This window comes from Hippocampus guttulatus, chromosome 3, assembly GCF_054856545.1.
Source record: "Hippocampus guttulatus isolate MCC_2025c chromosome 3, RoL_Hgut_1.0, whole genome shotgun sequence".
Lineage (NCBI taxonomy): Eukaryota > Metazoa > Chordata > Actinopteri > Syngnathiformes > Syngnathidae > Hippocampus > Hippocampus guttulatus.
This window is the reverse complement of record NC_141263.1, coordinates 25,109,104-25,175,441: the sequence shown is the minus strand read 5'-3', so window position 1 is coordinate 25,175,441 and position 66,338 is coordinate 25,109,104. Positions and strand designations below refer to the sequence as shown.

The window sequence follows — 66,338 nt, the reverse complement described above, 5'->3', positions numbered from 1 at the left end:
GCCATGTGTGTGTGTTTGTGAGGTCAGGGTGAGTGTTTTCAGCTACGTGCGCACGCATTGATTTGTTGCGAACATTCAGAGATTTTAAAGGTTTACTCAAATTTGTCGACTGGCTATTCAGAGGGCACCAAAATAAGAGAAACTAATGACAGCGGAACACACACAACTCTCCAAACACACCCACTCAGAGTGCACAGACGTCAGAGTGAATTTCCAAACGTGCCTCGGGTTAGAGTTAGTTAGCTTGCAGACCATCTCAGCAATGGATCACTTTCTCGAAAAATAAATAATAAATAAAATTAAAATAAAAATCACCCCAAAAATCCCCCAGTTTCCCTGGGGATAAAGAAGAAGAGGTCGATTCCCAGTCAGCAAAATTGGTCTGGCCCACCTCTGGGGCAGACACGGCACGTACACTCGGCCCACATACCTCAATGAATGACGGTCCTGCAGTGGCCCACGTCTGGCATCCATGATGTGGGCCGCATTGTAAAACCATAACTGGCCCCACTCCGGCCCGACGCTGGGCCAGAACAGGTTCCTGATATCAGCCTGAATTCAACCTCAACGAAGCCACATCTTTCATTAGCCATATTTGACCCACATTTTAAAAAAAAGTCTCAAAAACGACTCTTATAAAAATATGTTTATTGTCATAATTTGTGAACCTCACATATAACTCCACATACACTGGAAAATGCACTATTCTTTATTTAACAGTGAACACAAAGTCCAAATTGGGATGCAGCTTACTCTTGAACGGTATTTTTCTGTCCATCAAATTGTTGCGCTCCCCATGTCCTCTTTTCTTCTCATGCTCTCCTTCCTGTCACCATCCCGATCAGGAGCCAAATGTAGCCATATTTTGATTGTGACATCAATTTCCTGGTCTGAGGCCCAAGATGTTAGGCTGTTAGGTCTCACAGCGGCTGTAAGAACTGTAAGAAAACAAGAATGGGCAGTGTGCTAGGAAAACAAACATTTGTACATGTCATGAACAATGAATGGTCAGTAAAAATAACCCCTGAAATTTCTAATAATAATAATAATACATTTCATTTATAAGCGTCTTTCAAGACACTCTAGGACACTTTACAACCAAAACTAAACTAGGTGTGACGCTGTGGGGCGGAATATTTGCCACCAAAAACTAAACGTGAATAACTTAAATAGTTTATACTGAATTTGAATTATGTGAATTGAAGGTCAGTGGCTCGGATAATGGATGGATTTGTATATTTTACTGTGAATCATATTGAATAACTGAATCTGAATTGTACAATCTGAATTTGAAACGATAGACTTTTTTTTCTTCTGAACTGTATTTGATCCTCACTGAAAATTAAATTCTGTTTATTTTCATATTCAGTCTTACAAATACAAAACAACGTTTTTTTCAACATCAGATTTTGTTTTTGAATTGAGGTACTAAGTTTTAAATTAACTTTATGGTCAAGTATGAAGTATCCGGTTTGTATTGCAGCGAACGGAATCAAAAGTAATTTCATTGTATTTCAGTGCAGAAAGGGTTCTTTTTGGCAGCACCTCTGACTGTTCAATCACCTACATTTTCACAAGTGATGTGTCGGTCGCGAACGAGCCGGAACGAAGAGCCCTTTGAAGTGAACGAAGAGCCGTTTTTAGCCGAAAAAAACGACCATGTATCGTAAGGTGTTTTTAGCCGAAAAAAACGACCATGAATAGGAAGGCGTTTTTAGCCGAAAAAAAACGACCATGTATAGTAAGGCATTTTTAGCCAAAAAAAACCACCATGCATAGAAAGGCGTTTTTAGCCGAAAAAAATGACCATGTATAGTAAGGCGTTTTTAGTAAAAAAAAACGACCATGTATAGTAAGGCGTTTTTAGCCGAAAAAACTGACCATGAATAGGAAGGCGTCTTTAGCCGAAAAAAACGACCATGTATAGTAAGGCGTTTTTCGCCGAAAAAAATGACCATGTATAGTAAGGCGTTTTGGACCGAAAAAAACGACCATGTATAGTAAGGCGTTTTTGGACGAAATTTTTAGCCCAAAAAAAACGACCGTGTATAGTAAGGCGTTTTTAGCCGAAAAAAAACCTACCATGTATCGTAAGGCGTTTCTGGACGAAATTTTTAGCCGAAAAAAACGACCATGTATAGTAAGGCGGTTTAAGTCGAAAAAACAACAACCATGTATAGTAAGGCATTTTTAGCCGAAAAAAACGACCATGAATAGGAAGGCGTTTTTAAAAAAAAACGCCTTCCTATACATGGCCGTTTTTTTTCCGGCTAAAAACGCCTTACGATACATGGTGGGTTTTTTCCGGCTAAAAACGCCTTACTATACATGGTCGTTTTTTTCGGCTAAAAACGCCTTACTCTTCATGGTCGTTTTTTTCGGCTCAAAACGCCTTCCTATACATGGTCGTTTTTTTTCGGCTAAAAACGCCTTAAAAACACCTTACTATACATGGCCGTTTTTTTTCCGGCTAAAAACGCCTTACGATACATGGTCGTTTTTTTTGGGCAAAAAACGCCTTACTCTACATGGTCGTTTTTTTTCGGCTAAAAACGCCTTACTATATATACATGGTCGTTTTTTTCGGCTAAAAACGCCTTACTCTTCATGGTCGTTTTTTTCGGCTCAAAACGCCTTCCTATACATGGTCGTTTTTTCGGCTAAAAACGCCTTACTGTACATGGTCATTTTTTCGGCTAAAAACACCTTACTCTACATGGTCGGTTTTTTTCGGCTAAAAACGCCTTACTATACATCACTGGTGTCAAACTCATTTCACATGGCGGGCCACATACGGCCTGGGTAGATGTCAAGTGGGCCGGACCATTAAAATGATACCATACTTTGCTATAAACAACCAAGACAATATGTCTTTCCTTTGTTTTGGTATAAAAAAGCACAAGAACATTTGGAAAATGTTGAAATTTAATGAACGTATCTTTTACAAAACATTTCATGAAGCACCTTACATATCCTTCAACAAATGTGCAATTTACTTTTATCATTCACATATATGCATTGCCACTGATCCCATTGATTGTACAAACTTTAACAAGTAATTGGTATTGAAAAATATAGTAATGAACTTTATGATTAAACAAGATTTATAAAGAAAGGAAGTTTTAAACCATTTACACGTGCATATAAAATCTAAATGTAATCCCTGCCTACACCTCACAAACTAAGGAGAGTGCTATTAAAAGTGTAAATGTGAGAGTGCTATTGATAGCGTCTGCTGTCATGGGTCTGTCTCAGTGACGGACTGAGGCTGCTGTTGTCTTCTTCTCTGGTCAAAACAGTGTCCCCTAGCGGATACTCAATGAATTGCACCTTATTAAAAATATTAATTCTGTGTCTTTTATGCATTTATTTCATTTTTAAATGATCCTGCGGGCCTGATTGAACCTCGCCAGTGCCGACTCAAGGCCAGCTGTGCCAGCTTCATGCCGAATCCGGGCCAGATGCCTTTGCTGACTGGGTTGGAAAAATGAGCCCAGTCCAACTCCTGAAGGAGCATAGCCGCAGCTCTTAAGGGCGGAGGGCGGCTTCAAAATAATGTGCAAAAACCATTTCCCCTTAAGAACATCGTTGTGATGTCATTATGCAACATTGTGACATACGTCCCACTTTACACGCATTGTACAACTATTACTGTAGCATAATTAGACTATCTGCAATTACAATTTGTTTTCTTTTTAAAAATAGGTTTCAATGATACCCCACCACCTTACATCCCAGAATTTCTCTTTTAGATTCTCACGAGGAGCGTCATCTTGAGATAGAATTCCAAGTGTTGTTCCAAAGCAACAGCGTCATGGGGGTGGGGGCTGTAAAAGCGGTATCGGGGGGGTTCTGTGCTGTCTGCTAGCCATCAACGGTGACCTCGGGGTCCAGCCTCCCTCAGGAGAAGGCTGAGCGAGTGACGTCTCATCCCGAGGGATGGCAAGAGGGACGTCTTTGTCTGGCATCTTCGTCTTCTTCTGGGAATTGGATGAGCCTCCGCGTCGGAAAAGAAAAGAAAGGCCCTTTTTCCCGGAGTCCCCGTCCCGCGCTGACCTCCGCCACCAAAGAAAAGCCACGCTGAAAAGGAACCGGCCGTCTCAAGATGGCCGCCGGGATGACAGCAGGGAAGAAAGCCAATCAGGAGGAGATCAAAGGCCTTTCACGCCGCTCCAGAAAAGGGGATCAAGAAAACGGGAACGGGAACCGAGCACCCAACTCACACGTACTCTGCTGCAATTAGACAACCGTGAATGGGAGAAAGGTCAAGGCCTGCCCGCAGGATGGCCTTCTTCATCCTTTATTCCCAGCGCCTTTCACATCTCACACAGACACACATGCACACGTACATGAACGCACACTAGAACAGATGCACAAAAACACATTGCACGTATATACACAAACATACACTTGTACACATGGACAACCAAACACCAACCTATATACATGGATCGACACAAGCACATTCTCAAACTTACACTAACATACCTAAATGCACAAAAGACACACACTAACATCCACACACATTCACAGACAGTTACAAACACACACACACGATACACAAAAAGGTACATAAATGCACAAAAATTCACAAACATTTATGCACATGCACACCCCTCTGTCTCACACACATACAAACACAGTAGACGGTGTGTGTCAATCACAGCTGTCATACGCCTCGGGCCCTCCTGAAGAGGAACATTTGATGAGACCGTCATGGCCGCAGTGATGTGACGTCCCTCCAGTGAGAGCCCTCGAAGGGATGCCAGCACCCCAAGACCTCCAATCCGGCTCATTAAAAGCAGCACGTGTGTGACCAACGTGCGGTAATGACGGCTTACATAAATCGCGTATATGTGTGTGACATCACACAATGCCACAAAGGGGTGTATTTTGTCAGAAGTGCAATCACAGTACACAACAATGCAGCGTAAGTAATTACAACGTTACCCACGTGACAGCACAAACAGCAACTTGGAACATCTGCATTTTTTTTTCTTTTTGGTGGAACTGCCAACGTGATGTCAAATTGGCAAATACGCACTTCCAAAGACGTTTGAATGTATTTGCAGGCTAAATGCTACAAAAAAAATTTCCATACTGCTGAGGGAATTGGGGGGGGGGGGGGATGCTAAACTGAAATCATGCGCTGTGGACATAAAACCATAAAATTACAAAAAATGTTTACTTAACATTTGAACACACTGGTATAATGGAGGCCAAATGCTTCAACAACAACAACAAAAAATACATTTAAAAAAATCTTTACTTGCACATGTGCAATAGCCATGGTACGTTCGAACATACTTCCAAGTACTTTCGCAAATATTTAAATGCGTTTGAATGTACTTGCAAATACGTTAGATTGTATTTGCCGGTCCAAAAAAATGTTACTCCACACTGGCAGTTCCCGGCTTGCGTACCTGAAGCCCTTTCTGTGTAGTAATTGATGTCGCTGATGACAATACACCAAAGGCTGACGTCGAACAAGTCCTCCGAGACTCGACCGCAGCGGCCATGTTTGTGGCGCATAAAGGTGCGATTTGACTTGCTAATGTGCATCTGGTCCATATTTTCATCTTCATTACGGTCGAGCCTACACTACATGCGTCAAAATGACGCGACCTTGCCGCGTCCTTGACGGCGGCTCATTAATATTCAGCAGCAGCGTCGACACTAACGAGACGCCGAGGTGTGAGGGTCGATTACGCCTTTGCGCCTTCTGTCGCGACTTTGGGAAGGTGACGCGTGGCGAGCACAAATTCACGAATTAGCGGATAGCACAACTTGGTTCTCATAAAAATGAAATAATTTTTACTCTCGTATCGCAACCCAGCCCCACATTACGCTTTCTCAAAATTACAACCGTATCATTATAACTTTGTATTCATGGCATTAATTTTGATAAAATTGCCACTTTTCTTTCTCTTATGACCAGAACTATGAAATTATTTGTGAAATACGGACCCTGTCTTACAAGACAACTTTTGACATCATATTCCAGCCCAGATTTTAATACTTCAAAGTCCTTGCATCATCGTGTGTATATTCGCAACTTTTTACTCACACTCATAAGTATTTTCAAGACAGACTACCTCGAGATTTTGTTTGGATCGATTTTGCTAATGGCGCCGCCCAAAGGCCACGCTGGGACGAGGGACGGACGGCTGGAATGGACGGGTACCATCACCAAGTGGAAAGACTGCATTTATTGCTCTTAGGTCGCAAGGCAATAATAAATAATTTGTGTGTGTGTGTGTGTGTGTGTGTGCAAAAACAGGAAATAAAACATCAAATAGTTGAAGTAACACATCCAAAAGTAAACAAGTGTGTACTTTGCTGTCGTGCGGTTACAGTACTCAAAAGTATTCAAAAATAGAAAGTACATAAAAAAAAATTATTCCAAAGTCATCAACAAAGAAAGGAGGTGGGCGGGTCCTCAGTCTTTGTTGGTTTACGTTGTCTTCTTTTTCTTGACACCTTTTGGCTCACTGTACTGGACCTAAAAAAACAAGCAGAACGTCATCAGCATCGTCATAAACCGCAACAATAAGGCAAAGTGAGGAATGCGATGGAATTCTGCTTGCTGGTCCTGCGTACCTTCTGCACATCCGAAGGTACCCTGCTCAGAAAGTCGATCAGCTCGTTGTTGTCTGTGGCGAAAGGGTTGCGCAATCGCTTGGTGAATTTGTTGATGCCTGGAAGAAAAATAAAAAAGAAATTGGGAAAAGAAAAGAAACGGTGTCATTAAGACTCAGCGCTTTGTTGGTACACAAACAACGACAAAAAATCCCGGCTTAACATTAATTACTGCTTGATGTTTTTCTTTTCCCACACTGTCATTTCTTAGACTTTTTAAAATTTAATCCGACCTACTTTATAAATTTCTAAAATAGTATCTATAGTTGCGTGTGTGTTTTTTTAAATTTTTATTTATTTTTACAATTTTGTGTGTTGTTAAGATGCAAAATGTGAACCGTTTTAAATACCAACATGTCAGCACCACATAAAAAAAAAAAAAATCAACGCTTAAATGAAAAGAAATCCTGCTGGATTTGTAGCACCTTCAAGTCATTTGTACAAAGTAATTCATAGTGAAATAAAAAGTGAAGGAAAAAAAAAAGTCAATTCTGAACGCCTCTCACCCCATATCAAGACAATGTAGCGCAGCGGGATGTAATACGTGAGCACGGTGGCCATGACAAAGAAGAGCAAAGCCAGACTGGACAGGAAGGGCTCGGACCAGTTGAATGTGCTAAACAACAACAAAAGCACACCAAAACGTTTTGACAACATCATCAAAAGACAAAATGTGGAAAGAGTGACAAAATTACTTTTTAATCCTCTCCCCGAAGTTGGCCACCGCATCCAGGAAGTTCTGAAGGCTGATGACGATGTCCTGCACCATGTGGATCTTCTCCATGAGACCCCGGCGCTCATTTTCCTGACATTAGCGACACGAGTAAACACGCTTGCATTGTCCATATCCCGTTGAGTATTTCTTTGTTTGGTGATTATTCTTCATTACCTTCTCGTCATCCTCCTCTTCGTCACCAACGTCCATACAGCTCTGAGAAAAACGGTCACATTAGTGAAGGATTACATTTGTCCAATTTGTTCACATTCAGTGAGAACCAAGTGTCACAAAATGGACACCCTGAATATATAAACCGAATAATTGCTTCAATCAAAGGCCTCCTTTAAAAACACACCTGCTGCTTGTCCACTTGAACAAATACACACCACATGTCGATTAAGCATCTTCTCCAGAAAAAAAAAACCCACGTGAAAAGCTAAACACCTCACTTCCTTCCAATGAAAAAAATCGGACAAACCACGGCTTGATGACACTCACCAGGTCTTGATTGGCATGTCCGGAGCAGATCTGTAAGTAGTTCCATGAGATGAGCAGAACCAGGACGAGGGGAAACATGTAGAACTCCCAGTGCCACACCATCAACAGGAACACCTGCACGCAACGTCACATGATTATTCGGCCAATGATAGAGCAGCAACTAGTGTACTTCCTGTTTGGAACATGACCACTTCCTGCTTTTCTTAGTTTGATTCCTTGTCCTTTCTGAGCTTCCCCCTAAAATATGACCGTGTGTGTGTGTTTTTTTTTTAATTGATCGATGGAGTTCTGCCTAGCAACATGTAATCTGAAATATGAATGACCTATTTATTTTTTTAACTTGCAGGTGCTTTGTTTACTTGAAAAAAATTAACGCCTGACCTCAATTAAATGACTGATGATAAAAATAAAAAAAAGGCAAGGAATCTGGTCACTTAAATAAAGGCCACACCTCAGTGAAACAAATTCTTCGTGGATGAGGAGCTTTCTCCAACAAAACGAATGCCTCGAGTCAGCACTTTTAAAAACACCAGCAGGTGTTTCATCCGCTTGAATCAATAAGCCTCTTAGCACCATTAAATGTGTCCTTTATGATGCATTCATTTGGGGAAAAAGAAACTGATCTTGTCATTTAAAAAAGAAAAAAGTGTCATTTTAGACACCATTAAGGAGGATGAAAATGTAAACTAAATGTCAATTTTTTTGGGGGGGGGGGCATCATTATCGGTTTATAGTATGGAAGTTGCAAAGTAAAAGGGGTGAAAGTCCTTCTGAGGCGACTGTGAAGGCGCTGCCTTTACTTGTGTGAAGGCCAAATCACGTTTTGCTGTAAAAGTATCCCGGGCCATAAAGATTGTGATCATTGACTTGTGTTTCGTATGCAGAACAGGAAACACACACACACACACACAAAAAAAAAAAGAAAAGGCAGACTACCAAATGTCGCTACCGATGGGATTCTCCCAACTTAATGGTGGAGCAAAGCGCGGCATGCCAGAGCGGTAATCCCGGGGACCCGAGCCAAAGCGGGGATTTAAGAAGGAGGAAGGAAGGAAATAAACGGTGAGGCGTTTAGTGCGAGTCGATGAGAGCAGATGGCTGTGCAGTGTCTGTGTGTCTTTATCTCCCTTGACGAGATGTCTGCCAAGGACCGCCCACGTCCAGTCCGCTTTCAAAAACAGAGGAAAAAGCCACGGTACAGAGTCATCATTCTGTGTGGACTTTGCGGGATCTCGGAATATCCACTTGAATGACTAAATGCCTCACCTCGTTTAAAAACGCCTCGACAAACTGCAAATACTTTGCCCACTAGAATAAACACTGCACCCATTGCAATTAAATGCTTGTTCTTCGGGTTCGTCACCTTGATGAATAAAAGCCTAGTCTGAATAAAACGCCTTGGACCAAGTGGACCGAGCACCTGGCCTCAGTTCAAAATCAATTAATTCACTGGAAAAAAACAACAACAGCAAAAAAACATAGCAACTCGAATGATAACCTTAAAAAAAATTGTGTTTCATCCACTTGATGAAACCCCACCAAATCCTTCCTCCGATGTCCCACTTTGCATGCAAGTCAAATATTACAAACGAAAATGCTAAAAAACCCACATTGCTACAAACCTCAGCACAATTCCACAACTGATGATGATGTTGGTATAAACACAGCACACCAATGACGACCTTTTTCGAAAACAGGTGCTTTTTCCCGCATCACTAAACACTAAACGCCAGGCAACTCATCCACTTCAACACCTTGCCTCTCTTAAATGTCACGACTAATAAACAACTGCCAGCACCTTCGTCCACTTGAAAAAATAAAAATAAAATGCTCACCTCAAATAAACAAACACATCTCAATGAGTTGCAACTTTGGTTTAAAAAAAAAATCAAAATAAAAAATTCAGGAGCTTCGTTCACTCGATTAACGTTTCCATTCTGGAAGCAGCCGTTCTCTGTTCACCAATCAACTCGCTGCACTGTGACTAGCTCCGCCCACTCCCAGTATCCCTTCACTGTTGTTTCTCCTACAGTGGTTGCAAAACAAGCAGTGCACCAAACGGAAGTTCTTTTCAATGTAACGCGAGAGGTTCCGAATAAAGTGAACGTCCAGGTCACTCACCGCGAAGGCCAGCAGGCTCCTTTGGACGCTCTCCCACTGGAAGCAGCTTTTCACGTACTGCAGCGTGGACGTGATGGCCCGGTAGAGCGCCTGCACTCGCTGCACGTTCCTGGCCAGAGCCTGAGGAAAAACAAATTCAAAACAAGATTAATTAATTGATTAATTAATCTTGTTTTCAGATTCAGATCTGAATCTGAAAACAAGATTAAAAAGGCGGCGCCGTGACCAAGTGGCGAATGTTCCAATCGCAATTCTTGGGAGTTTATTTCGGCGTGGACTTGGAAAGCATCCAAATCGTGTTTGGCGCTCACGAGCAAACATGCTAGTTTAGCTGTGATGATTCTAAAAAAAAACTAACAAAACGTTTAGGTTATGGTCATGTAAGACTTAAAATTCATTTGCTTGTTTCCAAAAACTGGTCGAGGGCTCCGGTAGATTGAGATTCACCAAAAGGAAATGATGATTGATGTCGAGTAAATTAGCATCGCGCCAGAGAGTGCGGGGGCTGCGTTTTTTGGCATCCGGGCTCCACTGCGGTCGGGCAGGGAGGGTTCCGCGTCAGAAATATGACCTGATTTTGTCCAACATGAAAACAAGCAGTCGGAGCAACGGTGCACGTCACAGCCACTGTAAGCCAATTTGGGCGTTTGCGGGCGACGCATTGTGTGGCAACAAAGACTCTTTTGTGGGGAGTACAGACAGTCAGGCACCCGGTCTGGCACCCTGTCTCACACACTGTATATCAAACTAATGTGGCAGAACACGGCGCGGTTGGCGGCCATTAACGCTCAATTCGAAGCAGCGGGCTGCTTTTGCTTTTATCACTTCACACGAGGGAGGAACACTTGGACCGGGGTCCGCTCTCGCGCGGCGATCCGGCGGCGGGCGCGGAGATTTTGGGCTGGGGGGGCCTTCGGACCGAACCCAAACTTTGCCCCGCACTGATACGTCACGATAAAATGTCACGTCAAGTTAACATGTAGCGCAACTATGCGCAGGATTAAAGAGGCATTTCGCGTAGTTGATGCTAATACGAATAATAATGGTTAATAAGACTAAGAAATTAAGAAGTGCGCGGGGGGAGCCGAAAACTGCGTTAAAATATATAAAAAGTTAAAAAAAAAAGAACGACCGCTACTTTGTCGATTGCACGTCTTGCGTGGGTGGTCCACGCCATCCACGAGGGATTACTGGAATTCATTTTTTGGTTCTAAATTCGACACCTAGCACCCGATACTTTTTGAAAAATAGTAGCCGGAGATGTTTATTGACGCCACTGCAGGATTGTAAATGATCGTTCATCATTTATTGGAGGAAGGCCTTTATTCATACAAAGAGAGAAAACTCGGGGCAGCAAATTGATCACGAGTGTGGCACCTGTTTATTGACTTTTGTTTTAGGGGCCAGTCGTTATTGGAGGTGTGGTGTTTCGTGAGAAATTCGGCAACGATGTCTCAAACCTTTTTGGAAAATTTGGGATTATCTTCCATGAATTTGATCTCCCGGGGTTGGAATGTTCTTATGCTGGCTCGAATCTGAATTTAAAAAACAAAAAAACAAACAACTGTCAGGAGGAGGCTTTTGACGAGTCCCGGCATTCCGGATGTGGACTCACGGGATTGTAAATGATCTCCAGCTCCAGCGTGATGTTGCCTTTGATGAGGCCGCCCAGGTCGTCCTTCTTCAGGGGCATGATGATCTGCTGCCTACTTCGGATCTGCGTCCGACACAAACACGAAAAGGGTCAGCGAGGGCGCGGGATCGACCGGGCCGTGAACCGGACCGCCAGTCGAATCGGATCACGTCTCGGCGTGACGCGCGATGCCGACGCGTCGCCGCGGGGAAGGCGTGACGCGGAGGAGGGAGAGAAGGAGGCGGCTTTTGTACCGAGAGTAGAGGAATGGCCACTTTCCCCAGGAAGTCTGGAGCTTTGTCTCCGTCCTCGTCGAAGACGGTCACCAGCAGGACCTCGTGGATGTCCCGGACAGGACTTTGGACGCACAACAGCAATTTCTCAATGTTTGCGTTATGTTATGGGCAATATTTTGTATCTGAATGACCTTTTATTGTCTGTTGTTTCGTGTTTCAATTCCTCATTGTGGACATTATTCCGGGTCTAAATTCCACGGCGCGCATATTATTCTTTTGTTTTGTACAATTTGTAGAAATGATGGATTCTCTGAATTCGTTGCCGTGCGCATTATTTAGCATCTAAATTCGTTTCTGGGACGGAATATCTCACATCTCATTTCCTCGTTATGACGGTTATTTAATGTTTAAATTCATGATTGTGGACATTTAACTGACCAAAAAAAAAAAAAAAAAAACTTTTAAATGTTTGAAAGTTTAAAAACATTTTTAAGTGAAATAAATTAATTAAAAATATGAGATATTATCAAATATTTAAATTCTTAATAATATGTGGAAAATTAGTAAACTACTTTCTACTTTAAATTAAAGAAATGAGCTTTTACTTAAGCGCACGGGAGTATCGGGCGTCTAACATAACTTTTTGTTTTGCCTCATTTGCCAAAGTCAACCGGAATAAACATTCTACTCATACCTGTGAGAAAGTATGTCTTCCGAACTCCTCTGCCCAACTACAACATCCACAGACATTATCCTTCTCACCTACGGGTTTCGTTACATTCATTTTGATTAAAAAAAAAAAAAAAAAAAAAGGTCTATTGAAGTTTTTTTTCTCCAAAATAATATGAAATATTTGCACGACTTTGTCAGATCAGTGTCGTTTCTAAACATGTTAAAATATTATGGTGTTGAAGGTGAATGGCATTTCTATTGTAAAATAGCAAGAGAAGTAAAAAAAAAACGTTTAAATGAAAACATTCAAATGAAATGGCTTTGGGACAATACTGACAAGGTGAAGACTTTGTTCCACTCAGGCTGGAGACTCTTGTAGACGGTATGCGTCTGCAGCCTGTCGTTGCAGAGTTCCAAGACGCAGAAGGGGTCGCTCTTGCCTACGCCATGCAAAGCAAAGCAAACGCTCAGCGCGCCGAGTTCCCGCCGAGCGACGTGTTTTCGGCTGACGACGGGAAAACAAAAAGCTTGCGGTTACCGTTGAGATCAGCAGACAGCAGGTCGCACGCCTTGATGACTTTGACTTGGAGGAAGCCCACGTCGCTGAGGTTCTTCAAGGACCTTTGAAGACTCTGAAAGGATCACAAGTGCAGTGTGATGTTAATGCAATACTATGAACATAATAACATACTGAATTATGTTAGGCTTTTATTGACTATCTTGCCTTTTTAAAAATTAATTCCTAATACAAAAACATTTCGATTAGATTTTTTTTAATGTTTTCATTTTTTGCCACAAGATTTGGGATACTTTTAGCTATTTCTAATACCGTACCAGAGAAAATGTGCCATTATAAATGAAAGGCTTCCTATTTTTTTGTTCACAGAATGAATTTCATGCCAAAGAACTTTTAGGAATAGTGCTATATTTATGACACAAAAAAACAAAACAAAACATGAAAATGTTGCACATTGTTCAAATCAAAATGGTTTAAATCATTGCCAATATAAATATATTTTGGTGAAAATAAGGAGGTTTTTAAATAACATTAACGTACTGTATGTTATACAACACAGACCTCGTAACGAAATTGTGATCACTTGTATGATACTGAATTCTTATTGGGCGTGAAACTACATCTGGCCACCTCGCATTATGCTCATTTTCAGACAAATGCTGCCCTCTAGTGCCCTTCAAAAGAAGGACAAGTCAGAGACATTCTTCCCATGACAAGTATTGCTTATTTTTAAATGACATTTCATTACATTTTTTTTTTTACCAAGACAAAGACATCTTGGGCTACTTTTGTGATGTCATCATTCCTTGGGATCTGCCCAGAGAAGGAAAAAACCTCTCAAATGGAGGTAAGACAAACAGAGTGTTTGAAGCGGTACTGACGTAGTTGTCCAGCTGATTCTGGTGCTCCGCCGGCTCGTCGAGGGGTGCCGCGGAGAGGTCCGCGATGGAGACCCCGCTACAGGAGCTGATCGTGACCAGAAAGACCAGACGTCCTCGGCCCGAGTCCAACGATAGCGTGAACAGCTGCCTCTCATCTGGGGGGACGCCCGAAAGATCCACCTCACACCTGCGTGAGAAATCCCATTAAGACCGAAGCAGAACCAACGTACGCAATAGAAGTCGGCGTGCAGAGATTCACATTCCCAAACACTCCTCAGCTCGTCGTCCCTCTTTGGACCAAAGTTCCGCTTCCAGGATGCTGGTGCCGTCCAGGAAGTGATTCAAGGTGAACCTCTCCCTCCACTGAGGCCTGGACACCTTGCCGACATTCTGCACAGGTGTGTGTGTGTGTGGGGGGGTGAAATAAACATCCAGCCTGATCTGTCCTTTCATCTGACCCTCAGGGCAGTAACTGTAATATTTGTTGCCATGTATTCCGAAAATTGGTTCATTAAAATGTATTTGTTGTGGTTTTTATTCAATGACCATAGTGCAATTAAATATTTAAGAGACAATTTTACATCTACACTACCCTTGGCATTTTTATTAGACACATTTTACAATCCATTGCAAGTAAGTAAATGATGATAAATGATTAGTAAAACAATTATACATATACGTCTAACATTTGAATTCAGTTGAAGAAATAACTGCTTGAGTGATCGATTCTAAATGATATTTATAAAATAAACAATTTAAATATATATTGATCATATTTGATTACATTTTTGGTTACTCCCTTGCAAATGTAAATCAAAGAGTTGCACTAATTTAACAAAAAAATCATTACTGTAAATAATAACAATCATAATAATAAGTCAATCAAAAAAAAAAGAGCAAAAATGTTTGTCAGGCCCTATTTGAAAGTTTGACATCCCACTTTTTTATTTTGATTTTTTTCCCCGTCTTTTCTCGTTACCTTGCTCTTGTATCGCTGCTCGCCCAGCCGAAAGCGGACAAAGAGCTGGCCGGTCGGCGAGTCGATGGGAACATCCTGACCCTCCACCAGCGTCACCTTGGCCACTGAACTCCACAGTTGACTCTTCCTCTGGGCCTCAGACAGCCGCGAGCTCTGTTGGAAAGAAGCCAACTATGGAAGACGGACTGCTTGTTCAATATAGCCAGCCAGCTGTCCTGAAGGTGCTCCTGGCAGATGTGGGAGGAAGTTACGGATGCGCAAGTCGGGAGCAGGTGTCAAGTCTTGACATTAAGTTTCTCGCAAGTCCCCAGATAATCTATAACTAAATCTATACTAATTTCAATCAAGGCAAATCGTTTTTTCTCAAAAGCAAATCGCAAAGTCAAAGTCAAGTTGGCGCTTTCGTCAGTTTAACCCAAGCGAGTCCCAAATTCTAAAATGGCCGACTTAAGTCTGACTCCGGTCAAGTCGTGAGAGTCCCGTCGCCCACTTGTGCCTCCGGGATCTTACTGCACCGTGCAGGTGTATCTCGTGTGTTTTGGCACATGCTCGGTGAAGCCGGCGGCGTTGCATTCTGGTAGCATGCAAAGTGCAGACAAGCGTGTGGGGTTTAACAGCCTCTTAAAAGCATGCAGGCAATCAGACACCAGTACACTGTGCTGGTGTACCTAAAAAAAGAGCCACTGTGTTTCTGGGTCTCACTTCACTGGAAAAAAAAAGTAGCAATTAAATTTTTTTTTATATCACAGACGATACCGATTTCTTTTCACAAATTAATTTGACACTCCTCTGCATTTTATTTCAGAAAAACCTCGCGCCAACTACTTCACACACGTTCAGAATATCCGGAGAGAGAATCTCCAAAACTGCTCATTAAAAAAACAAAAACAAAACAATACATTCTGAACCCAACTAAACAATTTAGAGTTTTGTAAACATCAACATAGCCATAACTCATCAATGAACCTAACATATTCTCATCCTATACCCTTTTTGATGAACGTCAAAGAGAGTTTTAACCCAATTTGTTTTTTGTGAGTATCAAACACAATTTGGTCCGGACAACATAAGTCTCGACAAAGCCAAATTTACTTTGAGAAAAGCAGTTGATGACAATTTCAACTTGATCCGATAAAAACTAGGATGCGTACGGACGGACAAGAAAACAACGTTCATCCATGAAAATGGGAATCGTCTTCTGCCGCGGACCTTTGAGCAGAAATGACGATGACGTGAAAACAAAACTGTTAGTGTGGGCGTGCCTTACCCGACTACTGCGTTTTCGGATTTGTGGCCAGCGCTGCGGGTCAGAGCATGCGTGTTAGGTGCAGAAGACAAAAGCAGTCGGGTTAGTTGACAGTGGATGCACAATGCACAACACTTATAACATACAGTACTTGATCAAAAAAAAACCACAAAAAAGGCAAAGTCAGACTTTCAGGCTAATTTGTATAAAATCATCGAGCGTTTGACCAAAATGAAAACACCTCTTATCATATAACCTTTACAAAAGTTACCCTAAAAGTAAAAAAAATGTTACCCTAAAAAATTGAAATGGCAAATGATTTAAAAAAATCGAAGGCTAAAAACAATGCCAACTGCAAATTAGAATGGCTGATAGTGCCTTTAAAAAGACATGAGACAATGCACAACAAAAAGCTGATGAGGGAAGCCATGCATCACATGCGCGTATGCGAAAGCGCCCCCTACTGGTCCGCGTCGACTGTCTCCATCTCTGCGCTTGAGGCTCATGTCCAGCACAATCTCGCCCATGTCGTTCTCAAGGCTGTTGGGGTCATCCAGACGCAGACACAGCTCGTTCACCCTCCACAAACGAGACGGAAAAATATAAAGATCTGGACTTTGTACGAGAAAAAAAAAAAAAAAAAAGACAGTGCAACAGACAGTAAATGTGTTAAATCTGACGCTACACGACTGGTCATACAAAAAACACAGATGCAAAGGATTCGTGTCCTTATAAGTTCATCAAATGCATTGTGCCATGCAATGCATGCTCGGAACCCAAAAGTTATTTTTCAACCATATAGTTACAGTTGGGCGGCCCGGTAGTCCAGTGGTTAGCACGTCGGCTTCACAGTGCAGAGGTACCGGGTTCGATTCCAGCTCCGGCCTCCCTGCGTGGGTTTTCTCCGGGTGCTCCGGTTTCCTCCCACATTCCAAAAACATGTATGGCAGGCTAATTGGGCGCTCGGTGTGAGTGTGGGCGTGGATGGTTGTTCGTCTCTGTGTGCCCTGCGATTGGCTGGCAACTGATTCAGGGTGTCCCCCGCCTACTGCCCGGAGATGGCTGGGATAGGCTCCAGCACCCCCCGCGACCCTAGTGAGGATCAAGCGGTTCGGAAAATGGATGGATAGTTACAGTTGCACTCCACTATTTGAAGGGGATGGGAATCAGGGTGGCCTGCGAAAAGCAAAAATCTCCATACAATTGACACCAATTCAAATGTATTGAGGGGCTATAAATAAATAAAAAGGTATTTTATATTTTTTTAAATTCATCAGCAATTAGGATTGTTTTTTTGGTGTTTTTTTTTGGAAAAAATCAGTATCGGCCTAAAAATAAATCCATGTCGGTCAAGCCCTATTTTTTTTTTTTGGCAATAATTTAGTCTCGACTTAATGTTGTTTTTCTAGATGTCAATTTACAGTGAGCCTCACATTGATGGGGTTTTTTTTAAACATCAAAGCTAATTATCAATGAACCTTATGCTGATTTGAAGTCTCATTTTGAGCCTAAAAATACATTTGTAAAAACAAAACCAAATTAGTTTTCTAAATGGTTACCAAGATTTTCTCATGAACAAAGACAATTCATGATCCGAACATGCACTCTCCTAAACATCAAAGAGTCTTGTAAATCAACCTGTGTTCTTATTAACATTGAAAAACCCAACAAAAGAAATTAGCGCCAGAGCTCACTTGTCCAGGTCCAAGTCACTGAGGAGGACGCTGGCCGAGCCCATGAAGTCGTCGGTGGTCAGGTCCCGGTCGTACACCTGTGTTGCCACGGCTACGGTTACCATGGTGACAGAAGAACCACTTTTTTTTCCGGAACATCATGCTAACCCACCTTGACGTAGAGCCACTGACTGAGGTTCCGGACGGGGATGGAAAAGTTCTCGCTCCACACGGGGTTCAGGTTCTTGAGGATCACTTTGCTCTTGTAGATAGTCTTCCCCTCCAGTTTGAACTTCACGTACGGGTCGCTGGTGCCTGAAAATGGAAAGATTATGTCAAGGAGGTGTGAAATGAATACAACAGCAAAATCCAGAAAAAAAACTGCGACTGTGAATGAGGGAACAACCAATTCGCATTCAACAACCAATCCATTTTAAGATTTAAGATATCCTTTATTTGTCCCACACTGGGGAAATTTACAGTCCACAACAGCAAATTTTGTTCATGATCTGGATAAGGCTGCATTTTCTTTATATTTTTTAAACAACGTGATTGTGAGTCAACCTGGTGTCATCGGAACGGTCCAAACCCCCACAAACAAAATGTCACCTCCCATGTTTTCTCTCCTCCATGTAGCCGGGATGTAGCATGGGAATTTAATGAACAGAAATGCAAAGTGCTCTAAATTGGTTCCATTTCACACTGTAACATTTCTCCGTTGTTGTCTCAATGAAGTCTTCTTCTTTACGTTTAGTTCAGCCTTAGTGGAGGTATGCCCTCTACTTACTAGCATTCTAGTTATATAAGGTCATGATGGAATTGCAAAAACAACAAATCTGACGGTGGTCCAAGGAACTGTACATGAGCCGTTTGAAAGATTAAATTACATTCATGACTTTTTTTTGGACTGTTTACAAAACAAAAGACAGAAGCACAAAAGCCGAAAATAAACATGAAAAAAGGAGTGAAAAAAAATCTGCTTTTTGAGCAGAGCTGTGAATTAAAAAAAAAAAAAAGTCAGATGTTGTTTCTCAACACTGGACGTTACCACATGTGGCTTCCAGTAAAGAAAAACGACACCCCCTTCCAAGTCAATGTTTTGGTTTGATGGGCCACAACTTCCTGTTCTGCTCCCACAATAAAATGATTGCTAACTCAATCCACCTGTTCCGACTCTCATGAGCAGAGCAAGATTGGCTTTGCTTCGATGGCAGCTGTATCTTTTACCAGTTAATTCAACCGCTGTCACACGCGACAGCAGGGGGTTACAGAACACATCATCTGCGAGTCTTTCAATTTCAATTAAAACCCTATAATGCCATTTGTATCATATTTGATACATGCATTTTCATTATATAACTCATTCTTTAGATTACATTAAATCATCTGTATCAAATTTCATACTGCAGGTTTAAAATAGAATTTTCCCCAAATTATAATTTTCAGATGTAATCTACATAATGCTTATCAATGTGATACGACAAATATCTAAAACAACATGATATGACAAAAATATGTTTGTGGATTTTGTTATAAGTGTTGAATGCACATCCCAGTTTCCAAAAATCAGATTTTTCTGGGTAATGCCTTGATGGGTCAGGCATTACAGGGTTAACATCATACAATTTTTTTTTTGGGGGGGGGGGGGTGTAAAACATCCAAAGGCGATTAAAAAACATCCCAATTAACCTAACGTGCATTATGTATATCGATACCGGCCTTATTTGAGTGACAATATAGAATTTTGATGTGTCATTAGTACTAGTAGTATCGGTATCAATGAGGAGTCAAGAGTGAATACTCATACTGGTATCGGTCGGGAAAAAAAGTGAAGACAATTTGAAAATATGATTTTTTTTTGGGTTTTTTTTAGAGGCATCAAAGACAATTTGTCTGAAATAAACTCAATGTCCGTGTTTCCATTAAAAATGAACATTACAAAGATTATTTGCTTTTTGGGCGAGGAGAAAGCCAAATGCAGTGCATCCTCCAACAATGTTGCCTGTTAATGGTTTTGCTGCAGTAACCCGAGTGTCATGTCAACAACTAAATGGCTAACTAAACAAACGCTCAGCTACTGCGTCTACAAGCTAGCCGTCCGCAACAAAGAAAAATCGGACTTTGACCTCATGTTGGGCGTGATCTGCCCCGGCGGAGGGTAAACATACAGTGGCGGGGGTAAAGCTCAGACAGGTTCCAAACACGCCAGCTGAAATCTTACCTGCAGCTAACCCATCGCTAACACGCAATGACATCATCTCACATTCCTGACAGTCAATCATTTGACAGCCGTGATCACGGCAAAAATCAATTTAGGGAGAAGAGGTAGCTGGGCTTGCCTGTGGGTGTCAGCATGATTTATGATTATTTTTAGTGTAGCTAACTTTGCTATTTGGTCTCTGTATTTCTTCTTACTTTTACTTTTTTTCTTCTCCATTCAGGCCACCAAAGCCTTCAAATCCAGTCAATTGTCTTAAAACAAGGGTGTCAAACTCATTTTTGTCACGGGCCACATTGTAGTTAGGGTTTCCTTTGGAGGGCCGTTATGAATTTTGACAAAATCATCTAAATGTTTAATCACCTCCACATGTTACATACACAGCGCACAACAAATTGATGGATAACTGGTTTTAAAATCAGAGGTCAAGAATAATGACTGTTATTGTGGTTTACATATGACAATTTGAAATTTTGCTTCAGACTTTAGCAAGCATCATGAAACATGACATGCTTGATTTGCTTTCGCGGGCCTATAAAATGATGTGGCAGGCCAGATATGGCCCGCGGGCCTTGACTTTGACACCTGTGTCTTAAAACTTCAAACGATTGTTTTGCAGATTTTTCTCGTGGGACTCGTCTACTTTTGGGATAACCAACATCCGCGTTCCACATTTTGGCTTTCCAGGACGACTATTTACCCAAGCGGAGGGCTTCACTTTCAGGAGATTTGCCTGACAGCAACTCCCTTCATTAAAGCCATTGTTGAGACACCGACTTTTTTTGGGCGGACAGTTTCAATCCACATCAAACAAGCGCTTTAAGTACAGCAAACTTAGCACGTTTATTATGAGATGACTCGATCGGCAAGTGTCTATTGTGAGTCAAATAAGTGGAAGTCAAACGCGATAACAGATAAGAGAGCAGAGTTGTGGTGAAAGAAAGCAAAAGAATTTGTGATAAGGAGCAGCCAGAAAGCAGATAACGCAAGCTTGGATAAATCAATGCTCTTTTTTTCTTTTGCTTTTTTTTTTTTACAATTTTTTTCAAATAGTTCCATTCTCCACCCATTTGTCTTCTATGAGCTTCTTTAATGCAATGAACATGGTGGAGAGCTTCACGTCGAGTCACATTTACTGCATCAACATTGCAAATCCGAAGTGAATGTACTCATATTGCGTAACATCACTTCAATCCGCCGATGACATGTAGTGAAAAACTATATACGCTTGGACCTGCATTTAATACTCCCAAAAAAATGAAACATTCCGACATAAAATGGCAATAATAACATCCAACTTTTATTTCACCCTGTACGTACGTCACTTGAGAACCGTTTCTCATTGACGATGATGACCTGGCCCACAAGCAGATGCATGCTGCAACTTGACCACTTTTAAAACATAAAATGTCACATGCTGAAATGATGTTTATAGATGCAGACCCACCGCTGGACTTGGAAGCTAATTTTATTTGTTTTAATTTTATTTTTTAATCACATAAAGGAATTGAAAACAGATTCTATTTTACAATGGCAACCTGCAGACAGCGGAATAAATATTTAAAGCAAAACATTAAATATAATTATAATAATTAAGTAAAAGAAAAGGAGATCTGGAACCCAATTGACGGGTGACACCGACCCCCGGCCGGTCGATTGGTCCCGCCTTCACCACTGCGCGAATGTTTGCTTGACAGCTCATTGACAAATCATCACTGAATATTGATCAGGAGCAGGAGATCTGTGATTTTGTTCAGATTCAGCCTACGGGGGCAGACATGGCTACCCGTAAAGGGATGCACCAAAAAAAAGTCCCAATGACCCATGCGCAAAATTGAAGAAGCAATTTTTTTATTTATTTTTTGGTCTTCTTACCGCAGCGGTCCCTGATGACCAGGTTGTGTCCCTCCTTCAGGTTGATGGTGAGCAGGAAGGAGTTCAGAGACTCTCTGCCGCCCTCAAAGACACTGGAAGACTCCATGTCACCCTGGTGACACACACACACACACACACACACAAAGTGTTTGAACGGGACCTCAATTCCAAGTGAGCGCAGAAACGCTGAGCACCAAGCCGCTCTTCAATGTCCACGGCTGCAACTGCGCAGCGGTGGTGACACCAGATACTTCGTGGACGACGCCTTGGCTTTTGTTCCCCCCGCCAAATCTATTTGCTCACCGACGAGCTTCCGTATCACTCGGACGCCGTGCAGTGGCGGCAAGTGTGAAAGGACCTCAGTCTGATTTGTAAACACTGCAGGGGTGACATCACGAGTCTGGATTTCAGGACGTAAGACCTCGCCGGACTCCACGTGACATGATGCACACCTGCGAAGTCCACTGAGTGAAAAAAAACAACGGACCACTAAAATGCGAGCCCTCGGTTTGCACTCCAGCCCGCCAAGACAGGAAATCGTTTGCTCTGACGGGTGTTTTCGGCCTACCCATCCCACAATCGCGCTCTCAAACTGTCGGTACCTGACACAAAAAAATCGAATCCAACAAAACCCTCTTTGGACACATTTGTTGACTGCGACCGACAACATGCTTGCGAGTGTTTCCAAAAGCCGACTTAAAAGGGACGCAGAGTTCACGAGTGAACCCGCAGCCTCGTGACACACACAAAAACACACACCTGCGAAGGAATGTTCACAATGAAAGTTGCTGGATGGGATATTTCACAGCCGCCGTGGGACGGTTGTTACGGTGGAATTCAAACGTGCTTTGGAAGCGGCAGAATCAAATTTCAGACTCGGTTGTGGTGTTGAAAGAAAGTCTTGTGTTCCAAGGATGCATCCGGAGCAAACACCACCTGTCATGTGACTCTTTTTACCTCAGGTGTGGGCCGTGTGAGAAACGGGAACAGTTGTCGAGGGCCCGCGATAAAAAAAAAAAAAAAAAAGCCGGTTGTGAAAGCCCTATTTAAATAAAGCTGTGTTGCATTGTATTATCTTTAGCATAGCTAGTGGATGCATAGCGCAACCGCAGCCACTACTGTGGCTTCTGTTTGACTTGCCTTATAATGCGGTGCACCCTATATATGAAAACAGGTTTAAAATAGGCCATTCATCGAAGGTGCACCTTATACTCCGACACGCCTTCTGTGCAGAAAATATGGTAGATCTTTCAGGTGTCTGCACTTTAGTCATGTACTATATGTTTATATATTGTATATATGTTTATATAACAGCTGAGTTTTTTTTCTGGGTAGCTGGGGAACGGGTCCACAGGAAAAAAAAAAACATAGGCGAAGCTGTGTACAGTTAACCGGGAACATGCATGGGATTACTGTTTTATTTCCGTTTAGACTTCATTTAGACTTTGCAAGATTCAGTCTTACTGCAGAAATTTACCTGCGAGGTGTTGTCCGCACCGTCTGGGCTGTACACGGTCATCATTTCAGGCAAGGCCAGCTCCTCGGCCTCCATTCCACCGCCGCCGCTGCTGCCTTGGGGCGACACCCGTCGCCAGACTGAGGATCCGTCGTCCATGTGCATGCTGTTGAACGACTCCTGAGAGGACGCCCAGTCCGTGCAATCTGCAGGCACGCTCAGTGTGTTCTCACTCCCTGTGGAGACACCTTCTCCTCCTCCCCCTCCCATCCTTAAGCCACCTCGTCGGGCAGGATGGGCCAGTGGCGTGGTAGGGCTGCTGTGGTAGGGCGCGGGACTCTTGCGCAGGTAAGGCGAGGAAGAAACGGTGCGGTACACATCCTGCTTCAAGTCCCGGATGTCGGGCACCGAGGAGCTGAGGCGGTGGTCGATGACGTCCAGACGGGAGGCGGGGGACCCTTTTTTCCCCACATCCGTCTTGTCCCGCCGCAGCTTCCGTCGCAAGTTCTGCAGCATGCTGGGATTCTTCGCCATCCGGATTTATTTACTTTTTTTTTTTTAGTGCATGCTCAGCGACATCTACAATACAAAGAAAAACAAACAAAAAAAGACATGAGCAATGTTTCCACTTGCATTCCATGTAATTTTAGTCTCACTGATTTTCAGTTTACTTAAAACAAGTACACTTTTTAACATTTTTAATTGTCATACGTGAAGAACTACTGTTAATAATTGTTTGTTGTCATTGTTTTGTCCACATGTACGACAGCATGTTAAAGTTGCAATGAGCCAAGAGTTGCTTGTTGACAATTGTGATCTTCTGTAGTTTTACGAATGCTTCGACTCACCTTTCCGGCCCTTGAATGCGACGCTAAATTGTGATGGATGGATGCCAAAAAAGAAGGAGAAGAAGAAAAACCATAACAAAGGAGAGTGTTTACAAAACACAAGATACTACCAGGGTAACATGACTCAGGACGCGAGTCTGGAGCACACAGGTGGGAAAAGTGAAATGCATAATATGCATTTGTTATTATTCACTGGTAATCAAACAACTATGCAATACAACAGATTTTTTAAAAATGCCAGGTCCTGTTGATGTCTAATAATTATTCAATTATTTATAATGTATCAATCTACCAATTATTTAATGAGATTCATTGATATTTTTGGGGAAAAATAATTGTCCCAAAAAATTTAAGTGCCTGTAAATTGCTCGAAAAAGACAAAAATTGGAATTTATTCCAAATTTTAAATTAAATTAAATTAAATTAATTCCCCATTATTCAACACAATTAACCAGGTAAATCGCATGATTTTACTACTACTTTATAGTCTTTTATTTACGAGAATTCATGAAGCATCTCAACCAATTATTTAATCATACTTATAAATACTAAAAATGTACATTTTCATACACATTTTACAGATATTTTTACCTCATTCAACTAACCAAAATAAATCAGACAATATTTGTTCTATATGATCAATATAATTTAGGATTATTGAAAGATGAATATCTACCTTTTAATTATGCCATCTTTAAATTTTGACAATGTCAATGCTGGGTTGGCCGTACGTCTGCCAAGCGTACTTTGCCTCCTACAGCGAGTCCCGACAAAACCTGTGCACCGTATGCCGTCTGGAGAGCAAAGCAAAGCGTTTGCATCACAGATCCGCAGCCCGACCCAAATATGGGGATTAGGAGCACAGCAAAACCGCACGGTTTTAGTGAAAAAAAAAAATTAATTCACTCGGCAGGCCAATCCTGAGAGAGAGAGAGAGAGAGAGAGAGAGAGAGAGCATTGGGACACACAGAGGAATTGAGCAACAGTTCAAAACGGAATGCTTCCTGTGCCTTTACACACATTGCGTCTTGAGACTTTTTTTTTTTTTTTGGGGGGGTCTTCTCATGATAGAATGTGAGACCTGAGATTGGCTGCCAACTGGTTCGGGGTTGCACCTCGCCTCCCGCACGAAGACTGCTGGGATGAACTCCAGTAGGCCCGTGGCCCTCATAAATTTCAAGCGGTTCAGATTATGGATGAATGTACAGTATTCCCTCTCATGGTGCAATGAAAGTGATGACTGGGAGGGCGGGGGGGGGGGGGGGGGGGGAACACGGTAACTTGTGGGTGTTTCATGGTCACAACATCAATTACTGTCCAAGTACCAAATGTTCATGGACAGCCAAATGTTGTTGCAACTCCCCATCAATGACCTTGACAGTGATGGGAAAGAAAGAACAAAAAACCCACACAGCTGGAGGACGAATGTGATGTTAATTTGCAAGGGTGATTTTTTTTTTTTTTTAAATATCTTGCGCCGCTTGCATTACCAACATGGCTGCAAACAGAAGTGCTAGAATACACAAACAGTCAGTGTTGCAATTTGGTCACGATATGTAGCCACTTCTATGACCCCTATGATGACTATTAAAAATAAAATTTAAAAAACAGCAATTAATATTAATGAAGTCAATGTTAGCTACACATTGCCATTGTTAGTCTCTTTGAAAATAGTCATTTCATTATGTTAAACATGTAAAAACGTTTATTTATCAAGGATCACTTTTACGTAATATGTGTTTCTATTATTTCTGTGGAATTGGTTGCATTCATGCTGGGGGGGTGCTAAGGGCAAGAAAAAAACAAAACAAAAAAAATTGTTTGAGACCATATTTCCCTGCCCTACTTGATCAAATCCTACTTAAAAGTTGGCTTGTACAGTTAACAATATATTATATAATAGTAACTCACAATGTTAGTTCCTTTGAGGGAAAACAGTCTTGTTTTGAAATGAGAGTAACTTGGAAGTCAACCAAGAATTACTTTGATACGATTGCATCACTCGCGCTCGTGCGCACGCAAACACACAAATACACACACACACACACACACACACACACACACTCACTCACGCTCACTCACTCACTCTCTCTTTCTCTTGACGATGACCATGTGACTTCCTCTTCCTTACATAAATCAGTCATTAGCACACAAAATGGAGGTGTCATCACACAAACGGTGTATAGGGAGAAGTAGTGATTTTCACCAGATCATATCGCCTCTGCTTCTTTTTCATTGCTTGTCAGTCAGTGAGTGTGCGAGCTAAACAACTAGCGAGTCGTGTCAGAACACGACAGGGAATTCTTTCCTCGTCGCTGCTCAGACCAAAGTATGCATCAAGAAATAGGCCGTCGTAGTGTCGAAGTGACTGCGACCGGAACATGATTTTAGTGTGATCAACTTCCATCCGAACAAAAAAATCGGAATTTCTTTCTCAGTAATGTCGGAAGATCCTACTTGTAGTTGATTGCGGGCTGAACCACTATGGCGAAAAAAAAGAATGAGTATTTTGATTGATATCGAAAGCACGAATTAAAAAAATATATATTGGTAAGATTTGTGCCGTTGAATATTATTTTACCTGTTTATATGAATTTTCACTGCGTTTTGTATGTTTTCAATATCAAACCGTATGTTTGATATTGAAAATAACACTACTAATGTCAATGCTAATTCCCCGTTAGCATGTCAATGGGATTTTACATTAACTTTTGCATTAGCACCAGCGATGAAAAAAATGAAGCATGTATTTAAATATGCAACGTGTCATTCTTTGTGTTGTGTGTTTAGTTTGACAGCAAACTTCATGTGTAGTGTGAATAAGCATCTTAAAGCATGCTAAGAGATGGGAGACTCACATACACGCTACACGTTACATGGTAGGTGGGAAACTTGTAAACACACCAAGCCGTTCTCATTGATGATATTTTTTTCTCAATTATATTGTTTCAAAGATTGAGAGAAGCCATGGGAAGGATTAAGGATTAGATTCAAGATAAATATGTTGGATAGAGTTTGAGTTCGGGTTATGGTCAGTACAAGGCTTGTGTGAAGGTTCAGAGTTCTGGACAGGAATTTGGGGTTAGTGAGAGGGGATATGAGTAAAGGCCGCCACCACATCAAGCGACAGCCTAACTGTCAACCAATTTTCATGAGTGACTAACCAGTGGCTATTAGTTTTTGTGGTACACTAATTCAATATTTGAATCTCCAGTGAAAGGCGCTCCCCAAACCGCATGTGCAACAACCAATCAAACGGATGTGGGCTTTCACAAAAGCAAATGTTTCAATCCGGAATATACATTGTGTTTTAAAATCCCACTTGACTATTTTTTGAGGTTATATTTAACAGTGTCTAAGAATGCAAAGCGTACAGATTCTGTCGCTGAAATCCAAAAGTGTAGTCACTGAATGGGGTGACGGATCTTGGATTTCTTTCCCCCGCAGTGTTTCACTGGAGTAATGTGAGCGTGAGTTGTTGAATTGTTTAAGTGTGCTCTGTAATTGACTGGTGAGCATTCAAGGGTGTACCCGGCTCTTCTCTGCAAAAGTCAGCTTCAGTTGGTTAAACAATCTAAATTGTCTCAGTTTCAGTAGGTACCTGGCGAATCGATGAATTCATTGTCTGTTCTGTGCTCTGACAATCGCATCCAAATAAATGGCTAGTTGGAAATGTGAAAAGTAAGTATTTGTTGGCTTTGACGCGATTTCGCTGTGAAAATCGGACCCGGAAGCGTGATCTCGCTTTCTCAAAAACTTTTCCTCGCGTCGGACATCAGTTTGAAGCTCAGGTGAAGAAGCTCACCTGCCCTTCTGCCTACACTCGCAGACACCAAAGTACAAAAGAGACAAATATTGACGTTTATTTACCTTCGAGGCGAGGGGAGAGGAACGTCTCCCCCACGAAGTGTGTATTCTTATGCTCCCCGTGCGACTGCGACACATCGCGGTGACTTCGAGCCTCAAACCTGCTTCCCCTCCCGTTTTCCGACTCTACCATTAGACAGCCAACAACAGCGGGCAACAAAGTGCTTCCGTGAAATATCAAAATAAAAGCTTCAAAAGAAGACGTTTTCTTCAATGGATCAGATAACGACGGTGTCTCGGTGATCATTTAAACATGTTTAATTACTATCATGTGTCCACCAAGAGCGTGTACTTCAACGCATCGGAACTTTGAGTTAATTTAAAAATTCACAAAACGTTGTAGTTCCGCTTTTGCTCACTTGTGTTTTGAGTGACTTTTGATTGAATCGAAGCACACATAAAAATACCGGGACAATAAGATTCAATAAAGCAAAAAAAAAAAAAAAAAACACCATTGGAAAGTTGAGTTGTTTGCACGCTATGCAAAGGTTGTGCAGGATGTGCTTCGTTTCCGATTGTCACCACGGGAAAACCACAATGTTGGCGAGAGGTGTGCTTCACGTACCATGAATATCAGTCATACCTACACCTTTTTACTTTTAAATTAACCTTGAAGACGGTTTATTTGTTGTTATTTTGGACAGTAACGGCGATAATAACACCCCTCCCGCCAATATTTGTTGTGTGTTGATGGAGGCAAAGAAAAAAAATGTTTTTTTTGTTGCAAACTGTAGTAACTCAGTTTCCCCACTAGATGCTATGGTACACTAAAACTGTGCACAACCCAGTAAGAAATGCCCCAAACTGTAGGTCTAAAACCGCAAAACATATCGTTGAACCCAAAGGGGACACTCTTACACACACACACACACACACACACACACACACACACACACACACACACACACACACACACACACACACTTCTGAGCTGACATTCAAACCCTGATATTCAGAACTGTGAGGCAGACGTGATAATCATTGTCCACCATGCTGAAAAAAAGGACACACCAGTAGTAAAAAAACAAAAAACTAAGTATCTGCTAAGACCTAAGAATAATGCAAGATCCATACTTGGTTACAGCCAAAGATATATATTAAAGGTAAAGTACTATATACACAACAATAGAGACACATTTTTATCATTCAAACAGAACAATATCCTCATCAACCTCTTGAGGGACGGTTAAAGAAAATAATTTTAATTTTTTTTGGGCAAGACATGGTGGTTATTGCTTTTAGCGACCCTGAGAGCAGGAAGTGCGTCAGTTGAAGTTACATAACGGCTACGATTCATTTATGTGACCCAGGTGTCGACGCGAAGACGCTTCGTCGCCGCACTGTCATCAGCCTCTGAGCGAGTGATAGCCAGGGGGAGGAAGTCGGGGCGACGGTGCGGCGGATGCTCGTCCCGCTGGACTGCGCCTTCGCAAGGAGCGGAATAGCCCCGAGGCGGAGGAGGAGAGGGGGGCTCGTCCTTGATGTTGATGTTACTGTGGTTGGTGGTGATGCCTGGTCTGCAAACATGGTGGAGGGTGAGGGGAGGTTCAACTCATGATTCAATTAATTTTTAAAAAAATATTAAAAAGCAGAAGACATTTTTTTCTTTTTTAAACACACACACACACACACACACACACTACTAAAATTAATAGTTGCAGCTGAAAAAACAGCCCATCTACAGTACGTCACTATATTATTTATATTACCATGTGAATATTGGCCGTTTATTAAATTAATTTCTATTCCTAAATAAGTTTCATTTGCCTACCGTAAGTTTTAATAGAGTAGGACAAACTACAATTCCCATCATGCATCGGAAACGAGAACAGTCCAATCAAAAGAGGCAGTGTGGGACGCCACAAGTCTATATAACTGGAACCCTGTGCCTCTCCCTCCCTTTCTCCCTCTCCCAAATCACCGTACGAGGCGTACAAAGATTCGAGGACGAAACATGTAAGTTAAGGTATTTGTGTCATTGGCGATGTCGTGGAAACAACTGAAGGTTTATATGTCGCTGACAAACACCGCATGGAATCGTATTTTAAGCAAGAGTGTCGAAAAGTGAGCTAAGACTGAAGGCTAAGCTAAAGCTGCATGCTGTTGAGTGGGCCACACACCACGTGCTGGGCGACTTGCTTCTGTGAACTATTTGTCCAGTTTTCAGTGTGCCATAAAAGCATGTTTTTGTAAAGCAAAACAAAACCGAAAGCTAATCTATATAACTTTTGGGCATATGGTTTTTTTCCCTTTAGTATCTTCAACAGAAATGATGGCTCAACATGTTTATTTCTGTTATATGGTATATTTTGTGAAAACATGCAACGTGTATAAACATACACCAGGCTCCTATCGAAGCCGTTGTTGCTTTTTTTAGTAGCATTCAACGGTCAAAAGGAAGCCGAAAGAAAAACTTTCACCGACGGTCGCTGTTCGGTTTAAACAAATAACTGATACAGCAACAATTTTGGGAAAGGATATTCTGACGATTATAACTCTAAGTCCACAGAAACTGATGTAGATTGTACTTTCCCGCAGATGTTAGGCTTATGCGTCTGAGGACCACAAATCAAAGGTATGTCTAAATTATTACAACGCTGTACAGTGGGACTGCCAACGGCAAACGCAATCTGAAGATGACTTTGATTTAATAATGGCCATGGTCAACCTTGGAAACCAAACTGAACTACAAGCCAACTGCTTGTGTACACAACCACTACTTTTTGTTACAGAAAGATGAAATCAAATGCCGGAAATTGCATTTTCAATGCTGATGTCATAAATCACTGCTTAAACCAAAATCCAAAGACAAGACAAGGCAAAGGCAGTTCCACAGTGCATCTCTGGCTGTGATGACACACTTGCCCTCACTGAGATCTGTGATTGATTCTCAAATTACTGAGCCATGTTACTATCAATTACCTGAAGTGATCGCTGTAATCTCGTCTAATGGCCAATTTCTTCAATTTAGGGCGAAGAGTCTTCAGTGGCATTCAGGTAAATGACCAATTGGTGTACTACTCACTTCTGGGTGGAATAATGTCATGAATGAATGTGTATGCATGCAATCCTAAGGAACAAGCTTGTATGGAGCTTGTGCCCTTCAAGTGCGTGCTAGAACATGCGGGGCAGTCTTTGACTGTTCTGACGTTACCATGGCAGCAGCGGCCACTCAGCTGTCCCACAGATCGATAGTATTGATAATGTATTGCATTTGCCCAAACCTTGGTTTTGTTTTAATTTGTGTTTATTTTTGTCTAGGTTGTCAGGCCTTTGATGCCGACACTTCTAAGGTGTGTAAACTACTGGTTCATGCGAGCTCTTTGTGATCTGTGATGACCTTTTTAACAAGAGACTGTTGGATGAGTCTTGCGGATATGGGACTGAGCTCAATCCTACGCTTCTGAATATTAAATCTCATTGAAATGTACACTCAAGGTTACTTTTTGTTGTGTTCTCAGGTCTTTTGGACTTCACCTGGAGTTGTTGGCAGTCAAGCCTCAAAATGCGCTGATGGAAGTTGGGGTCCATCCGTACGACCTGTAATTTGGATTTGCTAATAAACTACATTTTCATATCATTTGTGGTTTGGCTTGTATGTGAACCACTACCGCAGCATAAATGGGATTGGTAACTAATGTTGATGTGACTATAAAAAGTACGACATGAATCAGAATTGGGTGCATTTCACAAATGCTGTGAAATGTTTTGTGAATGATGTATGACCAATGTTTGCTTTGGTCCTATCGGCGGGGGAGCTTGAATATTCTTGGGCAAATTTAAAGAATGGCCAAATGACTTGACACCCTATTGCTTCTCACTAGCATTGGTGAAGGTTGAACAGGCAAATAGTTTCAAAGGGTATTAACCCTGCAGGAAATTATATTTTTGATCAAAAGTTCGAAAATGCATTTTTACACTTGAGTATTGCAGAACAGTTCAATGAAATGCAATCTTTCAACTTGAACTGGTCTTGCTCATGTCTTACCCCAGCGAGGAGGCCATTTGTTGTTGCCAGGTGGTCATGGAGAAACCTGACAGTTCAGCGCTGCTCAGTTCGTAATCTGACAAGAAAAAATAATAATTTAGGCATTTTTGGTCTTAGGTTTTTATTGGAACATTTAACCTCGATTCAAAAATGGGTGCATATGAAAGTATGGAAAATCATAAAAATCGGGGATATTTTCCTAATTTATATATTCAAATTAAAATATATACACACTAACTCTTGGGCCTATAGGAATTATTTTTGCCAAGGACATTCACACCCCTTTCCTATTCGGATGAGATGAACTAAAGTACAGTATTTGGAGGATAGATCGTTCGAATTCTACAAATGCTGAAAGGTGCCTGGATGCAACCTTTAAGCCCCCTTTAGCATCGGTTACTCCTGAGTCCTGACCAACCTTTGCCCAAAGATTTTACCCGCAATTCTTTACGGCAGCAAGATTTAAAGCAACGGGACACCCAAGTAGTTGACTGACTACGTTAAGATGCTCACATTTCACGCTAAAGAAAAAAAAACACTTCCTGTGTGGGAAGGGAAGCACAATTGTATCTTTCCTTACCACGCTACAGTCGAACCTCGTAACCGTTACCAATAAAATGGCAAACTATGTAACAGACCGCTAGAACTCTAGATGAGTAAATGCGATAGCATTCCTCTTTGCCAGGAGTGAAAGTAGATTTGTGATCCTGCTATCATATTGCACAAGCGTGTTACCGTTGTCGTACGCAGAGTTGATGTTGCTGTACAGCTGGTTGTGCTGAGTCAAGTTGGGGGTGTGAATAGAGACCACTGGCGTGCTCAAAGCTGGACTCGAATGACACTGTTCAGCCTGAAAACACAATCATCAGAATATTAATACATATTTACCAGGAAAATAGTGGCGAGAGGGGACATCCTTACAAACATTTGCCCTCAAAATCCGTTTCAGTAGATGACATGAAAAGTTCAGAATCTGGGCCAAAAATCTGAACAGTGTCCAAACTGGCCGTCTTTCTATTCAATTTAAGTGTTTAATTTTTGCCCCCAAGCGTCCTGTGTGTCCACCCAATTTCCCTTTAATCGCTGAATCGAAAGAGTGAACACATTGTTTTCTCTTTAGTTTGTTTTGATTATGCTGTGGTGCCATTTCTGTCCACACGGTGTCAGTATTAACACTGCTAAATTATAGATACTTTCAGGCCTCAGTTCTCATTGAAGAGAATATTCCAAAGTGTTTCTTTAAAAATAGAAGACGATCATGATTTTGTGTTTAACCACTAAGAGTACAGACTAAAATGACGAGTATAAATCATTTTTCATTCCAAGCATAAAATAAGCAGAAAAGCGTAATCTATTATGAGCTTCTTTTTTTTTTAACTACAGGAAGTACAACTCTGCGTTTATTTGGTGTTGTTGTGATGGCCGCACCCTGGATGAGGTCATTTGATGTTAGAGCATACTACCCTATGTCCTGGTGACAAATCAGTGATGTATCACACACACACACACGCACGCACACGCGCACACACACACACACACGCACGCACGCACGCACACACACACACACACACACACACACACACACACACACACACACACACACACACACACACACACACACCAGCGTGGTCATCCCAGCTTTGGACACAGGAATGAGTACTCGCAGATCAGACTTGCGTGCCGGCATCTGAGATTTTGGTGGGAGGATTTTTCGAGATGATTCCACAAAGCCATTCACTAAAAACACACACACACAAAAAAAAAACAAACGCCATAACATTTGTGTCATGTCATCACTTGAAAGAGCTTTGCAGCAGCAGTACGAGAAGGATGAGGAGCATGAAAGTGCAGCTTTTATTTATTATAGAGGAGATCACACTGAATTATTGAGCTTGTTTGTTACATAATGCTTGCGCTCGTATGAGGCTTGGCCTTTAGGGAGGGTGAGCACGAAGGTCAGCGAGATGATGATACCGTATGAAGATGTCACATTTTGTCATTCAAATGGTTGACATACTATGAGGCTGACTAAATCACCAACTCCCGCTTCTGTCTCTCCACCAACCAACTCATTTACTGACAAGATACTAACAACTAACGAATCAACAAGCCAAAGCGATTTTAATGCTCAGCTGACATGAACCAACCAATTTAGTAATTAGCAACGGCAGGTGGGTAACATGACTAACTAACTCAAATTGTTGAGTGCTTGTGTGTGTGACTGTGGAGGAGGAACTTACCATCTGGTCCAGATCCATTTTGCAGCATCAAATCTGAACTGTTCTGCATATGACCTAAACACAAACTAAAAATTAGCAAGTTCTTGGTGTCAATGAATACACACACCAGATTCATACTAAAACAACAACGGCATCTACAATTTTTCTGTTGCACGGAAGCCAAAACAAATTGTATCCACATAGTTCTAACGCGCGGACTGACAAACGTGATTGACAAACCAACAAATCAAGGAACTGCTTCGCACACCCGTGTTGGTGGCACTGGTCGACCTTTGTGTTGCGTGGACGTTCCTGTGCAGGTGAGCGGGCTGAGACGCCATCGCGATCATTCGTCCATCACCGCTTCCTCCTCCTTCCACCTGCACCAAGTCGTGCTGCGGCAGACTTGATGACTACGGACAGGTGACACCGGCATGTCAGAGACTCGCACAGCGACTCAACACATGATTTGACTTGATTAACTGACTGGCTGTGGCACCTTCTGGAAGGAAAAAAGTTCGACATTGGTTTCATCAGACATCAGCAACACCTCCCAAACAAAGTGGGAAAATAAGCTCCGGTCAAAAGGAACCAATGCAGAACTCTTCAGAACTCCCAAGTTCTGTATTTAATTGCTACAGAGGAGATGACTGTGTACTGGGGGAGGGGGGGCATGGCTTCACCCACCAACTTGTGGCTCCTGATCATGTGGTCAAAGTCGTCGTTGATCTTCTTGTATTTCGCTTCAGTGTTTGGTGTCAAGGCATAGGTGGTACTGTCGGCCGTGTCCGGGCTCTCGCACCCTCGTTGCTCTTTCTTGTTCAGTGCCTTGTGGGGGGGAAATGGCTGAAATTGAAATTTATGGTTGCGACACGCGATGATGCAGTTAGGTGCTATCGTAGCTGCACTTTGTTCATACAAGGAAGGATGCCACAGTGTGACTGACGTCATCATTCCTGGCCTGACAAACCAAACTTGTGCAGGATGGTCAACGAACATTTTTCCGATGACAAAGAAGGCCGGACTCAAATGTCAGTGCTGTGCAAATGTTTCCATCTGCCATGTAAACCACGTCCGGGCGTCACGCTAACAAGCGATACATGCAAGCAAATGAAGCCGAGAGCGGTTGACACAGGTGCCTTCTTGTGGTAAACGCCAGCATAACGGCTGAATCTCAAATTTGAACGAGGAGGAGCAAAATATGGCCCCATATACGGCTCTTGTTTGTTTGTTTTTTTACCAACGAGCATTGACATGGTCAAGAGTCCTAGAATATTTGTTGAATGAATTTAGCATTTTTTTCATTTTATTCACTCATTAAATAATTGGTTAGTTGATCTATGATGAATAATAAAAAGAATATGAATAAATGAATAAAATGGACAATGTGACATTTTGCTTTTCTGTATTTATTCTACTAAGCCATTGGTCATGAATTCTTATGACATGAATGACAAACAATATTACATATTTTTTAATTATCAAAATAAGATGTTTTTCATCGATTTTTATGATTCACTTATTCAATTGATTTATGAGAAATAATCAACAGAAATGTGACTATAATAAATATTATTTTTAAGATAAGAAAACCTTTATTCGTCTCGCAATACAGAAATTCCCAATTCACAGCAGCAAAGTTATGAAAGGAAGAAGTATTTAACACATGCAAGAAGTTTGTAATTATTTTATAAAATATTTGGAATAATTAGTCACGAATTACATTATTCGGGACAATATTTTAAAAAATGATTTATTTTATTATAAAATATTAAAATAAAACTTTTCACATAAACATTTTTATTTCTTGATTACTAAAATAACTGGGAAATTAATGTAAATAATAAAATATAAAAACAAAATCAACTTTACACTTAACAATGATTTAATTCTGTAGTCGACTAATCAATTAATCAAATTCAGGGACAATGAATCATTTTATGATCGAAAAGTACATTATTTTACATGTATTTATTCATGTTTAATTTTCATATACAGTGATAACATTAATTACTCGGTTTGTAACGAATCAAAAGAAATGCAATAATGTTGGAAAATACATATACATTTAAAAATGGTATATTTCATTTTTTAAAATAATGAATACTGTATTCATAACTAAATTATTTTACGGTATAAATAACATTTCAAAAGTCATTATGTTAAACTTCAATTGAACTATTTTACACAGACAAATTTACAGATGTTTATTTTTTTGTGAACCCTACGTGCCAATGACGTGGCCCATCTGTTCGTTTTCAAAATCAAACGCGGCCCTTGAGCACAAAAGTTGATCCACCCGTTTACTGGAGACACGACACCTGAAAAGTGGCCCAAACGAAAAAGGATGATGTCCCACCTCCACGATGTCTGCATTGGTCCTGCTCTCATGCGGCTCGTTGTACTCGGTGTACTTGAGCAGCACCTTGTCCATGTCGGTGCTGGCGTACTGGAACAGCTTGTTGGAGCCGTTGAAGACGATCAGGGCGATCTCGCAGTCGCACAGCACGCTCAGCTCGTAGGCCTTCTTCATCAGGCCGAACTTTCTCTTCATGAACGTGACCTGCGCGGACAACAATTCCGTTCAATTCTTGTTATTCTCACATGACAAAACAGTTTGGAGCAAGCAGACGGAATTGTTAGGATTGCATTATGTGTGATTTTTAAGACAGGGCAACGTGAATCGTTGTTTTTGTAGGACTCACTATAATCAGTATTATCATTATCGTACGAAACACTTTTCAGACCCATGATTGACAGATTCACTTCTTCCTAATAAATTATGTGTCATTATCTTTAAGACCTATAAACGGCAGTTTTATTTCTTATTCTTAAATTTGGTCTAATTTTAAGACCTGTAAAAAGCAGACTTAATTTGAACTATTGAGTCATTTAAAGACCTGCAATTTGTATACAGCGGTGGTTGTTTTCACGAGCTCTCCAAACACGGCTGAGTTGAGTTGAGATGTTATGAGTCATTTTGAAGATGCATGGATGGCAGCTTTAATTATATTACATGACATTTTTCGGGCTAAATCATTATTGAGTTCTGTGTCGATTTCAAACCCAATAACTGATTTGATTTAACTATTTATTTTTATTTCCTGTTTAGCATTATAATGTGGACCATTAAAAAAAAAAGCCATATTGTGGTGGATTAGAATTATTATATGACACTAGCCATTTTTAGGACCTACGATTGTCTGACTTCGTTGTTATTATTCATGTCGTGTTGTTACTATTCATGCCAATTTTACGGACAATGAAATTTGGACATTTTTAAAGATCCACAGACATCCTAATCGGGAACACAAGTGTCGTCTACAAACGGCACAGGGATGAGTAATAAAGAAAATAAAAGAGAAGTTACTAAAAGCGGAAGGCAAAGTGTGTAATTTTAGGCAAGGAGAACATAAATACACATCAGCCAACATCCAGCTCAGCCAAGACAAACTTTGACTGGACGTAAACACCACCTCGTCCCTGACCCGGCGCCCATAACTTCCTCCGCACAACAAGGCAAAAGAGAAGGGATTAGCACAAGTATCAATATTATCATTCATAGTGTCTGTTTCATGAGGCATCGAATAACATTCAAAACAAGAGCTGCAGCAAGCATTGTACTTCTCCAAACGAGATATCTGCATTGTGCCCCCTGCGATTGGCTGGCATCCAGTTCAAGGTGTCCCCCAACTACTGCCTGGAGATGGGTGGGATAGGCTCCAGCACGCCCGCGACCCTCGTGAGGATAAGCGGATTAGAAAATGGATGGATAAAATGAACTTTTGGTGACTGAATAATCAGTCAATATTCCATTCACCAGTAAATGGGCTGCTTTAAAAAAATGGCGATTTAGCAAAATCAAGAAACTTGATTTGATACTAGACACCCTAACCTAGACTAGAAAGCCTAACCCTGGCTATTTCGCAAACCCCATTCCTGTCTTGAAGTTGAAACCATATTTGGAAACCCTCAACCTTCCAAAAACCCCATGGAACAGAATCTTTATGTGTGTGGTTTAGGTGATTTGTTTTGACATCATTGGCGCACACCACGCATAATATGACCAAAAGCAATAAATGCCTGATTTGTACGAGTTTGGTCACTGAGAAACAATCTTTGAAGATATGAAAATTCTTTATGTGCGTACTGGGTCTAAAATACACCAAAAAAACCTAAACAATTTCATTTTTTTTGTTAGGTTAGCAAGATGATGCTAATTCTGCATGTTAAAATGCAAGAAATGTAAGTGGCTCAAAGTAACTTATTGTATTCTGTGAACCTCCTCTTTTATTAGATAATTTTTCAGATACACTCTAGTTAAATTCTGTCAAAAATAAAACTAAAATTTAAAAAACGCAGCATTACAAGACAGATGAAGTGACATTCCTGAAATAAGGAAGTAGGAGCTCAACCCACAGCCCCTCTCCAGTCATGGAGACGCTACGGTTCAGACGTGCAAACATTAAACACAAACACATATTTATTTCCCCGGCCACGTGGCTATTTACAGCACCGCCACCTCTCTCGCAGACAGGCCGCCGTTTGTTGCCCGATATATTTAGCCAGCGTCGCACCGCGTGGGATTCCGGCGGGCGGTGTGAAGCCCGCCAGCAGACGTCCGGGAGAGAAGAAGGAAGAGTTGTGCGTCCCGCCCTGAAAATGACAGGGTGCCGTCCGGACCCGGCTAACCCCAAATTACCGTCCTTACCGCTGAAAATGTTGAGAGTACACAGAAGGATCCTTGAGGGATTCCTTTGCAAAACATAGAGTATTTGCTGTACTACTTTTAACAGCAACATCAACAAGTTAATTAGCGCCAAAACCACAAGCAATAATGTTTACATTATGTGTGTACATGACAATTGTTGACATTATGGGATCGAGCTTAGAAACAGGCATACCCTGATTTTCTTCCTGATGCAAGACTTAATGCACATGTTTGGGAATTTGGTATACCTCCCGGCGCCATGCTGGGTTTTAGAGCGAACCGAGGCTGTTTCGTTTTCTTTAATATGCGTATCCGGCGCACCTGACAATTGACAATTTGGAGGCTGAAGGTCGTCTGAACTTTATCTCTCTCTCTATCGATTTTCCGATCTGCTTTATCCTCACAAGGGTCACTATCCCAGCTGTCTTCGGGCGGGGGACACCCTGAACTGGTTGCCGGCTAATCGCAGGGCACACATCGACGAACAACCATCCGCACTCACACTCACACCTAGGGACAATTTGGAGTGTTCCATTAGCCTGCCATGCACATTTTTGGAATGTGGGAGGGAACCGGAGTACCTGGAGAAAACCCACGCAGGCACGGGGAGAACATGCAAAAACTCAACACAGGAAGGCCAAAGCCGCAATTGAAAAAAAAAATCATAATAATAATTTAAAAAATATATATACTGTATATATATATATATACTTTCTCTCTCTCTCTCTCTCTCTATATATATATATACACCGTATATATATACTGTACATATATAGTATAGAGAGTGAGAGAGGTGTGTGTGTGTGTGTGGATAGAAAGAATAAATGGCATGTCAACCTCAAGCCCCAACGGAAAGCAAAAGCACTAACCTGCCGGTTCCTCTCATCCACGATACGGGTGATTTGGATCTTCTTCCGCCCCATCTCCCCCCCAAAAATGAATAATCAATAAAAATCACCCCAATACGTCGAGGTGGTCCTCAAAGCATGGTCCCAAGGGCGCTGTAACCTGTCTCGACACACATGACATAGTGATGTTAGAAAAAGACAGAGCAAACGCTTTTGATATTTCGCTGAAAATATCCTTGAAATGATCAATAAACTTGGACGTCCACATTCATGCAGGATCATGTGGCATTGAAATATAAATGATTTTTTTCTTCAAAAAAAATTAATTTCTGATTGATCCCCCCCTGACTTATAAAGTATGCAAATGACAATTACATTATCCAAAATAGGCTTTCCTTTTTTTCCTTCTCTGCTTTACTTCTTCTAATACCAAAGAAGTGTTGAAACAATTTTTTTCTTCCCCAAAGCATCAGCCTTTACAGAAACTTCATAACCTCAGCAATTTCAATCAAGTACAAAATCCATCATCATCGAGCTCGTCTCATTCTCTCGTATCCAAAAGTTCCTCAACAGGAGTGTCTCTCCCTTTCCAGCACTTAAGGGCTGAACTTGCCTTTTTTCCCCCACCGCCTCCCGCAACACTTCTCTCTCAGCCCTTCCTGTCTTGGAGGAGGCATCAAGCCCTGACAGCACTAGGTAGCTCCTTCAGCCAGAGACTGTTACACCCGCGCTGCAAGAAGGAGAGATACCGACGCTCGTTCCTACCAACTGCTGTCAGGCTGCTGAATAAAAAATAGCAACGATAATATTAATAATAATTAAATGATGTGGAAAACAACTGTAAATAGCACTGCGATTTATCCATTTTGTATTTATATTGCACTTAATTGAACGGTGTTTGTTTGTTTTTTCTTCTTCTTTCTGCCTACATTCTTGCTGCTGGAGGCTGTAAATTTCCCCAGTGTGGGACAAATAAAGGATATCTTATCTTATCTTATCTTATCAAGGGAGCTCATCCCTGGCTGGATTATGGCAACACTAAAATGAAGATCGCGCAGAGCGGCACCGTAACCCTTTCATGCACACTGTAACCTGATAACATGAGAAGATGTCCACTGCAGTAACCGTTGTCCCTGAAAGGGTTAAAGCGAACACCATTCGTCCATTTTTCCATAGCGCTTGCCCTCGTCAAAAATAAATAAATAAACAAATAAAGGGATTTGAGTAGGGTCCAAAACAAGCAAGGTCATCTATGAAGCTTGGCCGAGGTAATGTGCTACCAAGTCGCTATCTGGCAATCAGAACCTTCTGATTATTTTGTCATGCTAACCATGAAATCCGGCTACAAAACAGCAAATGGTGTCATGGCATCTTTGGTGCGAATGATCACTAATTAGCCAATACTGTACTTCTCAAGTGTTCTGAAAATGCTTTTCGACACCACCGGGTCAAAGTAATTGCCGGCTCTTTCGTCATTCCAGTTAGCGGCTGCAGATTTGTCGCTAATTGGGTCGACCCCTTCCTGACCGAGCACATCAGCGAGGTGTCACGCTGACAGCATCGAATGACGGTGCGGTGGAAGGTGAATATCTTTCGCACAAGGTTTTCTGCAAATCCCAGGCATCGATTCGCCCGTGTCTTTCACGCTAAACTCACCCAAGTGAGTCTTGGCTGCTCAACATTACTAATCGTGTACACCTCTGATATCATTTATGGAGCCCTAAAAAACTGACAGTCGACTTCGACCCCGCAGTACATATTGGTACCGTTCACGCAGAACACACATACAGGAATTTTACGGGCAAACTTGACACTATTTCTCAAAGAAGCGACTTTAATACCCCGCGACAAAACCCTTTTCATCGTTCATCGTATGAAAACAAAAAGAGCTTGTGGAAGTCAATGACAGAGTCAGTAACGCTGAACATTACCAAAGGCATGATGTATGATGATTTATCCGCATGATGAAAACTTTTGACCCCAAGTACGCGCTTCCACGCCGCAAATATTTTGCCTTGCCTCGCCTGTACATGGAAAAAGTGTAAGTGTACAAGAGGCGAGGTTCCAAAGGATCACATTTACATCGAGTACACTTGCACAATTTGACAATATCTGAGAGGAAACACTTACTTTTACATTATCTGCGTGGAGACAAAAATACAGTACATGCTATCATTTGTACGGGAGTTAATGCAAGGTGGGGGAAACTGTATCAGGAGAAACAATGCAAATCCAAGGGTAAAAACAAACAATAACTTGTTTTAAATCATGTTGTAATTTGCTTTTTCGACGAGCAAAAGAGAGGGAAAAAATAACAATTGGAGAAATTGTATAAATGAGGAAGTGTGCTGTTTCCACCCCCCCCCCCCACCCTATTTTAAAGAAAACACCCAAATACACTAAAAGCCGGTCCGCCAGAAAATCTCCGCAGCCCTGCGCTGACCTGTGAGCTTGGGTTTCAGGAGCTTTGCTGGAACTATTTTGAAATATCCACCATAGGAAACGGTAGCAGAAGGATGTGACCTCAGGAAACTGAGAGGAAGGGGCGTGAAATAAGCAACAATTCTGTTGAGGGGAAGGTTTATCACCTCTTATTTATTTTTTTTACTTCACGATGCATTCCCAAAAATGAAAAAAAAAAAAAAAAAAATCAAACGAATACATAGTCATGCAACCAATGTAGTAGCCGTGGCTAAAGTTAGTTTAAAGTGCTGATGCTAACTTGGTATTGCTAGCATTGCTATTTTATTGAAGTTGGACAGCATTCTCTGTGCTTATACCTCACAACTACGTGTTTTACGCAATATAAATGCCCACGTGCGCTCAGACTTTAGTGATAAAATGTGGGTCTACATTTCAAATCTTGCTCGCCGTTTTAAAACTGCAAACTCCCTCTTTAACGTGAAAAAGAAAACCCAGGGATTTTATTTTGAGGTCATATCACCCAGCCCTAAATGATGCTAATGTCTTCGACTGGCTAAGATTTTCCCACTGATGTCATGACGGCGGTGCAGATGTGTGGCGTGCTCACATCACTTTTAAATTATACATTTGTGTTTATGAGCGGATTTCTGTGTCCCCAAACTTGACCACATGGGAGAAAATGTGTCACGTGAAACATGTCATGTAATTAGCATCATATAAGATAATAATATCTTATAAAACAATAATCCCCTGAAAATGCCCCGCGATTGGCTGGCAACCAGTTCAGGGTGTAGCCCGCCTAGGCTCCAGCACGCCCGCGACCCTCGTGGGGATAAAGCGGTTCAGCTAATGGATGGATGTTTCAGTATCATATTTTGTTAGTTTCAAAACAAACAAAATGGAGTGTGAATCTAAATACTTAAAAGTAATTTGGAGATGTCTTTGACACACACACACAAATACAACAACAAAAAACCTTTATGATCTAAAATGTGCACTGTCGGGCTGTGAAATGAAAAAATATGAACTATAAACACAATTTGTTTTTAAGAACTGAACAAATTAAAAAAAATTCCTCTTTTTTAAATTCGTTTCATTTTTTTCCTCTTCATTGCTCTCCATCTGAAGTCTTTTGATGTGTTCGACACTGTATCTTGTATTTATTGTGTAAAATGTACTTTTAAACAATAAAAAAAAGCAAGATTAGAGTATGAGGTCAAAAACAGCAAACTAATAGAAAATGTGACATTCGCCTTGGAATACACTTTCCACCGATCTCATAAACTATTATCAGATCAGCCGATATTTTCTATGCAAATTTTGCGATTGGCTGTAATGAACTCGCAGACATGACCAATGATGTCAGTGATCAGATCCATAAATTAAGACATTACCGGCAAGGTGTTTACCACAAAAACAATTATCTGTTGCGGGCTGCCTCTGTTCGATTTTTGCCCATACTTTTCAATATGTAACCTATGTATCAACTACATTTTTCTGCATGGAAATACCAATGTGATTCTTGTATGAATTTGCTAACCACAGCGTTCCTTTCTGGTATCAAAAATATCGGTATTAAAGTCTGAGGATGGCTTTTAGTACGATTGGCAGCTCAAAATGTATTTATCCCCCACAGCACTCCAGCAGGCGTGATAGCCATCTCGTCACCGTGCACTTGGTGTTGTTTTTGTAGTCTTGTTATATATTTTGAGGTCTTATCACGCAGCCCTGAATGATGTTAATGTCTTTCAGTGGCTAAAGATTTGGCTAAGACACAAGGGGTAGGATTTAAATCAGATTAATTTCCAAACAGTGTTTCGGTATGGGATCAAATTCATATAGTAAATTTGCAATTCTTTCTTTTGAATACTTGTTAGAAACAAAAGTTCAATCATCAAGAATGGTTAAGCACGGTCTGCAACTTCATGTTGCCATTACAAGTTAACATGACTTTTTAAGGCAAAAAAAGATCACGAGGAAGCATCCTTCATTCCTTCACTTCACTATGAAGCTAACGCAGCTAGCTAGGTAGCCTCACATTTTGGTCCAAACAAGAGTTGCTTCAAAGTATCCAGAACGACATATTCTCGCGCCGCAGAGTGACTCAAAAAGTCCAAAATGAATTATCAAAACTTATTGAAGCTTTCAAACAGCGCGTTCCAGACGTCGACAGTCGAATCCCCAAACTCTTTGTTTTTTCGCCATAAACGGTTGACAAACACACGAATAAATACGAAGCAAAGTGGACTCAAGTTCACTCACCGTCGCCCACTTTCGACGAAGGAGAAGAAGATAAAGAAGATGCAGTGAAGAAGGACGGAGAAGGAGAGGGAGTCAGCGGGTGGGAGGAGATGACTCCGCCGCTCAAACGCTCACATCCTCCCGCCCGAGGAAACTCGCGCCCGGACTACAAGCCGCGCCCACGTCGCTGTCATCTCCTTGACTACACGACCGTGCAACGCCCACTTTCCACCTCAAGAAGTACTCGTCGTTACTCACGGAGTTGTACGGTATTCCTTTAAAAACGTCGATACAAACAAATTATTATAAGGGGCATTGAATCGCAACTGGACTGCTCCGGTTAGAAGCCTCTCATCCAAGCAGGCTTCATCAGTTCATGCAACAAGGCTACGCAGGTATCCTGTTGAAGGCGCACCTCAAACGCGAACGCATTAGTCGTTTTGGGAATGGAAAACGTTAAGAGGCTATGCAGAGAAGCCTCTGTCATCAACGAGAAATCGTTGGGTGGAAACTCGAGGTCGTAAAAAGTTCAACTGAAACGGTAGCTGTGGTGGAGCTGCCTCATCAAATCAAAACTGACTGTGTTTGTTTATTTTTTTTGTTGTTGTTGGAGGCAAAATCATTGATGGGTTTTGGTAAAGACACCTCACACGAGAGGAAAAAGTTGTGTTGTAATTAAGTACAATAATCCACTAAAAATACGAATATAATCCATAATCCTGTTCTAATACACTCGCATGTACTCTTCTACGTCAGTGAAATTATTAACGCCGCATTGGGTAAGTAATCTGTAACTTCAATGAAAGTACAGTACAGTGTGTCAATTACTGCTGATATTACATTGCTTGTCGGTCGTTTGTTTCACTTAAATTTACCTTTGAGGGATTCAAATAAAATAAAGTGAAATCAAACAGACCAACGCTTCATTAGAAAGTTGTTTTATTGCTATCGCTGTACTTTTGCGCCCCGAATATGACGTCATTCTTATTGAACTCAAGTACAGTGGTTATGAGTCGCTACCGATTTGACATCCAGGCGAAGACCACTGGCGCTGCCGTGTGGCCAAGAATGAGCAGCAGGATGGAAATACTGTTCGCACAAACAAACCAACAAACCTATTGGAAAAAAAACCCTTTTAAAAATCTGATTGTATGCGTAAGTCACTTGAAAAAGTGATTGGAATGCCAGGCATTAACTAATAAATATTTTTAAATACACATCATCCATCACTCATTGGAAAAAAAACAAAAAACAAAAGTCAAACAACTAATTGGCTCTATGGCCACTACTGTGGGTACATGTGCAACATCCAGTTCCATGAATGAGAACATATTGAGTGTACATCAATGTGCCTCTGACACGTTCACAGTGTTTACGGACGCCAGGAGCGAGGAGAACAGCGAGTCGGGCTTTTTCGACAAGATGTCTGGAATGTCCAGTTCTGCCACCTGGAAGGTTAGGAGTTTGGGTTATGGAGTTTGTCATCTGCAGCAGATAACCCAGTCAGGGGCTTACTATTAAGACATTGTATGTTTGTGCATGCGTGTGTGTACACGTGAGTGTCACCTTTCCATTGTCCATAACCAAAATGCGATCGGCGTGCATTACGGTGTTGATACGGTGGGCGATGGTGAGCATTGTGCAGTGCTGGAAGGCATCTCTGATGGTGCTCTGGATCAGCAAGTCGGTCTGGGCATCGATGGATGCCGTCGCCTCGTCCAAAAGAATGATCTGGACGAGGGGGAGGAATGTTTCATTTTTACCTCCGAAGATTAAGACTTTTTATCCAGACGAAATCCATCCTTGCTCTTGTTATGGCTTAAACACCCCCCTCCCCCGCCCCCCGCCAGGGCTCCGTGGACCCAAAAAGTTTGCGAGCCACTGGATTATAGAGTATGTGGCCATGTCCCAACCTTAGAGTTGCGTAGCAGTGCTCTAGCCATGCACATTAACTGTCGCTCCCCGACAGAGAAGTTCTCTCCGTTCTCAAACACCGGTGCCTGAAGCTGACCCTCCAATTTGGAGATCTGTGGAGACAAAAGATCACTTGAGGGCTAGTCACGAGATGTGAACGAGAGCGTCAACTATCGGCCAGTGGCCTCTCTCTGCAGTCGTTTCTTAAGTGTTGTTTAAAAAGTGTTTCTTAAATGGTCTTTCTGTTAGAGCTGGGCGGTGTACGGTGTACTACGGCACTGGGAAAGAATGAACAATTAACAACAATAAACCTTTAATTATTAGCCTGCATTATTAATCCCCCCCACCCCAAAAATGACAAACTGATATTGCGCTTTCCAAAAAAGAAAAGACAGTGTCATAAATTGCTGTAAAGCAGCAAAATTCAAAATGTCAAAATTTAATTCAATTCATTGCATCCATTGAATTGAATTAAATTGAATTGACTCCACTTCCCAGGATGTTGAACAGAAAGTGAATTGAAACTAGGTTAACTTTGCATCATGAATGACTTTGAATTTCATGGACTTTCAAGTCTAGTTCCTGCAATTCAAATTTCAACTCCAAATCTGCTTCCTGTTTGCAATCTCTATTCAGATTCAAGTATTGAATTTGAATTTAGGGGTAATTCTCAATTCAATTCTGGATTTCATACAGCCGTGCTGTACAGTTCTTGAGGTTATTTGACGCTGTAAACCTAGGACACTTGTATTTCTTTTTTTGGTTGACTCTTTGATGAACCAATAATTTAAAATGAACAATTTAAATTAAACAGAACTCGATTTGGACGTGAAGAGCTTCATCCATATTGCGGGGGTGGCTCACCGAGTCCTTCATGTAGGTCCTCTCCAGCGCGACCCAGATCTCCTTGTCACTGTAGATGTTAAAGGGGTCCAGGTTGTACCTGTTGGAGTCGACGCGGGTGGTCTTCAGCCGGTGGCGGTCCGCAACGCACACCGCGTGTCCACTTGCTGTTAAGTTACCTGACCGTGCCGATGAATAGCACGGGGTCCTGGGGGATGATGGACAGTTTGCTGCGCAGATCTTGCAGACCGATGGTCGAGATGTCAACACCGTCGATGACGATGCTTCCCTCGGCCGCCTCGACCAGTCGGAACAGCGCCACCCCTAAAGAGGACTTGCCTGCAGAAAACGAAGTCGCAGATGGAGGACAGAATGTTCAGCTCACGTCATAAAACATGCTTGATTTAAATTGTAACTAAAACTGAATGTGGGCAGCTCGGTGGGTCCAGTGGTTAGCGCGTCAACCTCACAGTGCAGAGGTCGTGGGTTCGATCCCGACTCCGGCCTTCCTGTGTGGAGTTTGCTTGTTCTCCCCGGGTCTGCGTGGGTTTTCTCCGGGTATTCCAATTTGGGAATTTATCCATTGTGAGACGAATAAAGCTTTTCTTATTCTTAATCCTCCCACGTTCCAAAAACATGCATGGCAGGCTGATTGAACACTCTAAATTGTCCCGCGGTGTGAGTGTGAGCGCGGATGGTTGTTCATCTCTGTGAGTCCTGCGATTGGCTGGCAACCGGTTCAGGGTGTCCCCCGCCTACTGCCGGAAGACAGCTGGGATAGGTTCCAGCACCCCCCGCGACCCTTGTGAGGATGAAGCGGATCGGATAATGGATGGATAAAACTGAATGTTACAAGACATCACAAACTTTTTTTTAAATTCATGTAGCTATCACACTAGTAATGCTAATAGCATTTGTGCTTTGTCACAGATAGCATGAGTAACTGTCGTTTCTGAATTCTCACCAGAGCCCGTCCTTCCCACAATGCCCAGTTTCTCTCCGGCTCGGATGAGGAAGTCCAGCCCGTTCAGGACAACGGGCGTGTTCTCTCGGTACTTCATCTTGTAGTCCCGGAAGGTAATGGACCCACTCGCGGGCCAGTTCTTCAGGATATTAGCGTCTTCCGCGTGTCTGGGACCCTCAGATTTACAATCCTGTTTACGAGGAGCTTAGATTGGAGATCCACCCGCGTAACGGTCAAATCGGGATTGGTTTTGTAGGGTTCTATAAAGCTATCTGACCGTGATGTACTCTTGCAGCCGCTCCACAGAGTTGAACCTGGCCTCCACCTCTGTGGCTTGCTTCACCGTGTACTGTAGCATGCCTGTCAACTGCACACATGTCACATACAGCACTCAATGTCCAGTGGCGGGAAGTAACAAAGTACCAAGACTTACAATACCGTACATCAGTAGATTTGTCAGATTTCTATACTACCTCTGGTCATGTCGTGGTCGCCCGGTCAAATTGACTTCTCAACTGAATGCCGCCGGCGAGCTGTACTCACCTGCGTGGTGTAGGACAAAGCCAGGCCCTTCATGGACGGACTGATGTTCTCATTACTAATCAGAACCACAATGAGCGCCACAAACAAGGTCATCAAGGCTGCCATTAAGTCCAGCCTGAAGCTGAGCCAGCGGGTCCCAGCGTTAAAGAGCATGTAGTAGTTGGAGTTGATGTCGTTCAAGGACTTGAACCTATCACACAAGACAGGACAACGGCACCCAATTACCGGTGTACTGTCGCGTTTCCGAGGAGCGCGGCAAGACAGTTGTAAATGTTATCTTACAGCTGGATGTGGCTGTCTTTCATGTTGTAGGCGTGGATGGTGCTGAGGCCCTGCAGAGTGGATGTGGTGAGGCAGATGCAGGGAGAGCGACTGATGTTCTCCATCTTCTTCATCAGGCGGACGCTCCTCTGGAACATGCTGCAGAAACAATAACAGAAATTCTTTGTCCGAGGTACAAAGCGCGCAGCCCGCTGGTCCAAAGCGGTGTTAACGTACAAGAGCATGAGCGTGAACAGAAGTCCCATGATGAACACAGCGATGAGCATGAAGGGTAAGACGGCGGCGATGGTGATCACTGAGGAGCTCACGAGCAGGCTGAACTGCAATAAGGGATCCATGTAGATGGGAATAACACTGTCCAGCTCCTCCTGGTCTTTGGAGAAGCGGTTGAGAATGCGGCCCGTTGGTGTGGTGTCAAAGAAGCTCATGGGACTGACTATTATCTGGCAAGGTCGATATATATATCAAAAAACAAAAGCAAAAACAAAAAACAATTAGCTCCATTCTTCAGGCAAGGTCGATATTAAACAAAATAAATAATAAATCAAAACATTAGCTCCATTCACAAAGTCAAGATCCAGGCATAGGCAAGAGGGTCACACGATATAAAGCAACAAGATGCAAATATACAGATGTAGTGCACCAATGGCAATCTAGGAAAATGTAAATGTGGATTGGATGGGATCTCTTAGAACGTCGTGTTAAATCAAAAATCTTACACTTGCATAGTTGAAAAGGATTTGCAAACCATTACAGCGTTTTTATTTATGATTCAGGCAACACCCCAACTTCATTGGGAGTGAGGTTTGTAGTTCTATTTTGGAATAATCTCGGTGCAACATTATTTCACCACGTGTATGTTTTTCGATCTGTTGAAATGTCATAAAACGAGTTTGAAATCATTTCAGTGTTGTGGGACCATAGTGGGGTAATAATTATGGTTTCAACCACAATATTAAGACGAGCAATTTTTAGAGGGGCGCCAATTCCTCAAAAGCCGTCGTATGCTGTTAACAGAGGCAAGTTTACACCATCTGCGCCCAGTCCCGTTTGCTTGCACAATATATCAAAATGAATGTCATTTGTCCTTTATTTATCCTTTATTTGTCCCAGACTGTAAATTTCCCCAGTGTGGGACAAATAAAGGATATCTTAATCTTAATTTTCCGTCATTTGCTTTGTACAGTAATAAAACGTCCGAGACACTTGACATTACATCACACTGACCCTTATCATTGAAAAATAAGATAAGATATCCTTTATTTGTCCCACACTGGGGAAATTTACAGCCTCCAGCAGCAAGAATGTGGGTAGAAAGAAGAAAGAAGAAAAACAAACAGACACCGTTCAATGTTCAAAAATGTAAGGTCAGCAAAATATACAGATGTTCATCCTCCCTGATGCCGAGACCAGCCGGGTACCTTTTTGACCAGGATGTCGTGGAAGTGGCAGGCGGCATTCAGGGTGACATGGGTAAAGAAGAAGCACTTCACGGTGGCCGTGAACAACATGAACAACATCATCATGGCGTAGACCAGCTGGTAGAAGTGGATGTCTGGGTTCTCGTAAATGTCACCCGGCTCTGACGTGGTTCCGTTGGCTGACTGGACCCAGTAACATGAACCTGTTAGCACTGGGAACTTTTCTTGAAGTCAAATCATAATGCTGCTTTGGCATTTTCATTCATGTGCTTCGGTCTGAATTTGTTCCTGCTGCCTCTGCTGCAATGCAGTAATGGGAGTAATTGTAGGAAAATGGAAACAGGAGAAGCGCTCGTCATAATGACAGTAGCAATATTCGTAGATCAGTCGTGATGGCATGAAAGTAAAGAACGCCCATTTGCTCGCCCCTTCCTTCCTAAGAATGGAACCTAATTGTTTCTAAACGATGCGCCTGCTGTATGGGGAAACTGCCACCTTGTTTGACCGTTTTCTCATGTTAACTTTTAGAAAGGAAGCGGAGTAAATTGCGTTATGCTTTATTTTTTTTTGTTTAATTTACAATTGAATCGTTTTTATGACACCAAGTGAAGTTTCTCCGGGAAATGAAGCTTTTTCATCTGTCCAGGGCAGAACAGTAGTAGCAGAAATAGCAATTGCAGTAGTGTAGGAGGAGCAGTAATTTTAGTCGTGGCAATAAAAATACAGGTATCAGTACTTGTAATTGTATATCGTAGTTAGCAGCAGTAGTATTAATGAAAATATTAACCATATTAGTCGTCATAGTTGTCAAAATAGTTGTGGCATGACCCTGTCTTGTTTGTTTTTTGTTTCAGTTTCCAGCTGGTGAGTGGGTGTTACCTCATCAGTCTCACCTTTCTTGAATCTGGCCTCGCTATCTGCTTGCTTTATAAACCAGGCCACGCCAACAACTGACTGTCGGATTATTAGCCTTGCTCACGACTCTGTCTCCAAGTGCCTTTAACATTCTTCACATTTTTGCCTCTTGAGCCTTTCCTCATGAGTTCACAGTACAGGATTTTTGTTTCTAGTATTTTCCTTGTTATGTATTCTTGTTTTTCTTTTCGTCGTGCATTGGATTTTCTTGTCTTTTAAGTTGACATGAATCTTTTGTTCATATCGTTCTTTGGCTTTTGCAACGCTTTTTGTTTCTTCTCGCCTTTGCCTGGTTCTTTGTTATCAGCATCCTTTGTTGTACTTTGTTGGTCTTGCGTTTTTGTGACTTCTTATCTGTGTCCACACTTTTGGAATCCTCATTCTGTCTGGGCTTCGTCCGCACATTTGACAAGTACTACTATTAGTAGGAAGAGTAGTGACAGCAATACTAGTCTTTGTAGTCAAACGGCTAAAAATAGTAGTACCAATAATAAGAGCAGACTACTCGTAGCAGCAGGAATAGTCATCATGATAGTCGCACAAGTACTGTGGTAAAATTATGAAGTGTGTGTTGGCTGTTTTTTGACTGGAGTGTTAAATTCACCCCTCAGTCTGCATTTGTACTTTAATAAACACAGCATGTAGTCTTCAAACAACACTAACCCTTTTGAACAAATTACGCGTGCGTGCGTGTGTCCATATGTTCTCACCCCACTGCCCTGGTCAAGCCAATAGCTGAGCCACCAGTTGCAGAAGGCCGTGGAGCTGATCATCAGCACAAAATTCAAGATCATGAGGAAGGTGATGATGTAACCTGAAGAAGTGGAGCACAAATACCTGCATTGTGTCTGTGTCCTGATAGAAATATAGATTTTTATATACAGCTCACCCCCACTCTTTGAGTAGCGAAAATCGGCATATAATTGACACTCAGTGAAATGCATTTAGGGGAATGGGGGGCGGGGGGGATTTAAATAAACCGAAAAAATTAGCCCCCCCCTCCCAAAAAAAAAAAAACAAGCAATAAACCTCCAATGAGTTTTTCAGGAAAAACAGGGGTTGGCTTCCCCTCCAATTATAGCACGCATCGCCACCCCCCCCCATAATAGGAAAAAATATTGGTGGGGAAAATTTGAAACCAAGCCAAACTGCAAGTATGTGGGGGTGCACAGTATATTGTACACACGTGTGTGCGCGTGTGTTTTCAACCTCCTGCTGCCTTTATGTACTGTCTGTAAAAGCTCCAGGACACAGCGCCCTCTGTGGACAACTCCTTGCTGACCAACTGGTCCCCATCCTCCACCGCTGACATTTTCTGACACACTATAATACACATATTCAAATTTACACACATTCTTTGGACACCTAATTAGGTACACCTGCTTGATCAAATGGCATCCAATACGAGAGCTCGAAAGTGAAACACAGTTCAGTATTGTGGACCTTTTTGAGGTGGACATCATTTGTATCGATATAATTTACAAAATCCCGACTCACATTTTTGGCCGGTGATGTCTCCCACCTCAACTTCATCTGTGATGTCGAAGGCTGTGAGGGAGAGCAGCTGTCAGTATCTGGCTAATACAAGTCAAACACTCCAAAAAGTGCTGTCATAAGACCGCAAAAGTAACAGCAGTAGTTGAAGTGAATGCTGGGACAATATTTGAAATAGTAGTAGTACTTATTGGAGTTGTCATACAAGTACAAACTGTAGTCGTCGCAGTAGCAAGATGAGTACAGTGAACCCCAGCGGATTCGCTGCTCAGCATTTGCCAATTCGACTGCAGTGGTACCTCTACTTATGAAATTAATTGGTTCTGGAAGATTTTTTTTCAGTAGAATTTTTTTTAAGTAGACGCATTTTCCATGTTCCATTCCACGTTTGCTTTCGTCGGCTTTTAACAATCCTTCGAAAATGTCCAAGGCAAACATCAGCATAGTGAGCGATCGCCTGACTGTTGAACACTTTTTATGGGTGATTCGCATTTACGTAAAACTATCGGAACGTCTCATGGCCTGAGGGGCGAATGACGAGGTCGCTGCAAAGACGCATATCTATTTATCTATCGACACACAGAGACACATATGGTGGAGGTCCCTCTTAGCCAATGGGATGCCAGCATGATGCTCCGTAATAGCCAATGGCAGAGCAGCTATAAGTATGTTGTGTTCAGGAAACTTGGAGCTGCGACTCGCACCTTTCGGATCTTGAAATTTCTTTCGTAACAAGAGGCAATATTTTCCTGTTGAGGCATTTCGTAATTTCCAAATTTCGCATTAAGAGACGTTCGTAAGTAGAGGTACCACTGTATGATAGTGACTGACTTTTTTTTTTTTTTTTGGAGGAACCTAACCTTCATTTTTCCGTGTCTTCTAATTAGTCCAAAGGCATGTCTAATATAACGGCATTACTTTGGTGCCGTCTTGTGGCCACTAAACTATTTTGATGTGCCAGGAAGAGCTCCATTGAGTCAGATTGTTGCCTTGTCGAATACTTTCGAAAATAAGTGATTTTCCGCCACCTTGTGGCATTTATAAGAAATTTCAAACCATTTTAGAGTGAATGAATCAATTACTTGATTTGTGCTGTTCGTAACAGGTGTCAGTCCATACCTCCCATGAATAATCAAAGCTGACTCTAGTCATCATAGCAGTAGTAATTGAAGTGGATGGCGTAGTAGTAGTAGTAGTAGTAATAAAAGTAGTGGTAATCGGCACATTAATAGGAAAAGCAGTAGCAGGAGTGACACCGGTTGCCTGGTACAAAAAGAGCAATCGACCAATCGAATATCAACTTAGTCCTCTCAGTATTGTAGTCGTAAGAGTCATATGCAATGCAGTAGTAGTTGTACTAATAGTTGTAACCGGGGTTGATGATTCCGCTCTTTGCTCGTTCTCTCAGCTCAGGCTCCATGGTCTTCATGGGCTGAGCCTCCTCCTCTTTTTTCTCCGTCTGAACACAACATGAAGTCATGCTTCAATGTTAGGTGAAGAAGAAGATGAGGAAAAAAAAGGCAAGTGAACGCCAATCTGACTTTGGCCTGTTCTGCGTGGTAGCCTCTGATGAGCTCAGCATAGCGTCCGTTGGCCCTGATCAGCGCCTGGTGGTTCCCCCTCTCGTGGACCTCGCCATTGTCCAGCAACAGAATGTCATCGCAGAACTCCAGATACTGATGGAGTAGTATGAATCGTAACAATAATGCAATTCTGTAGCCTGCTCTTATACTGTGAGGAAACTGGGAAAGTGTTAGCCCAACTCCTGAAAAGTATTCAGGAGACGCTCTTGCATAAAAACTATCATTCAAAGACGACACAAAACTGCTGAACAATGACTCGTTTGTACAGATTTCTCACAAAACTCAACATTTTTATATCATTAACCCTTTCAGGGACAGCAGTCACCACAGTGGACAACTGATCATGTTATCATTATTGCTGCATGAAAGGGTTAAGGTACTTGTGTTATTTGTTATTGTAAAGTGTCCTTGGGTGTCTTGAAAGGCGCTTATAAATAAAATCTATTATTATTATTATTATTATTATGTTTATCCTGCATACTATTCCAAATTCCCCAAAAAACATGAGGCTTAAAAAACCCAGCGTAAACACAACAAAGACATCTCTCCCATCTAGTCATGATAAATGACGTTTCGACTTCAAACTCAAGACAAATCCTTCATATTCCCAGTTTGGCACCCGCAGATTCACATCTTCGCAGTGACAGGTGAGTTGCACAAAAAAAAAAAAAAAAAAAATGTAGCAGGGCCACAACAGGTAAACTGCGATACAGCAATAGTACTGCTGTAGCAAAAGTAGAACTTTACTCTTCACGGCCCAGGTACCTGGAGTTGGTGCGTGACCAGGATGATGGACTTTCCCCGCAGCCGGCGCTTGATGCACTCCTCAAAGATGTGCTTGCCCACGTGGGCGTCCACAGCCGAGAGCGGGTCATCGAGCAGGTAGATGTCCTTGTTGGCGTAGACGGCCCGAGCCAGGCTGACCCTCTGCTTTTGGCCACCCGACAGGTTCAGGCCACGCTCGCCGATCTGACCACAACAATAATAAGCATGCGAGCTTTGAGAGAAAGTTACGGCAATCGAGAACAGCTGTAGAAAGCGAAAACAGAATTCAAATCACAACAGAAATGCACAACGATAGAAATCAACCAAAACGGTACAAATAACCCCAAAAAAAAATAACTGTTGGAATCAACAATAACAATAGAAATCAGCACTCAGGATTTAAATCACAGACATGACAAAAGCAAAAGCAATCAACAAAATAACATAAATGGACAATAACAACATTCATCAAATCAGCCTGCCATGCATGTTTTTGGAATGTGTGAGGAAACCGGAGTACCCGGAGAAGACCCACGCAGGCCCGGGGAGATCATGCAAACTCCACACAGGGAGGCCGGATCGAACCCACGACCTCTGCACTGTGAGGTCGACGTGCTAACCACTGGAATACCGGGCCGCCACAATGTATATCAAATAACAGAAATAAAAACTGCACAAGAAATCAACAACAGAAACAGGAAAAAACTGTATAATAGCGAGTATACCTCGGTCTGATCGGCGTGTGGGAGTATCTGCAGGTCAGCTCGAAGGCCGCACACGTCCAAAACGCTTTTGTATCTGCACAAAGAAACTCGCACGTGAGCACATTTTAACTGACTCGTTACATTACTCCGCGTCAGAGAGTAAATGTCTATGAATGTAAAAAATAAAATAAAAAAATACATGTTGGCTTATGAAATTGTTTTTTAATTTATATTTTTATTATTGACAATAAAGTTGTATCCAATCCAATCCAAAATGTGAAATGTGTGTGTGTACGTATTTAGTTCACTACTATACGAAAGCTGGGGTGCAATGACTAAATGTGCGTTTTTTTGCTATTGTGTGGGAAAATGATTTATGTGAAAGACATTGAGAGTTAATGGAAGATATTTACATAGAGCAATACTTTAGTGGTAATAGGAGTGGCAGTAATAGTTGTAGTACTCATAGCAGAAGTAACATGCGGAGTAGTGTAAATAGTCATGCGGTTGTCGGAACAGCAGCAGTAACAGTAGCAGTCGTGGTCATAGTCTTTTAAATTTCTGCCCTTCAACAGTAAATATGCTCAGATTCATGTAGTCCTCTATGAAACTAATAGTAGTTGTAGATGTACTAGCAGGAGCAGTTTTGTGGAAATAGTAGTAGTAAAAGTTGCAGTGCTAATACAGTAGTATTGGAAGTAGAATTCACAATGGCAGTCATTAAAGAAATAGTGCACTATTATTATTAGGAGTTGTAATAGTAGCATAAATAATACCAGTAATGGGAGTAGAAAAAGTTATGAGAGTAATAGCAAGACTGTAATAGGAGTAGAAATAGTACTGTAATAGTAACAGTGGTTATACTTGTTGTGGTAATAATAGTGCTGCAGTAGTAATAACGTGTCGTACTAATTGTAGTTGTTGTAGTAGTAGTAAAAGGAGCAATTTTAGTCATAATAGTCCTAGTCATTGTAGTCGACGTAGTAATGGGAGTAATCCTAATAAGAGTAGTAAAATAATAGGAGCGGTAGTCGTAGTGGTATTGTTAATAGTCATAGTAGCAATACGATACCATAGTAGGGTTAGTCGAGTACCATTACTAGTAATGGTACTCGAAACAGTACCAGTACTACCAATAGTAGCAATCGGGCTCATAGCAGTCATAGCAATTGTAATATCATAAATGGTAGCAGTTGTTTTTCTTTGTCTTTGTCTTTTTCATTATTCCGGTCAATCATTTGTGGTCATCTGTTTGTCAAGGTGCGCATTTACGTGTCATCGTCCAGAGGGTTCCCTATCAGGATGTTTTCTTGAACGGTTCCGTGGAAGATCCACGCCTGCTGGGAAACGTACGCAAAGGTCCCACTGGCCGAGACGGAGCCCTGGAGGAGGTGCATCTAAAAACACAAAAGCCACCACATGAAGGTCTTCATGTTTGGATCGAGTGTAGTGCCCTGGCGGAGGTAACGCGGGTGCTGCGACTCACCTGCTCCAAAATGCTCAAAATCAGTGAGGTTTTCCCACTACCCACATTCCCGCAAACACCCAGCAACTTGCCCTTGGGAAGCGAGAAGGAAATATTCCTCAAAGTGGGCAGGAAGTCCGTATTTTCATCCGCCTTGTGTCCAAGCTCTCCGTTGGCCATCAACAGCCCTCCATTAACCACGCCGGACGAGGGCTCGTCACTCCGGATATCTGGTTTGCTCCAGGAAAAGCTAGCGTTTGTCATCTCGATGGCCGAGTCGCCGGATTTCCTTTGCACCAAATAGGGATCCAGATTCTGGATCAGCAATATTTTCTGTAGGGAAGAATGCAAAGTTAGACATGGGCTGGGCGGTCCAGGCCAGAAAGGGTCGCTTCAGCTGTTCCTCAAAAGCCCACCGCAAACCGCTCCATGAAGATTCTTTCCCGACACTGCCATCGATGAGCTGCACACCAACCTAACTTCCACAACGGTTAACAGACACCAAGTCAAGTTTCCTACCTTGAGACGTGTCACAGACACGGCGGCTTCGGCCAGTGCCTTTATGGACTGCGGCATCAGAGCCAGGCAGAAGCGCAGGGCGTTGAAGATGGCGATGGTGGTGAAGGCCTGGCGGTGACATGGAAAACACCATCCTCACCCACAGTCTCGATGCTGCTCGAAACACTACCAATGACTTACACTTAAGTTTGAAATTAAATTAGCTTCATCACAAAAGTCTTTTCTCTTCATTTTCTAGCATTTCTATTGCCTCCACCTCTTCCAGGACATGTGGATGGGAGATTTTTTTTTTCTTTGTTGCATCAGATTTCAGGTATCGCCATGTCAATGTACTCTGCCCGGGGTCTTCAGAATCAGTTTTGCTGTCTGATGTAAATTAGCAGACCAGCATCTCTCTCCCGCGACTGTTTTTCAGTGAGCTATTTCTTAATCCCGAGCTGTGGTTGTGGTGTACTCACTTCGGTGGTGTTGAGCTCCCAGCCCAACAAGGTGTGCAGCAGGAAGGTGAGCACGGTGGCTAGGATGGGGATGATGCTGGTGATGTTGTTGTTGGCATTCTGGACGTAACTTGTTTGGCGCAGATATTTTTTCTCTCCTTTCCTTAACTCTGACAGAAATCCCCGAAAAAAAGGTCACTGCCATCATTTGTGATCAAAGAACGTAGGTGATTTCATCATTTTAGTCATAAACGTACAGTATATATTTTTGTTTTTCTCACATTACCATTATGTTTACACATTGTTCATTCATAATCTTCATATTAAGTTTGATTTTGTAAAAATAATTCTGTCGAACCGCAGTTCAAAAGCAAGGTGCGATTTTTACTGCTAGTTTTTCGTGACTTTTTTTTAATTCATTTTGACTTTTGTCAGATTCAAGTTATTTCTGCGATCATGTGGGGTTTTTTTTCCTTCCACGAACAGAGGAGTATCAACACTTTTGTCCATGTGGGTACAATTCTGATTTTATCCTTCAAAGATGCAAAACAACCTTTGATATGACATATTTTATGCATAACTTTATCATTTCATCCTAAAGAAATTGGATTACAGTGGTACCTCTACTTAAGAACGACTCTTCATACGAAATGTTCAAGTTACGAAACACCTCAACAGGAAAATATTGCCTCTTGTTACCAAAGAAATTTCAAGATATGAAAGGTAAAACTACAGTATAGCTGCTCTGCTATTGGCGATTACCGAGCATCATCCTGGCATCCCATTGGCTAAGAGTGACCTTACCGTATGTGCCTGTGTGTCGATAGATATGTGTCGATGCAGCGTCCTCGTCATTCGCCCCTCGGGCCATGAGGTGTTCTGATGGTTTTACGTAAATGTTGATCACCCAGAAAAAAAGTGTTCACCGGTCGGGTGATTGCTCACTGTGCTGCTGTTTGTCTTGGACATTTTCGAAGGATTGTTCAAAGCCGACAAAAGCAAATGTCAGTTCTTTACCAAAACCACTTATGAGAGAGAACATGAACTAAAGAAGGCAAAAAACGATGAGGACGCAATGAAAGTTGAATTACCATAATTTTTATTCTTTTTTCCCTATTATGCACAACTCTTATTTATTGTGCAATCATCACTTGTAACATTTATTTGTGACATATTTTGATTCAATTTTATGCTTTATAAAACTTTTATGTCCAAATTTGGGGGGGCTTGGAACGGATTAGGGCTTTTACATGGAAAACGCGTCTCAACTGACATAATTTTCTAGTTAAGAATTTTTTTCCAGAACCAATTAATTTCGTAAGTAGAGGTACCACTGTATTTTCTTCTAACATTCAATAACACATTTTCACTTTGCATTCTTGAAAAATTTTCATTTCTGTTATATGTGTTTCATGATAAATGATTTCTTTTATGATTTTAGCCTAAACAACCGCAACTTTTTTCTCCTAATATGACTTTTTCTCTTCCAAAAATTACACGTTTAAAAAAAAACAACAACAATCTTCTTACGGTACAGTGCTTTTGATTCTGGTAATGCTGGCAAAATATACCCTGTTGGTAAATTCTTGTCATTCGTCCCCAGACATGTAAGCCATACCTGCGATCTTCTTCTCAAAGGACTCTTCCCAGGCATACATCTTGATGAGCTTGATGCTGTTGAGGATCTCGTTCATGGTGCGAACACGACTGTCCGTCAACAAGATGGATTTGTGTCGGAGCTTGCTGATGATCTTGGCCATTAAAATCTGAGCGCCATGGGGAAAAACCCCACAAGACTTAGTGAGCGAAATAGTCTAAAACAGGGGTCTCAAACTCAGGTCCTGGAGGGCCGCTGTCCTGCATGTTTTCCAAGTCTCCCTGTTGCAACACACCTGATTCAAATGAACAGGTTCAATGTCAGGGTTCCGCAGAGCTTGCTGATGATCTGATCATTTGAATCAGGTGTGTTGCAACAGGGAGACTTGGAAAACATGCAGGACAGCGGCCCTCCAGTACCGGAGTTTGAGACCCCTGTCTAAAATAATGCTGCAGGTGGCGATTTGGTTTCCTGACCTGCACTGGAACGAAGACCAGGTAGGTACCGACACCAATCAGTGCTGTTAAGCCCAGGATGAAGCAGGCGTAGATGATGCACAGACACAAGAGCACCGGGGACACCAAAGAATAGGTGCCAAGCACCACCGACTCAAACAGCTTTTGGCCGTCAGTCGTCAGGACGTTAATGATCTTTGGGGAAAGAGATGACCGTGTTAGTTTGAAACAAATCCACTAAAAATACAATCCATAAAGTGAAGGGGTGACCAACTTTGTACAACGCACTGACCCCTGACCTTTATTGATCCAAGACAGAAGTTTTGCAAGAAAAAAAAAAGTCTCGGAAACCTTGCATATTCACGGCTTGGCATTTGCTGTTTTTCTGCTCAGACAAAAGCAATTAAAGGATGACTTTGGTGCTATTTTGTGGGATCTTGGTGCCAAGAAACTTGTGAGACAAGGTGCTTCATTTAGACAAAAGTAGTGCTTTTTGCCACCGCATTGCGGCCTCTCTTGACATAGATACCGAATTCCGAGTTATTACTTATAACGCTGTCATTTTAACCTAAAAAAGCATCCTTGAGTTTTTCTTTTAGAAAAAAACCCTTTGCACATGATTTAATAAATTTAGCTATTTGTAGTTTTAGTTGCAGTTAATAGTTTTTTTTTGGGGCGAGGGATGTTTTTGCCCCCAAACAGTATGCATTTATTCCTAGGACTTTTTTCCCCATTTTTTCTGCTTCAAAACCCAAATGGAAGTTGGAAGATGTGAGCTGTACCTCTCCCATGGAGATGCCGCTGTGCACCCGCTGCGAGATGACCTTCTGGTAGGCCAGCATGCTGACGGCCCCCTTCAACCTAACGGCAGTGCGCACATTGACGGCCCACAACAGCGAGATGAAGAAGCTCTTGAGGAACTCGGTGGTGAACAGAGCAAAGCAGAGGCAGACTCCATGTGTCTGAATCGCCTTAGAAGGGTCGCCGACATGATCCAGGATCAAGTGTACCAGAATAGCCTGGGGGAGTTTGAAAATTGTGTTAAAATGGTGGAAGCTGGCACCCAACAAAACCAAGGTCCATGCCTAGGCCCTAGTGGACCAGTAAGTGATATTACTCCCAGATATGTCTGAAGCCCTTTTTAAAATGACTTTACAAGATGGAGTTGACTGACCGGACCCACAAACGCTGACACCATGGCAAGGACCCCGGCCATAAGAGAGATAATTAGTCTGGTTCTTTGGAAACGAAGAATGGTTCGGAGCAAAGAGGCCTTTTCCAGACCCGACTTTGCTACTTCCTCCTCCCACAGTCTCTGGAGCCTGAGGAGAGCACAGGGGGTTGTTTCTGAATCATTCCCATATTTGTCTCAAGAGACTCAACACTATCCGTTCATCGGGTGTGCCGCTACATCAAGACCTAGGATCAGGATTGTCCGCGAGACATTTTTAACCTGTCACATATGGTGTGGTTTCTGCTCTACTTGGTAGATCCAAACCCAAACTTCTCCAAGAAGGTGTCTGAAGATTTCAGTTGCCCCGGTTGTACATTTTCCAGAAAGGAACAACTAGTTCACACACCAAAAAAAAAAAAAAAAAAAAAGATCACAAACAGCAGTTGTGGACCTGTCCGTGCTTCCACTGGCCTCATCCAAAGGCGACAGGTGGAGGGTGCTAATGTCCAGCCTATTCCGGAATAGGCCCCAGAAGATGGAGGTCAGCCATGAGAAGGTGGCATAGGACACGAACCCTGCATTGTCCATCGGGTGGGGGCTAGACATAAGAAGGCAAACAGACCTCGTGTTAGCAATGGGTTCGTGACTTTTGACAAGGAAGCACCGCCGAGTGAAGTTCACTGACTGCGCCGAGGTCCAGCGGAAAGGTTTGAGAGTTTGAACGCTCTGCTTATACTTCCCAAACAGCGACGGGGGAGTTTTGCTGCCGGCATTGTTGGTTCCTTTCATCTAAAAGTTGAAACTAGAGTTAGGTTGATCATGAATGCACAGGAGGAGGTGTTTATTTGTTGGCTACTCACACAAAAGAGGTGCTTATTGTTCTCCGAATCAGGATCCTCTGCCTCCATCTTGTCCTGAAGTCAGACGCAGAGCATTTACCAACCATCCGTGAGCGGAATGAAAGTATTTTACCCTGAGAAAAATCCCAAAGCCGGAGCCTATCCCAGGTGAATTTGAACTAATATCCAGCAAGTCGCAGGGCACACAAACAATCCTTCACACGCACATTCGCAAATTTTAGTCATCAATGACGATGACAGGCATGTTTATGGAATGTGGGAACGAGAAAGTCAAGGTTCATGAGATTCAGAGCATTTATCATCAAATGAACAGTGATGAGGTCGCCACGGAGGTCCTCAGTCACCCAAGTATTGGAAGCTGCCTACCCTTTCTGCTTTAATACCCTGGATCAGTCTCTCTGGTATTGTTATCTAGTAGCTGGCTTGTAATTTGGTTTCAACTCAACATTCCCTTACTTTGCATGTCTTAGATCAAGACAAAGATTGTTGAGTACCTCCAGCAGGTTGGTGCCAAAGGCCTCACACCTCTGTTCTTGGGCTTGGAGAAACTAATCAATGTGCCTTGGTTGTGTTGGTGGGTCAGGCACTCCCTCTCAGCACACTGCAAAAATCAAAGAATACCTGACTAAATTCAATAAATTTAAAATAATTGCCATATCAGAAACTTGGCTTGATGAAGATAAAACAACTGAAATGGAAATAGAAGGTTATGAAATGTTTGCAACTAATAGGGAAAACAAAAAAGGAGGGGGGGTTGCAATATATGTAGACAAAGCACTTAAATGCAGTAAAATCGAGAGATTGACAAACACAATAGAAAACCTAATGGAATGTCTAACCATTGAAATACATAATAAAAAGGCATCAAATATCATCATAAGTTGCATCTATAGGACACCAGGATCATGTATTGACACATTCAATAAAAAACTAACAGATATGCTCAGTTACAACAACGATAAGAAAACACGAATATGTGGTGACTTTAACATTGACTTATTAAACCCAAATGGACACAATAAAACAACCGACTTCATAAATACTATGTACAGCAACAGCTTTTTCCCAGTAATCCTGAAACCTAGCAGAATAACAGTTGACACGGCCACATTAATAGATAACATATTTATAAATAAGATTGATCATAAAATGGAAAGTGGACTTCTCATTAATGACATAAGTGACCACCCACCTGTTTTTGCAGTTTTTCATAATTATTTTGATAGAAAAGCTAAGTCAACAACTCACATAACAGAAATAAGACTAAGAACCCAACGCTCCACCGACGCCTTTAAGCAAGACCTAGAAAAACAAAACTGGACCGAGGTCTACTCAAACGAAGACCCAAATACAGCGTTTGAAGTATTTCAGTCTACCATAATCTCCTTATATGATAAACATTTTCCATTAACTAAAGTCTCCAAAAAGTATAAAGACCCAAGTAAGCCATGGATAACGAAAGGCATAGAAAACACATGTAAAAAGAAAAACAATTTATATAAATTTTTAAAATTGAGAACTGAAGAAGCAGAAAAAAAATATAAGACCTATAAAAATAAACTAGTAAATATTATAAGAACCAGTAAAAGAGATCATTATCATGCACTATTAGAGCAGAATAAAAGTAACACACAAGAAATATGGAAGATACTTAACCAAGTAATCAGAAATAGTCCTAAAAAAATGGATTATCCAGAGTATTTTATCAAAGGCAAAAATACTATTTTGGAAAAAACTGCAGAAATAGCAACTGAATTTAATGAGTATTTTGTCAACATCGGCAGTAACCTAGCAAAACAAATTCCTGATCCAACGAACTTGTTTGAAATAGATAGATATGTAGAAAAAAAACTCCTCCACGATGTTCCTTACTGCTGTAAAACAAGAAGTATCAAATATTATAAAAACCTTTAAAAATAAAAAGTCAACTGATTGCTTTAATATTGATATGACAATAATAAAGCAGATTATAGAATATGTAGTGCGACCTTTCACGCACATATGCAACCTGTCATTCAAAGCTGGTATCTTTCCATCAAAAATGAAAATTGCTAAAGTTATTCCAATCTATAAAAGTGGAGAAAGACATCGGTTTACAAATTATAGACCAATATCACTACTACCACAATTTTTAAAAATATTAGAAAAACTATTTTCTCGCAGACTTGATAGCTTTATACAAAAGCATGCGCTGTTAAGTGAGAATCAATATGGCTTCAGGGAAAAACGGACCACCTCAATGGCAGTTATGGAGTTTGTGGAAGCAATAGCCACTAATATAGACAACAAAGAATTTACTGTTGGGGTTTTCCTAGATCTAAAAAAAGGTTTTGACACAATAGATCACAGTATATTATTGAAAAAACTAGAAAGATATGGCATTAGAGGTGTAGCTTATAAATGGATAAAAAGTTATTTAGAAAACAGATATCAGTACGTGCAACTCAACAATAAAAAAACGAATCAACTGAAAATCACTCACGGAGTTCCTCAGGGGTCAGTGCTTGGTCCAAAACTATTCATCTTATATATAAATGATATCTGCAAGGTCTCAAAACAATTTAAATGTGTCCTATTTGCTGATGATACAACTTTCTACTGTTCTGGAATAAATCTGAAACAGCTCCTGACAACCGTAGAAAACGAATTAAACAAATTAAAAAACTGGTTCGACAAAAATAAATTGTCACTTAACCTGAAAAAATCGAAGTTAATTGTTTTTGGCACAAGACCAATCAAACACCACGCTAAAATTATGGTAAACTCAATTGAGATAGAAAGAGCGTATGAAACCAAGTTTCTCGGATTAGTAATAGACTCAAAACTATGTTGGAAGCCACATATCGATAACGTAAAAAGAAAAATAGCCAAAACCGTAGGGATCCTCTACAAAACCAAGGAAGTGCTAAATAAGAGATCTTTGTACACATTGTACACTTCATTATTATTACCATATATGACCTACTGTGTGGAAATATGGGGAAATGCCTGCAAAACAAACACACTCCCTATTCTCAACCTACAAAAAAAAGCAATTCGAATTATTAATAGATCAAAATATACGGAACCCACAAATCCACTATTTATCAAATTAAATACGATGAAATTTTATGACCTGGTTGACTTTAAAATCGCCCAATTAATGTACAAAGCACACAATAACCTGCTCTGCCAAAACATTCAGAAGTTTTTCGAAATTCGAGAAAGCAGCTATGATTTAAGAGGTACCAATTTATTCAAAAAACTCAGAACAAGAACAAACATCAAGCAAAGAAGTGTATCTATCAAAGGTGTTAATCTGTGGAATAATCTCGAAACGGACCTGAAAATGAGTAAATCGCTTGCTGAGTTCAAAAACAAATTCAAAAGAATAGTACAAACAACCTACATCAATCAGAGTTAAAATGATAAATTCAAAACATTAAATATAATGATAAATCAGAACTAAGTTGATAAATAGAGAAAGGTATATAAATATCCATTATGAATACAAGAGAAAATTGACACAAGAGTGTCAGGGTGTGGAAGTATATAATCCCGATACAAACCAAAAGTTGTAAAAATATCACGGTTAAGGGTAAAGTATGAGCCTTAATGGAGACTTCTTTCTTCTTACTTTTTTCTTTTCTGATTGATATAAAAATGATTTATTAGATACAATCACATAACGGGGTAGGACTAGATAAGTTTTTTACTTCTTCCTACTCCCTTGAACATAATAACTGTTGAATGAAGATTGATTTCTTTCTTTTTACTTTTTTTATCTACCTTATTTTCTGTCAAATTATTACTGTATATATGTTTTATGTTCAATAAACAAACAAACAAACAAACAAAACAAACAAACTGCTTTGGCCAGACTAACCCAGGCAGTGTGTGTATGCGCGGAGAGACC

The 66,338-nt window shown here is 41.5% G+C and overlaps 4 protein-coding genes and 2 non-coding genes across 8 annotated transcripts; 3 read left to right on the top strand and 3 right to left on the bottom strand.

Annotated features, from left to right (window-relative positions):
- Nucleotides 1-6,189: 6,189 nt before the first annotated feature.
- On the bottom strand, nucleotides 6,190-28,219 carry mctp2b (multiple C2 domains, transmembrane 2b). 3 transcript variants are annotated; one of them, XM_086107655.1, is made up of 24 exons: nucleotides 28,081-28,198; nucleotides 24,887-25,004; nucleotides 24,211-24,233; nucleotides 23,384-23,941; nucleotides 21,907-22,018; nucleotides 17,986-18,128; nucleotides 17,835-17,911; nucleotides 16,605-16,719; nucleotides 16,162-16,194; nucleotides 14,895-15,047; nucleotides 14,175-14,305; nucleotides 13,916-14,102; nucleotides 13,056-13,149; nucleotides 12,855-12,957; nucleotides 11,864-11,966; nucleotides 11,592-11,693; nucleotides 11,437-11,511; nucleotides 9,977-10,096; nucleotides 7,856-7,969; nucleotides 7,529-7,570; nucleotides 7,335-7,444; nucleotides 7,146-7,255; nucleotides 6,601-6,698; nucleotides 6,190-6,502 (listed from the first exon to the last, which is right to left on the bottom strand). In XM_086107655.1, exons 4-24 carry the CDS (start codon nucleotides 23,894-23,896, stop codon nucleotides 6,455-6,457), a joined length of 2,583 nt encoding a protein of 860 aa, XP_085963781.1. In that variant the 5' UTR covers nucleotides 23,897-23,941; nucleotides 24,211-24,233; nucleotides 24,887-25,004; nucleotides 28,081-28,198; the 3' UTR covers nucleotides 6,190-6,454. The 3 variants fall into 3 exon arrangements, with proteins under 3 accessions (XP_085963781.1, XP_085963780.1, XP_085963782.1); XM_086107654.1 differs by lacking the exons at nucleotides 24,211-24,233; nucleotides 24,887-25,004 and having other exon boundaries at nucleotides 28,081-28,219; XM_086107656.1 differs by lacking the exons at nucleotides 16,162-16,194; nucleotides 24,211-24,233; nucleotides 24,887-25,004 and having other exon boundaries at nucleotides 28,081-28,219.
- Nucleotides 28,220-29,258: 1,039 nt separating this feature from the next.
- Nucleotides 29,259-44,667, bottom strand: LOC147207958 (myocyte-specific enhancer factor 2A-like). The gene is made up of 10 exons (XM_086107652.1): nucleotides 44,530-44,667; nucleotides 39,865-40,003; nucleotides 36,644-36,847; nucleotides 34,972-35,112; nucleotides 34,553-34,697; nucleotides 34,306-34,359; nucleotides 33,687-33,802; nucleotides 32,801-32,915; nucleotides 32,066-32,141; nucleotides 29,259-29,594 (listed from the first exon to the last, which is right to left on the bottom strand). The coding sequence occupies exons 2-10, from the start codon at nucleotides 39,916-39,918 to the stop codon at nucleotides 29,375-29,377; spliced, it is 1,125 nt and encodes a 374-aa protein (XP_085963778.1). The 5' UTR covers nucleotides 39,919-40,003; nucleotides 44,530-44,667; the 3' UTR covers nucleotides 29,259-29,374.
- Nucleotides 29,874-31,657, top strand: LOC147207959 (uncharacterized). Its single transcript, XM_086107653.1, has 5 exons — nucleotides 29,874-30,033; nucleotides 30,616-30,652; nucleotides 31,049-31,074; nucleotides 31,339-31,370; nucleotides 31,539-31,657. The coding sequence occupies exons 1-5, from the start codon at nucleotides 29,889-29,891 to the stop codon at nucleotides 31,635-31,637; spliced, it is 339 nt and encodes a 112-aa protein (XP_085963779.1). The 5' UTR covers nucleotides 29,874-29,888; the 3' UTR covers nucleotides 31,638-31,657.
- Nucleotides 30,419-30,560, top strand: LOC147207961 (small nucleolar RNA SNORA16B/SNORA16A family). Its single transcript, XR_015100592.1, has one exon. It is a non-coding gene; the product is annotated as a small nucleolar RNA SNORA16B/SNORA16A family (small nucleolar RNA).
- LOC147207960 (small nucleolar RNA SNORD103/SNORD85) lies at nucleotides 30,920-30,985 on the top strand. Its single transcript, XR_015100584.1, has one exon. It is a non-coding gene; the product is annotated as a small nucleolar RNA SNORD103/SNORD85 (small nucleolar RNA).
- A 775-nt stretch (nucleotides 44,668-45,442) lies between the features above and the next one.
- Nucleotides 45,443-63,043, bottom strand: abcc12 (ATP-binding cassette, sub-family C (CFTR/MRP), member 12). Its single transcript, XM_086107651.1, has 30 exons — nucleotides 62,938-63,043; nucleotides 62,444-62,497; nucleotides 62,269-62,372; nucleotides 62,035-62,181; nucleotides 61,584-61,731; nucleotides 61,192-61,428; nucleotides 60,431-60,604; nucleotides 59,976-60,123; nucleotides 58,379-58,527; nucleotides 57,921-58,028; nucleotides 57,423-57,734; nucleotides 57,209-57,333; nucleotides 55,958-56,030; nucleotides 55,233-55,436; nucleotides 54,426-54,560; nucleotides 54,256-54,343; nucleotides 52,888-52,938; nucleotides 52,600-52,713; nucleotides 52,101-52,204; nucleotides 50,476-50,658; nucleotides 49,271-49,497; nucleotides 49,055-49,192; nucleotides 48,773-48,962; nucleotides 48,507-48,596; nucleotides 48,230-48,419; nucleotides 47,445-47,604; nucleotides 47,287-47,365; nucleotides 46,422-46,535; nucleotides 46,075-46,239; nucleotides 45,443-45,956 (listed from the first exon to the last, which is right to left on the bottom strand). Exons 2-30 carry the CDS (start codon nucleotides 62,489-62,491, stop codon nucleotides 45,852-45,854), a joined length of 4,110 nt encoding a protein of 1,369 aa, XP_085963777.1. The 5' UTR covers nucleotides 62,492-62,497; nucleotides 62,938-63,043; the 3' UTR covers nucleotides 45,443-45,851.
- Nucleotides 63,044-66,338: the final 3,295 nt, after the last annotated feature.

Coding starts and splice junctions, on each gene's coding strand:
- LOC147207959 (XM_086107653.1), top strand. CDS start 29,889: ATGCATCGGAAACGAGAACAGTCCAATCAAAAGAGGCAGTGTGGGACG. Junction 30,653..31,048: donor CTGAGGACCACAAATCAAAG/GTATGTCTAAAT, acceptor TCTTCAATTTAG/GGCGAAGAGTCTTCAGTGGC. Junction 31,075..31,338: donor GAGTCTTCAGTGGCATTCAG/GTAAATGACCAA, acceptor ATTTTTGTCTAG/GTTGTCAGGCCTTTGATGCC.
- abcc12 (XM_086107651.1), bottom strand. CDS start 62,491: ATGGAGGCAGAGGATCCTGATTCGGAGAACAATAAGCACCTCTTTTGT. Junction 57,735..57,920: donor TGTCTGTGACACGTCTCAAG/GTAGGAAACTTG, acceptor TCTTCCCTACAG/AAAATATTGCTGATCCAGAA. Junction 46,240..46,421: donor CACTGCTACGCAACTCTAAG/GTTGGGACATGG, acceptor CCCCTCGTCCAG/ATCATTCTTTTGGACGAGGC.
- mctp2b (XM_086107654.1), bottom strand. CDS start 23,896: ATGGCGAAGAATCCCAGCATGCTGCAGAACTTGCGACGGAAGCTGCGG. Junction 16,720..17,834: donor AGTGACTTGGACCTGGACAA/GTGAGCTCTGGC, acceptor TCGTTTGTGGAG/GGTGAACGAGCTGTGTCTGC. Junction 15,048..16,161: donor TCCGAAAACGCAGTAGTCGG/GTAAGGCACGCC, acceptor TCTTTCCAACAG/AGCTCGCGGCTGTCTGAGGC.
- LOC147207958 (XM_086107652.1), bottom strand. CDS start 39,918: ATGGGGCGGAAGAAGATCCAAATCACCCGTATCGTGGATGAGAGGAAC. Junction 35,113..36,643: donor CCAATGCAGACATCGTGGAG/GTGGGACATCAT, acceptor CCCCCCCACAAG/GCACTGAACAAGAAAGAGCA. Junction 33,803..34,305: donor AAATGGATCTGGACCAGATG/GTAAGTTCCTCC, acceptor GTGTGTTTTTAG/TGAATGGCTTTGTGGAATCA.